At 37.9% G+C, this 72,089-nt stretch overlaps 1 protein-coding gene and 1 pseudogene across 1 annotated transcript; both read left to right on the plus strand.

The window, feature by feature from the left end:
- Positions 1 to 3,651: 3,651 nt before the first annotated feature.
- On the plus strand, positions 3,652 to 4,881 carry LOC149199918 (protein SRC2-like). Its single transcript, XM_089399482.1, has one exon. It carries the CDS (start codon positions 3,830 to 3,832, stop codon positions 4,718 to 4,720), a length of 891 nt encoding a protein of 296 aa, XP_089255608.1. The 5' UTR covers positions 3,652 to 3,829; the 3' UTR covers positions 4,721 to 4,881.
- A 6,718-nt stretch (positions 4,882 to 11,599) lies between these two features.
- Positions 11,600 to 47,855, plus strand: LOC149199919 (calreticulin pseudogene; annotated as a pseudogene).
- Positions 47,856 to 72,089: the final 24,234 nt, after the last annotated feature.

Consider the following 72,089-nt stretch of genomic DNA (forward strand, 5'->3'; position numbering starts at 1 on the left):
AATTCAGGGGGATTCCAAGTGTATAATTGATTGGCTAGCAAGTAAAGAAATACTAGAGGTTTTAAACCTTGTAGCATGGAAGAGAAAAATTAAAGAGAAAAAGAAGGAATTTCAGGAAATCAACTTTTAGCATATTTATTGAGAGCTCAATTCAATTGCAGATAACTTATCCAAAAAAGCTCTTCAAATGGAACCCGAAATCATTTTCTTAGAAGAACTTAATGGATCAACCATCCAAAATGTTCACACAATTCCATTAAGTTGATGGCATAATTTTCAAATTTCAACAACTATGCAGGTAGTAATTTTTTTTTCCCTTTGGAAAAACTTGTAATTTTATTCATAAGACAAAATTACATGTTGTAGATGCTAAAAAAGCATATGCATATGGTCTGTTCCTAATATTCACAGGAAACAAAAAAATATAAATACTATTATTTTCTCCCTTTCTTTTTTTCCACCTTTTGCCAACCTCCAGCGTTGGGGGTGAGTGTTACAATGGAACGCTGATTTTCATTTGTATGTATGGGAGAGTCTTTGTCAGAATCAGATCCTTCTAATCCATAAGTTCACTTGATGCCGGTTATTTCCATTCCTGTTAGTTTAGATTCTTGTTGCTGCAAAGGGTTGTTGGGGTCTTTCTCCTCATTTAGTGTGTTGTTCTGGACTTTTGATCATCTGTTTCTACTTTGTATTCTGCTTCTTCCTCCAAGGGGGTTGTATATTGCCATCATTTTGGATTTTTCTATTGCTTCTTGTTCCATTTGGGAGTTTTTTTTGCTTGAGGACAAGCACTATGGAGGTGTCCTGTTTGTGGACATCCACAACATCAGAAGACTGTATTTTCGTAGTCTAAAGGTTGTGTCCACTGTGTATTATTGAAATTCAATGTTATGCTTTCAGGTAGTCCGTGGTTGAGATCTACTTCAATGCATATCCTGGCAAAAGAAAATATCCCCCTTGTAAGTCTATCCTCGTCAATCTTTAGGAACTTTCCCAGTGCATTCCCTATGGTGATTAAAACATTGTGATGCTAGAAGTGTAATGGGAGGTTATGCAACCTAACCCAAACTGGCATCCTTGATACCACCATTGTGTTGGCGTTGAATTATGGAAACCAAGGGGTCATGAAGAGTCCTGCATTGCCCCAAAACCATGGTCCTTTATTGAGGATATGTTCCCTTTCCTATACTGTTCTGAATCTGACTATAAAAAACCCTTTGGGGCATAAGTATATTTAACAATCTGGTGACCAAGCATCATATATCCACTGGTTCAAAACATCAGATTTAGGCCAAAACCCATTGAATCTGCATATAACAGATTTGGAATAGAGATCTGTGTACAGATCGTTTACCTCAGGCATTGTGATGGTGAAAGCAGGATTCTCAGATTTTTGTTCTACAATGTAGGGCCCTGGTAGCTTGGGCAGTGTTGCTGGTTTGGTTTGTGCTTTTTCCTTACCTTTGATTGCATCCTTAAAGGAGCCTGTTCTCTTTGAGTTGGTTCCAACGCATCCTCCCCACAGACGCAGGTTGATCATGATGGTCGAGTCTATGGTGATGCCATAATCCTAAAGTGTGAGGTTGTCCTGTAAACTGAGGCCTGAGTAGATCAAATTTTTCCTGCATGCTGGTATACCGAGGTGGTTCTGGATTTTATACCTTAGCTCCTAAATCCTCCTCCCCTTCCAAATCCTCCAGCAAAAATTCTTGTCTTACAGTGTTTTAATGAAAATTTGTATCAGATCCGCCTCAGTAGAGTGTGGATCTGTCTGAGAAGGAGCTCGATTTGTTGCCCATGTGCTTAGAGCTTACGGATCTAAGCATATCGATGCTCTATCTGGTTCTTTCTTTGCCAAATCCTATTCTTAGTGTAGTGGTAGGTCTGTGGAAGGAGCGCCTAGACAGGTGACCCATACCTTCTCATGCACTGTCGTGATCGTCGTAGAGGGTTTCCCATTCCCTTTTGTCGCAGGGTCTGCTAGCTGGTGGTAAACAGAGGTGAATGGTCTGTAGATGGCTAGATCTGACCAGTGTATGATCCGAACTGCCATCTGGCTACCCACATCGACTTTCCCATGGCCTGATCTATAAGGAGTGCCACGATTCAGGTAGGGGGAAGTCCTCTGTGGCCGTTATGGAGGTCATTATGCCTCTGGGGTTCCATACCTGGTTTCTATTACCGGCAAGCGATTGTCTGCTTTCTTGCATCGTCTTGCACAAACGTTGTTATTCCACGTATGCCATTGATGCCTAGATCCATGGACTAGAAAACGACTTCAACTTACTCTATTTTGAAAAACCCAGTGCAAGAGCTAGCACTTAACAAATTGTGTGATCTTTGTAAGGCTTCCCCTGGTGTAGGCCGGTCCCGATACGGAAAGACGATTAACTCATCAGGTCCCCCGTCATTCTTAGTCTCTATTGGGGGTTCAAAGATGCCTTTCAGTCGTTTCCAGAGGGAGGACTAGAGGAGCGAGCCAATCCCATCCACTAAGATCAGGTGGACCGGGCCTTTGCCATAGCCAAGGTTGCTCAGTGTTGCAGCAACGAGGTCATCCAGTATGTCGGCGGCCTATTTGGTTTCTGAAAACTGGCAAACCCTAGCTGCGCGCGCCATTTCTCCGGTCTCCAAAATAATTCACAAGTAGTATTTTTTATTATTATCATTTCCGGTTTTAAACAAACAAAGGAAGGAAAATTAAATTTGTTCAAATTGTCCACTGATTTTTCTAGAATTTTGTAAACACTGTAAAGGCCATGTATACGCTCATTATATGCTCATTATATTACTTTTTAATAATAAAAAAATTTAAATATTTTATAATTCAAATATTCTAATAATATTATTATTTATTAAATAAGAATAAATAAGTATTGAGATATATTATTATATTTAGATATATTTAAATATAATATTCTTATTTAATAAATAAATATATTATTAGAATATATGTTCTAAGGTATTTTAAAGAGAAATTAATATAATATTTAAATATTATTTTATTTTAAAGAAAGTAGTGTAAGTATTAGAATATAATATTTACTCACATCTACTCTAATTTCTTTAATAATTGCTACATTTCCAATTTTTTTGACATATTAAGTTGGTCTAATTATAGTGATTTTGTCGTGTTTCTTTCTCTTCTTTTTATCATAGAAATAAGATCTTAAAAAATCAAACTTGTTAGTTTTAGCCAAAAATTTCTCTTATATCATTTTTACCAAAAACTATTTAATTCATTATGAATTACAAAAACCTGAATATAAAAATTTAAAATATTTTTAAATATATAAATAAATTTAATATTAAAAAATAATTATCTCACATTTACTTTTCCCCACCAAAATCTAAAAGACAAAAACCTAAAACTGTTACAGTATGGTTAAAAACACAATAACACAGTTAAAAGTACACTGATAGTGAAAAACACAATAACACAACAGAGTAATCTTCTTTAAGTGCGACTTTACACGTAGATTAAGAGTCTCCGTTTTATATTTGGTCTCTTCAATTCCAACCAGCTTCAACAGAATCGAGATTTCACGTGTTGAATCGAGATTTCACGTGTTAAAGCGTGGCTCCGCAATATCTTTCAACACGAGGAATTTTCTATAACGCGCAATGTACCTATAACTACCTTTCAAATCTTCATCCCACTCAATCAATAATCCAACCTACTATCCATTCGGCTTTTCCCAATTTCAATCTGTAAATTCAGTCGGATTCTGCCCCAATTTCAATCTGTAAATTCAGTTGGATTCTTCCCCAATTTCACTCTGTAAATTCATTTGTTTTCTTCCTCTGTACTGAATTCATCGGTGCGATGAAGGCACGGAGCGTGGAACTAACCCTAATCTCGGCCCGCGATCTGAAGAAGGCCACCATGCTCTCCAAAACAAAGGCCTACGCAGTCGCGTGGATCTCCAACGATCACGAAAGCAGGCAACGGACGGCTGTGGACAAGAACAACGGCAACGATCCCAACTGGAACCACGCTATGAAGTTTATTCTCGACGAGGCCGCCCTACAGCAGGGCCGCCTGCTTCTCGAGATCGCAGTCTATGCCGACGCTACCTTCGGCGACAAAGAGATCGGCCTCATTAGCATTCCCTTGAACGAATTTCTCAACCCCGGCGCCACTTCGGTGCAGTTCGTCAGCTACCAGATCTTAAACTCCTCGGGAAAACCCAAGGGACTTCTCAACCTCTCTGTGAAATTGGCCGAAAAGCCCGAGTTCAAGCAGCAACTGCAGCCGCAGGCAGTCGCAGGGTCATATGGTGCGGCCAAGGCAGAGCCCGTGATCGCCTATCCAGCAGGTTCATTTGGGGCGGCAAAGGCGGACCCTGTGACCGCTTACCCATTCTACCCACCGGCCGGCTCGTCATCGTATCCGCCACCGAATAAGCAGTACCATCCAGCCCCGGCGGACTATCCCCCGCCACCACCTTACTACCAGGGTTACTCTCCGCCTCCCTACCAGCGTTACCCTGCTAACCAGGGATACTCACACTACCCGAGTTACCCGCCCGTTGTTCCTGCAGCGCAGCAGCCGACTAGGAAGAATGATAAACTCGGGATGGGTTTGGGGGCAGGCTTAATTGGCGGAGCTCTCGGCGGCCTATTGCTTGGAGATATTATTAGCGATGCTAGTTACGATGCAGGGTTTGATGATGGTTATTATGGTGATGGCGGTGACTTTGGCGGCGATTTCTAATCGGCTGCTAGGATTTGGCAGGCCGCTGAATTGACACTGTAAATACTAGATTTAACTTTTGATTTATATAAAATATGTTCAAAAGTCTTATTACTCAACTCATCTCTATGCAGAGTTTCCTAAATGAAGAGGCATTTACAATAAAAAATCCCAAATGTTTGAGGGTTCACGAGAGATTACTGACAAAAGTTTACATATAAAATATGGTCAACAATAATATTTGTCTTCAGATCAGAACGATGTCCAGTTTCTCAAATGAACGGGCAATTTATAATTAAAAAATCCCAAATGTTTCGGTGTTTCCAAAATCAAGATGCTGCAAACATGATTAGATTATTGCTTTACACTTCGGAAAAAAATTATGAGTGGGAATAGGAGAGACACAAGATTGACCTAGAGGTATGTGAAAAGTATCAATCTATAGCCCTCAGAGTTGACCACGAAGCTAGGAGTACACCCTAAATTCACAAGGGATTGTGGTTGGTCACTAGAAGGAAAACGAGCAATGTGGTATCTGACTTGTAGAGAGGTGTACATGTGAACTTGAGTAACCTGCGGAATAAAGCAAAACCACATGTGGATTCTAAGACCACAGATTTGAATATAGTGAGAGAAAAATCCCTCTAAGACACAATAGCCTATGTGGAGTTGTGGTTTATTTGATTGGTTAATGAAGTTAGTGTTGAAGGTTTTATTTTGAGCTAAACGGCCAAAAGGAAATGATGAGAAAGTTGGTTAGATCTATGCACAATAAGCATTCAGGGAAAGTACCGAAATATTGTTTGATTAGAGAAGGAACTCTTTTGTGTTATGTAGGCAAGTGTGGCAACTTTGTTAAAGATATCATGCCCTAAACCCTTTTGTGCTATATAGGCTAGTGTGGCAACTCTGTGAAAGGTAATAGGCCCTGGCTCATTGGCTAAAGAGAAACGCACTAAATTCCCATGTATGAAGGAGAGTGTCCTTCATGTTCTCTACCATATTTGAATACCTGATATTACCCAAGTGAATCTTCCTTTCAAGGCATTAGATTTGGCAAAAGGATGGCCAACTGCAAGAAACCTATAGTGTAGTTGGATCTATGGTTGGTTCGAGAGAGGCTCTCCCTTATTTAGTTTCCAATAGAGCTTTAGTAACTCAGATAATTATAACTATTCCCCTTTTGATGAAATGACAATATTATTCAAATTTTTCTTGAAAATTACTATGATGCTCACTCAAAAATCTTGTAGTTTTGAGTTGAACACATTGTAAATGTGCTTAGCTACTAGCTATTATTTTCTTTATGCACGAACCTTGTAGACATAGATATTCTTTGAAATATGGTTCTTATGATGAATGTGAGACACGTAATTCTGAGAAGTAGAATAGTTGAATTGAGCTTTTGAAGGTTCTTCAAAGTACTTTATTATGTGAATTACCCCAACCATGCCATTTGTGGCATTTATGAGCTTTCTTATATCCCTGGATTACAGTAAGTAGACTGGGAGGTTTGCCCAATTGGAGATCTTGGAAAGGGGTGGTTAAGGCCCTATTTGTGATAGTCCTAAGTGATAGTTTGTAGACATGTTATCAAGGAGTCTTAAGTGACTATGTTTCTCAAGCGGTAAGCCAAAATGTTGCCTTCCCTATTTGAAAGTTTTGGAGTATGATATTTGTAGTTTACATTCCCGAAGAGTGTGAAAATATCATCTTAGTTGGAGTCAAGATGAGGATTTGGCCATCCGCAATCTTATTTCTTTATTTTGTGAGAATATTTTTGTAGTTACAAAAGTATTTTGGGTGGGTCTCTGCCCTAATAAAAGTTGGTTTCAACCCTTTGAAATAGGCTTAGGAACTTAGAAAATGTTTTGAAATTCAAGGATTGATTCCCTTATTTTTAGATTGATCTAGAAATTTAGGGATTGTAGGATTTTAGCTGCAATTCTAGGTCACATGGATGATAGGGGTTGTGACCAAGGGAATAGTCATGAGGGGAGCCTAACTACAATGTGTGTTCACTTAATTGGCTTTAAGTACCTTTGGAGACTATCTTAGTTCTCATAATGACTTGGTGACTTGGTGTCCTGATTTTTGGGGATCGAAGAGTTGTCTTATTCACAACAAGGGTAAGGTTGGATGAAGGTCTTAGTGGCCTTATGCCTGCTTAACAATCCATTACTATATGGGGTCTTTGTTGCTTCTGTTAGTCATGATATGTTAAACTAAGCTAGACTCAAGGCATCAGAGTGAGTATGCAAGTTCTTCCAATGACTAATGGTATGGTTAGAAAAATCATAAGTTAGCGGGCCCCTTGTGCCATTTTCTTCAATTGATATATGTTAATCATACTAGCCCAAGGTTTTTAGTATTGTTCCCTATTATGCCCAATGGTGACTAGCCTAATCAATAGAACCCTGAATTAACTGAGATGATAAGTCTAAGATCTGTCAAGTGATAAGATGAGGGATCTACAATCTATTGAGATTTGGATTCTATGATGAGATATGATGATGTCAGCAGGATCTATCAAGAGACGGGATTGAGGATCCAAATTCTGTTGAGATCCATAGGTCTAGGCATTCAAATGAATTTGTAAATGACATTTAACAAATTAAAACTTGAATGTAGGATGGGATTAATGGAAAAACTGCAAGTGGTGGAACTTTGTGTAGATGAACCTTGATGTTAGGAATGTTAAGGAATTAGATATCTATAAAGTTACAAAGCTAGACTTTTAGAAAAACTCGAATGTCGGATGCCATCGTACTAGGCCACAAGGAGGATACATGAAGTCCATGTGAGTACTCTAATCCCTATGTGTAGGCAAGTATTGACATGTCATGTTGATTTGTCACACTCACATGGAACATAAATCATCTTTGAATGACATGGCATGCTGATGTCACAATGATGTGGCATGCCAGCATGGCCTCATGACATGGAAAACTTGGTACAAAAGAGTCAATGTAGCAACTAACATGGTGTGTACAATAACAAGCAATGTGGGATCCAAAAATCTAGAGTTTTTTGAAATGAACCCTTTTAGATTGTCCTAGTTCTATATGGATCTGGATGAATTGAGAAAATTTAAAACCCAAAAATATGAATGAGTGGTAGTTTAACGTGTTCAGACTTAGCGTGATGTAGTGGATGCTAACAAGGACTAAATATGTAGTTTCATTTATGTGGAGGCTAAGTGGCAGACTCATGGAGGTGATATGGAGTGTAGAAGTTTTAGATAGAAGAGATTTGAAAATCTAGAATAATGAAGACCTGAGAAGTAGGGTCTATTGTGAGTAAAAGAAAATGAAAATTTACAACCCCACCTCCTTAACATGACTTAGGGGGTTGGGTATGTTACAAAGTGGTATCCGATTTAAGGTTCAACACTTGGGACGAATGGGTTTAGGAGAGAGATTAAGTTTGGTCTTGTTAATGTCAAAGGTTCTTTTTATAAATAAAGGTTCATTGAAATAAAATTATTGAATTAAAATTTACTAGATTTATCTAACCAAAATCTAAGTGTGATGTGTAACTGTAGTAGAACTTCAACTTCAAGTTGGCCTAAGATAATGCATGTTTAGCCAAGGAAACTAGATATACTTAAATTCTATTCTTTTCTTAAGCATACAATTGTCTGTTGTTTCAACACATAGTGTTGGCTTGTTGGGGCCTGACCCAGGTTCAGAGATGATTTAGCCAAACAAATCCCGGTACTATTGGCCCTTTCGGCAACAGTCCGTGGAGCGCGGACTGAGGTCACACCCGAAGTAGTATGGGAGGGTGGTAAACCTAGGTTTTTGCACCCTGGAGATCTCTAATGAGTTCCAATGGTCCGCGGTTCAACCCTACGCGCTCGTTGCTACGTGCACTTACCCATACCTCGCAGCCTGTGATGTTGCCTTTGCGTAGCCCTACTCAGAGGCCGAAAAATGTTATTACCCTAGTCCTTACTAGTAATCCTATCTGAGTTGATTAACTTAGCTTATTTGTATGCTTTCAGTTATACTTAACAATATTCACAATTCATACAAGTGTGCGCAGTAAATAAACAGTATAATTGCAATTCATATTCAGTAGATAATAACCCAAGACAAATACACGTAATTCAAATAAAACTTCTCTTTATTATTCTCTCCCTTCAGCTACAGACTTGACTCTGCCCTGTGCACTCAATTGTAGGGGTTCGCGCACTCAACTGCGGACAACTAGGCCTCTGTGCACTCAGCCGCAGAGCCTTCTCCTACTCTACAACGCAAGATACACTTAGACACTTTCTCTCTGCTTCTATATCATATTTTTCTCTTACTTTCTATGATATCTTTACAACTCAAAGCCTTGTTCTATTTATACAATCCCATGGTCTGCAGACCATGGGTAGGTTGACATTACATTCAAACTTACGATAGATAGCCCTATGACTCTAACATATATTTCGCACCTGCAATTCATGGAGCTTTACAGCAATATTAACTCAAAACTTGGGCTTTGAGCCCCAAAACATGTTGTGGGGGGATTCCATGCCCAACAGGCCCACAACACAAACATCGTCACTCGCCCTCGAGTCACTCTGTCAGTGTGGTGATCTTGGCAGGGAGTCCCTCCAACTGTTCTCGAACGGTAATGATATTCGCAATGCACTGAGCTGTTGTTTGTTGAACCTACTATATCCATTCTTCTGAGACCTCTGTGTCTGGCGTGTTGCCCTGCATCTGTGCATGCATCCCCTGAATGTGCACGAGCTTCCCTTCAATATTCGCCGTGATTGTGAAGGCCTCATCAATCCATGGCTGAACGTGCACTTTGGGAACTTCTTCCTTATGGCGCTCTGCGTCCACCTGCTCCTTTAATTCCTTGGCTTGTTTCATCCTTGCAAGCCACTGAGTGAGGACTACCATCTGCGCAGTTCCTCTGATGTTGTCGTATTGTTGCTAGAGTTCGCGCAACTTTATCTCCAGGAACTGGATGTTGGGGTCCTCCTACAAAGTCTTGAGGACCTCAAGTGCCTGTTCCAACATGTTGGTACAATCACACACTGCACCTTTAATTTCTTCCAACCTTGTTGTGACAGTGCTAGCATGCTATTCTTGGACTTCCGGGGGAGTGGAAGGCTACTCCTTCAACCGCAGCTCGGTGATCTAAAGATTTAGCTCCAGCTAAACCTCTGTCGTCTCTTCTCTGGCCTCGCGGACTCTAGTTTCCAAACTATGGATCTGCACTTCTACTAGTAGATCTGCTGTGATGGCCAGCTCCAGGACGTGTTGGAAAGCGTCATCTACCGTCTGCACCAATTGTTGATTCTACGACACTAATTCATCGCGCTGCAAGTTGAGCTATTCTATGTTTATTTTCTGCTAGCTAAGAACTTGGATCGTGTGGCGCTCCCTAGCCCGCAGTGCTGTCGTTATCCCATCCTATAACTGATACAACTTTTCCCAAGGAAGGGTAGCCAGATTAAGGCCAAGGCCTTTCATCATGCTAATCGACAACCCTAGAGCTCCCTTTCGAAACACTATTGTATTTGCCATCCTTACGTGCAACATCTGCTCTGCTGTTGAAGTTCTTGTTGCAACATGTGTTGATAGGGTACCTTCTTGAGGGGTCAGCACTTGTAACTCCTGCAGCTGTGCCCTGAGGGCCCCCAACACAATCTGATTCTCCTGCATGAACTCCTAAAGCGCTTCACTTGTGACATCACAGACCATCTCGCTGATGTCATGGAGATCACCTTTGGTTAAGGTGATCGAGTCAATGGCCAACTTCAAGGCCTTGACCTTCTTCCTTGGGCCCATTCTCTCTACGATGCGTGGACGCATTAACTGTGTGGACGCGGCCCCTCGGTCTGCACTCCCTTCTGTTGTTTATGTTTCCTCTGCCTCTTGCCCTAAGGACATTGCTTGCCCTCGTTTACTTGTGTTATTGTTACCTCTACTGCCTGCGCTACTACTGTTGCTTCTGCGGCTTTATTCTGCTTTGCGGCTTTCTGTGCCGCTTCACGTGCTGCCCTTACCTCAGCTGTTGCTTTTTCATTCCGCCTTTTCTCTGCCAATTGAGTGACATGCAACTTAGCATCATCCATTTTCTTCTCGGCTTCCACCTTCTCCAGTTCTGCCAGGTCTGGGGCATGCCATTCAAGAGGCCATTTCTCCAAGATAGTAAAAATCGCATCATCAATGGCTACAAAAGTAGCTTCGTCCACTGCTTTGCCAGATCCTTTCGCACCCTGATATAAATGTTGTGTATATTAGCTTTGAAGTCTGCAAAACTCTGCAAACTATTGTGCACTGTAGGTGACAGGCGCAGCCTCCAATTGATCCACATCCAGATGCTCGCCTCCATGAGCACCCAGAAAATTTTAGTGTCACGAATCTATTTCGCGTCCTTTGTGGCCCGGAGCAAAGTGTACTTCACGGCCTTCAGTAACTCTCTATCGATGTTGGGGAATTGACCGTCCTTTGGCAGTTCTCCCGCTACTAGCAATATGGATAATAACAACCACGCATAGTGGAAGGTTTTACCCTACTCGTGGGCTTCGCGACAGTTTGTCAAAAATTCCACGCAGAGGAATTCGGACCAGTTGAATTGGACCCCCTCCGCACACTGCTCAGCTAGCGCGACCACCGGCGCCAGAAACTCATCGGCACAACACTTCCTCATCACTTTGTCGGCCAAGAGTTGCGTTGCTACGCGCACCCCTTTATCCTTGATGTTAGAGATGGCGTAGTCCCCTTTCTTGTTCTCCAGCTTATATTTCGCCTTCATGGCTTCTGCAAGAGCCAAATCACTACCTTTTCCGGCTATAGTCGCAGGATCCTTTCCTTTATAGGGAAGCTGAGAAATACGGTGGATGAGGTCTGTCGTGATGGGAATAGGCTCCTCTAGCCATAGATACCCATCATGCATGAGGCAGAGCAACTGCTTGATGATGAAAATGGTGATGGGCACATGGTGGAAATGCGGTATCCATAATAAGTGTAGCAACCCAGCCTTTTCCACACCGCGTAGCCATTTCCGTAGTCTAACATTATCACCACCCCCTCAGTATTCTGCTTCATCATATTCATAGTCTCTAGGTGTGGGAACTTCTCACAATCTGCGAGGTCCCAGTCTTCAAATTTCTTGGTTGGCACGTGGCCTAGGTGCGTGCCCTCAAATATAATTCCATCTGGGAGGAGTGGGGTTTGGAGTGAACTCTTCGTTTCATCCAGATCCTTCACTACTTTGGTTTTCCCTTTCTGCAGAGGGACATACGCGAGTAGTTTTGTTGCAAAGCGCAACGGTTGGATATCTTCCTCCATGTCTTCTTCTTCTTATGCTGCTTCGGTGATCAGGGCCTACAGGTCTTCTTCTTCCTCATTTGTTTCTATTGTGACCGCTTTCGCCTTCTCTACCATTGATAGTTTGTTGTGCCACAGATTCCTCGAGGACATGCGTATTGGACCCATTGCCTATTTGTCCTTCTTGGGCCTCAGTGTTTGCAGTGATTTGGGGATTTCTGTCACCACCCCGGTGCCCTTTGAAACATCCTCCACCATTTGGGTCTACGCGGCCTCACCTTCGGTTACTTCTTCAATTCTCAACCCATCCTTAGTGGTTGTCATCATAGCTAGGTTGTATTTTGTCACTTGCAAACTTAGGGGCTCAAATATCGTTCGACTCTCAATGCTCTGTGCTCTTCTCAAGCGCTCAATTTTCAAATGACCAAGTGTTGTTCGCTAGCCAGCCCTTTGAGTTTTATAGTGCCTTTCGAATTCGAATTCGACCGCTCCCCCCAATTTCAGGCCATTACTGCTTTCATGGCGGCAGATTTTCCCAAATCTTGCCCATGACTCACGTCTTAAATGCCCACTGCCTGCTTCATTTGGCCTCAAATCGAATATCCCATCATGAATAGTGACACCAATAGTCACTTCCCAGCCAACCCGCGCGGCAGCGCAGCCCTCCATGTGCAGTCGTGAACCTTGTGACGTTCTGATTCTATGCACATTTCTAATATCGCGCAGGTCCCAGGTAGAATATTCTATAGTCTCGCACTCCATTTCAGCTACCTGGAGCATTAAGACTATTCTCCCTATGGCTAGTCAAGTGGTCGCACCACCCGTGTGGGACTCCATCCTATCCTCCACCATGGTTCGCGGAGAATCCTCATCTTTCATTGTGGTGATCGGCACAACGCACCTTACTACTTGCAACATGCTAACCTGATCACTTCGTTTGGCGACATGCAGTCCAAGCCACGACAGCAGACTAACCAGTTCATGGCGATAGTCCTCCAACTTGTTAGTATGATCGTGCGCATCTTACCTTACCATTCCTGGTTTTTCAACAAGAAATTATTTCTTTATTTCATCTTCTAGCTTCTTGACCTCCGCGTCCATCAAAATGCTTTTCTCCCTTAGCCGCACCCTGTTTTTTTTGAGTTCGCGAAGTCTAAAGTTTCCCCGTCGGATTTCTTCCTCAAGTCTTATATGTTCTATTTCTCGTAGTTGTGTGATTTCTTCGTTTCAGTGTGCACGAAACTTCGTATCTACGGGTGTTGTTACACGCGGATTCAACTTTTCATGCACCATAAGGATTACAACCCCTACTTCAAACTTTTGCTTCAGAGGTGCTTGCGCGGCCAGAGTTTTTCACATGGTCCTATAAGCATAGGCTCTAGTGCCTCCTTCCTTCTCCTCTTGTGTCATATTTGTAAATCCTTCATTCCTATCCCAAGTTGTTCTTAAGGGGGCATGTTAGGATATTCCGACACATAGGAAATAGTTAAGTATAACTTGGTCTATAGGGTTAGGTAAAGTGTGTTTCTTTACTATGTACATTTTGTAACTTACAATCCAATGATCACGATATGTAGTGATCTGACGGTTCATTCTCTCCTCTGTATTATCGACATTTGATCCGTGGCTTAGCACCCGATTAGTCCATGATCTCTATTTAAAGAGCATGGAGGGTCATTTGTAGGTTAACTCGTCCATGAGAGAAGCTTATGTAAATTTTCGTTCTTTTATTAATAAATTGCCTGAAGTGGCCGCGTTGGCTCAGGTCATGGACTGTTTCCCTCTTTGAGGGTTTTAACCACGTCAAAAGCACTGGTGTATTGATCTGTGATCTATTTGTGAGCGGTGTCCTTTGGTGTTCTGTCTGAGGAAATTACCCTGTAAATTCCTACATGGTATCAGAGCTATTTGAGGGTCGCGCCCGTTGGTGATCCAAATCTGAAGCCGGTAGAACTGCATCTGACTACTGTTTCCTAGATCTACTGTTTTTGACTACTTTTGGGCCAAGAGGACTGCTCTATTGTGTTGGGAGCATCTGTTCCAGTGAGGAACCCCTTTCGTTTCACGCGAAAAGGTTTCCGGTAGCCCTAGCTGTGTCATTTTTATGATCTGGAGGTATACAGTGTTTATTTGCAGTTTACAGTTATTTTCTCTCTGTTTCTTTCGGTTTCGGTTTATTTAGATCTTTTTTATTACCAGATCTATACCTTTCATTCCTGCGTATGCTCTTTGCCCCATGACTCTGTGCGATCTGGGCAAATCAGAAACAGAAAGGAAGGATTTTTCTCATGCGTATGCTCTTTTCCGCTGCGCCTTAGTGTGATCTCGGAAAATCAGAAACATTGAGGAAAATATTTAGTTTCCGGCTAAAGCTAACTTTGAGCCGCAAGGTTCATTTTTTTGTATGTCCGTGTTGGGTTCTATGTTTTCTGTTTTGTAGAGAAAAAGAGCTTTCTCAAAGCAAGCACGCAACCCAAAGCTTCAACCCCCCCTCTCTCTCTCTCAAACTTTTTGTATACCTCACTTGGTCCAAAGCTAATTTATGAGAGTAGAGGTCTTGAGTTCAAGTCTCCTTTTTGTGGGGCCGGATTTTTCATTTCCGCACATTCCCACACTTTGTCAACATCTTCATCAAATTTTTCTTCAAAAAGCCATAACTTAGTATATTATTATATATATTAGTATCTAGATAATTATATTATTTTAAGATTATTTTAAAATGTTTAGTTTTAAGATTTTGTTTTAAAGTTATTAAATAAATAAGATTAATTTATTAAAATTAAAATCAATAAATAAAATTAAAATTAAAATTAGGTTTCATTATTTATTTCCAGCCGACCTGTGCTTTGCCTCTATTATTCTACCCTCATGAGTATTTATTTCCTCCATCTGGCTCTTCTTTTATTATCTTTCTCTTCATCTTTCTCTTTTCCCTGATGATGGATCCCATTTGGGATTCGAAACGTTGGTGTAAAAACTCCATTACTGTGGGTTCTCCGATCAGAAATTCAAATAACACAAACCACAGATCTCTGAAATCCAAAGCCATAACTTCTTCATCCGGAAGCCGTTTTCAGAACCGTTTTTTTTTAAACAGCCTACTTTTTCGAGATCTTTCCATTGGAACACTTAGTTTCGGCATCTATAGCTTTAGTTTGTGTTAAATGGAAATTCGATGCCAAGTTATTCTTGACAGCACCAACTACTTCCAATGGTGGTCCTACATTGTGGATTTACTTAGAAGTAAAGGTCTCTACAGAATAGCCTCAGGCCAATAAACCAAACCGAAAGATGAAGATAAGGTAGCTAAATGAGAAAATAGGCAAGATCAAGCACGTGGGTTGATAGGGATGTCTATTTCTCCAGATCTTAGATTACATATTGCAGAACTTAATACTCCTGATGAAGCATTGAAACAGATTACTAAAGTTTTTGGAATAAAAAATGAACTTAGAGCCCATCAACTTGAAAATGAGTTGCTTACATTGGACCCCAATAATTTTTCTTGCATTAAAGATTTTTTGTCCAAGTTCAAGACCCTTAGACTTCTCTTGGAAGGTGTGAAGGTTAAGAAAGAAGATAGTAACCTTCTCTATTCCATTCTTACTAAGTTGGGACCAGCCTACTCTGTGTTTGTTTCCACCTTCCATTCTACAAGAGAAGCCTTCATTTCTCAAGGACAAGACTACAAGTCCCCTTCCTGTGATTCTTTTTGTGATTCTTTAATAAGAGAACAAGAAAAACTCTTACACCTTGGTCTTCTTAATCTTGGAAACTCTTCTAAGAAAGCGTTAGCCACCCAGCAGCAACCAAATCCAAAGAATCCTAAGAAGTTGTATCCTAGAAAGAATGGTCCTAAACCAAACAAGGGTCCTAAGCAATTTCAGCCTCAAAATGAAAAATCATTTCAACAAAATGATAAGACAAATAAAAACAAAGGGAAGAATACTGATAGACATTGCAACTTTTGTAATCGAGATGGCCACTTAGAATCCAAATGCTTTAAGAAGATGGAAGCCTTGGAAGCAGTAATGAAGAAGCATAACATCCATTTGGAGCACTCTTCAACTTCAACTTCATCATCAGGAATGGCACTTTTTGCATGTGGTTGTCAAGCATCTCGGTCTGGCTATGCACTAAATGTATCTTATTCTTCTCATTCTCATGAGTGGCTCATTGATTCTGGCGCTTCTTATCACATGGCCAAAAACAAAGCCATGTTTTCTTCTTTAAATGATTGTAACACCAAAAATATATATGTTGGTGATGATAGATCTCTTAGTGTTGTAGGGACTGGAACTGTTCATATAGACAATGGTCAGTTTAATGATGTATTATGTGTTCCAACCTTATCCTGCAACCTTCTATCTTTATATCAGATAACTCATTCAGGTGAAGGTAAAATCGTTGAATTTTCACCTCATGATGTTGTAATTAAGGACCTAAGAGATCCTAGACAGATTTTAGCTACTGGCATTGTTGATGATTCTACAAGGTTGTATAAGTTTCACAACTTTGGGTCATCAAATCTTCCCTCGGTATTTATTGCTCATAATGATGAAGTGAGCAAACTTTGGCATGAGCGATTTGGTCACTTAAACTATCGCTCCCTTCAGAATCTATGTAAAGAAAATATGGTGACAGGTCTTCCAATGGTATCTTGCAGAGATGGTGTTTGTTCCAGATGTGTACTCGGAAAACATCATCAGGATAGTTTTGAAAAACGTGCCTCTTGGCACACCTCAACCCCTTTACAGCTCGTGCATAGTGATTTATGTGGTCCACTTCCAGTTAATTCATTCTCTGGCTACAAGTATTTCTTAACTTTCATTTGATTTCTCCAGACGCACTTGGGTATACTTCTTAAAACTCAAGAGTGAAGTATTTAACATGTTCTTGGCCTTTAAGGCCTTTGTTGAAAAACAATCTGGACATCAAATTCTTAAGCTAAGATCTGATAATGGCGGAGAATATGTTAACAACAAATTCATCAACTTTTGCATTGAGAATGGAATTCAAATGCAACATACTGTTCCATATACTCCACAACAAAATGGTGTAGCTGAAAGGAAGAATCGCACCTTAAAGGAAATGGCTAATTGTATGCTTCAATCTAAAGGACTTAGTCTTAATTATTGGGCAGAAGCAATTAACTATGAAAATTACATAATAAATCGCACTCCTACTAAGGTTTTAAAGGATATCACTCCAGAAGAAGCATGGAGCTCAAACTAGATGTAAGTCACTTTCCTGTTTTTGGAAGTGAAGCATGGGCCCATATTCCAGATGAGAAACATAAAGCTTTAGAACCTAAGAGTGAAAAATGTATTTTTGTTGGATATTCTGAATATGTCAAAGGATATAGAATTATTCCACTTAAGTCCAAGAATGTTATCATTAGAAGAGATGTAAAGTTTGCTGAAAATATATCGGCCTACGAGCCTAATTTGGCAGATGTGCCACCTCTTCCTATCTCTTCTACTTTTGAAAATATTTCTTCTTCAGATGATGAAAGCGAGGATGACAATCCTACCCCACCTTCTCAGGATCCTCCTTCATCTCATCAGCTTCCAAAATGGGTTCGTGCTACTCGGGATGTAGCAGGTGATCTTGACGGTGATCCTACAGATCAACAGCATACACTTTCTCAGTTTGATAGAGCCTCTTCTTTATTGGCTCAAGCTTCAGTGAATTATGATCCTGACACCTTTGCAGAAGCTTCAGGCCATCTAGATTGGGAAGCAGCTATGAATGAAGAATATCATTCATTATTGGCAAATGATACATGGGATCTTGTTCCTCTACCAAAGGGACGAAAACTTGTCAGATGCAAATGGGTTTACAGAACCAAGTATGGACCAGATGGGAAAGTTGATAAACATAAAGCTCATCTTGTTGCTAAGGGTTTTTCACAAGTTGAAGGCATTGACTACACTGAAACCTTCTCCCCTGTTTCCAAAATGAAATCTATCCACCTTGTTCTTTCCCTTGCTGCCTCTTTCAAATGGGAAGTCCATCAGATGGATGTTAAATCTGCCTTCTTACATGGGGACTTGCATGAAGAAATCTATATGGAACAACCTATTGGCTTTATATAAACAGACTCTAGCCTTGTATGTCAGCTTAAGAAATCCCTTTATGGTCTCAAGCAAGCTCCTTGAGCTTGGTATGCCAAAATGGATAACTTTCTTTTAGAATCTGGCTTTTCTAGGTGTCATTCTGACAATACTATCTACACCAAGAAAGTGGGCAAGTCTCTTATCATTCTTGTTCTTTATGTTGATGATCTTATCCTCACTGGTAGTGATCCCAACCTTATCAACCATGTGAAGTCCACCCTTAAAAAGAAGTTTGAAATGACAGACTTAGGACACTTACATTATTTTCTTGGTCTTCAAGTCTTGCAATCCAAGGAAGGTATTTCCCTTTCCCAGTCCAAGTATGCCTGTGATATTCTATTCCATTTTCACATGGAAGACTGTAAGCCAGCCCCTTCTCCCTTTCAGTCTAGAGTCAAACTTTTAGTCACTTGTACTTCTCCAGAAATTGATGCTACCTTATACCGTCAACTTATAGGAAAACTTTTGTATCTAGCCCATACTCGTCCCGACCTTTCCATTGTTGTTGGCCTTGTTGCTCAGTTTATGCAAAACCCACGTGAAAGTCATTGGAAAGCAGCTAAAAGAATACTTCGTTATGTTCGAGGTACAGTTCAGTTTGGGATTCATTACAGTGCCGAAGCATCTCCTCTATTGGTTCGTTTCACTGATTCCGATTGGGTTGGTGACCCTGATGATCGGAAGTCTACTGCAGATTATGTGTTCACTCTTGGTTCAGGACCTGTTAAATGGGCTTGCAAGAAACAAGGTGCCATTAATCTTTCTTCAGCAGAAGCAGAGTATCGTGGTGCCGTAGAAGCTAGTAAGGAAGCCTTGTGGCTTCGTCAGATCCTGTCAGAGTTTGGCTTTCAGCAGCAACATCCGACTACACTTTGGTGTGATAATCAAAGTGCCATTCAACTATGCAAAGATCCAGTCCAACATCAGCGCAGCAAACACATTGAACTGCACATGCACTTCATCAGAAAGCTCATTCACGACCATGTTCTTGAAGTGCAATATTGTTCAGCAGATGATCAAGTTGCAGACATCTTTACAAAGGCTCTCACAGAGGCGAAGTTCACTAAAATTCGATTTATGGTTGGAGTTCAGGAAGTTGTCACTAAGGGGGGATAGGCTCTAGTGCCTCCTTCCTTCTCCTATTGTGTCATATTTGTAAATCCTTCAATCCTATCCCAAGTTGTTCTTAAGGGGGGATGTTAGGAGATTCCGACACATAGGAAATAGTTAAGTATAACTTGGTCTAGTATAGGGTTAGGTAAAGTGTGTTTCTTTACTATGTACATTTTGTAACTTACAATCCGACGGTCACGATATGTAGTGATCCGATGGTTCATTCTCTCCTCGGTATTACTGACACTTGATTCATGGCTTAACACCCGATTGGTCCATGATCTCTATTTAAAGAGCATGGAGGGTCATTTGTAGGTTAACCCGTCCATGAGAGAAGCTTATGTAAATTTTCATTCTTTTATTAATAAATTGCCTGAAGTGGCCACGTTGGCTCAGGCCGTGGACTGTTTCCCTCTTTGAGGGTTTTAACCACATCAAAAGCACTGGTGTATTGATCTGTGATCTATTTGTGAGCAGTGTCCTTTGGTGTTCTGTCTGAGGAACTTACCCTATAAATTCCTACAGCCCACACAATCGCTGGTACACGCAGGTCCCAGTCGATGTGTCTCACATGGTGGACCCTGTTCAACACTTCACACACCTTGTTAAAGGCTTCCCTATGTATGATTTTCAGCATGCTAAGTCTTATCATACTTCGTCATTCGCGCACTTGCCTTACCTAATTATGTGTTGGGTCCCTATAATACTAGTGATTACCCCATTACTATTGTAGTTATACCCCTTATTTATATTGTTGTGCCCCTATTACCCCCATATTGTTATTTCTGTGCCCCATAGAATCCCTCTATTGTTATTTTTGTGGCTTTATATTATTATTGTTAGGTCGGCTGGATTACATGGTGACTCCTTAGACTCCTATATATAGAAAGGAGGTTTTGTCATTTGTATCATCCAAGAATTGTTCATTTATGTAATGTAAAGGAGGTTGCCCCCTCGAAGAGGCTGAATTCTAAGTCGTGCATCTCTCTTTTCTATCTTTTTGTGAGCTGGTTTCATAACATTTGGTATCAGAGCTTTGGATTCTAGGGTTTTGCTGCTCCAAATAGGTCATCGTGGTATTTTCCTATAACTTTTTTTTTGGTTTCAGAAGTTTCGCTGAACTTTGGGGCTTTATTTTCGGAGATATGATCTGCAGACTTGAATTACATTCAAACATCGCCCCTCGAAGAGGCTGAATTCTAAGTCGTGATCTCTCTTTTCTATCTTTTTGTGAGCTGGTTTCATAACATTTGGTATCAGAGCTTTGGATTCTAGGGTTTTGCTGCTCCAAATAGGTCATCGTGGTATTTTCGCTATAACTTTTTTTTTGTAACGTTTCAGAAGTCGCAACAAAAACCCATTTGAGAAGAATTGGCGCTGAACCTTGGGTCCAAATTTCAGAGCTTTTAGCGCGATATTTTCGGAGATATGATCTGAGGAAGTTGGCCTTTTTGCAGACTCCTGAATTACATTCAAAACAGGTGACCTGGGGAAAATCGTCATAACTCTCTCTCTGAGGATCGGATTGAAATTTCGTAAAAAGGTACAGAAAGAGGACGGACTGTAGTTTCTTGTGGGTGAGTTTCAGATTCAAAGGTTGAAACAGTGACTCGTGGCACGTCGTACAAGTTCGCTCTACTGAACCAGTCTAAAAGCAAGTCACTGTGGGAGATTTCACATAACTCTTCCTTGGAGAATCCAATTTGGCTCAGACTTGTGGCATTGGAAAGAGGACGCAGAAGGCTACTACAGGTAGCAATTTCAGAACTGGATGATCCGAAATTACAGAGATACATCAGATTCAATATCAGGCTTCTATAAAGTGAAAAAAGGTGTGTAGTTTTTTTTTTTTTAATTTTTGTGTAAGCTTGGTTTAACGGAATTCAAAGGGCATAGTAAAGCATTATTATCGGTAACTGATGCCCCGAGGAAAGAAAATGCAAACACCTAGTAAGGAACCTGAAAGCTCTAGCATGACTCATGAAGAAGAGGAAGAAATGCTACATGATATATCAAAATTACAAGAACAAGTGCAACAAATGTCACGCTCACAAAAGCTAACAGAAGCTAAGATAAGTGGCGTGGAATCTAAGATAAATGGCGTGGAATCTAAGGTAAATGGCGTGGAATCTAAGATAAAGGGCATGGAAGCTAAGATGGATGGCATGGAAGCTAAGATGGATGGCATGGAAGCTAAGGTGAATGGCATGGATGCTAAAATTGATGGCATGGATGATAAGATGGATGAATTGAAGAAGTTGCTACAAGAAAGGGTCACTAATGGTGAAAAGGTAGTAAAGGAAACTCATGATGAGAACAAAAGAAATGTTAATCATGATTCCATAGACTCTAATGTTGGATCGAAGACTCACCATGTTCCAAAAATCGATATGAGGAAGTTTGATGGCAAGGATCCCGCCACATGGATATTACAGATGGAGCAATTCTTCGATCTCAATAATGTGCAAAACACACAAAAGGTACGTATGGCAACTTTATATTTGGAACCAAATCAGTTTGTATGGTATCAATGGCTTTGTTCTCGTAAACAATTTATCACTTGGGCAATTTTTACGGAAGAATTGATAGCACATTATGAGGATACAAAAAGCAACACTTTTTTTAGCCAATTGATAAGTCTCAAACAAAAGGGTTCAATAATGGAGCACATTGAGGAGTTCCAAAAATTGAACATAAGGGTAAAAGATATTCCAGAGGAGCATAGGATTGATGTGTTCATAGGGTCTTTAAAGGATAATATCCAACATGATGTGCGCCTTTGGGAACCTGATTCATTAGAGAAGGCATTCAGGTTAGCAAGAAAAATGGAAAGCAAAATTATGGCAACTAGGAAGCATACCATTCACAACTATAAAGACGGAAGTGTTGTTGCCCATAGTCTTCCACAACCTACAAGGTTGACACCACAACAATTGGAAGAAAAAAGAGCAAAAGGGCTTTGTTACAATTGTGATAGCAAATACACAAAAGGTCATAAGTGTGCTGAGAAGAAATTATTCTACATAGATTGTGAAGAGGAAGAAGAAAAGGAGCAAGAAAGGTCAAAAGAAGAGGATATATTCCAGGAACAAAGCCTAGATGAAGAACAAATAAATCCGACCATATCTTGTAATGCATTGGCGGGAATTACCACTCCTCAAACCATCAAGATAGAAGGACAAATCAAGAAGAAAAAGGTAATAGTGTTGATTGATTCAGGAAGCACCCACAATTTTATTCATTGTAGGGTAGCAAAAGAATTGAATTGCTTCCTATATCCAGCACCAGAGTGTCAAGTGATGATTGCAAATGGAGGAACAATAAATTGCTCTGGAAAGTGCCATAATATCAAGCTATCCATGGGAGAATATGTATTGACTAGCCCAATGCTTTCCATTCCAATGGGAGGTGCTGATGTTGTACTAGGAGTCCAATGGCTACAATCCTTGGGTACAATAGCTTTTAATTTTCAAGAACTTTTCATCAAATTTTCTTGGAAGGAAAGGAAGTTGAATTAAGGGGTATTGCAGGGAAACCAGGAAAGATAATCAGCTCTAATGGTATGACAAAGCTTCTAAAAAAGGAGCAAAGAGGTGTAATTGCACAATTATGTTCGCTAGATGTTTCCACATTGGAATCATCTATTTCTCCAGATCTCCAAAAAGTCTTGGACAATCATTCCAAGGTATTTGAGACTCCCAAGGTCTCCCACCTATGCGTGATCATGATCATGCTATTCATCTGATTCCAGGAAGTGTTCCTCCAAACATCAGGCCGTACAGATATCCCTATGTCCAAAAAAGTGAAATTGAACGTATGGTTGCAGAAATGCTAGAGGCTGGTATAATTCAACCGAGTCAAAGTTCTTTCTCAGCTCCAGTAGTATTGGTGCACAAGAAGGATGGATCATGGCGCATGTGTCCAGATTATAGGGAGCTCAACAAGCTCACTATTAAAGATAAGTTCCCCATTCCTGTTATTGATGAATTACTGGATGAATTGCATGGATCAATTTACTTCACCAAGTTGGATCTTCGTTCGGGATATCATCAAATCAGAATGAAGATTGAAGACATTCCAAAAACGGCATTTAGAACTCATGAGGGTCATTATGAATTTTTGGTCATGCCTTTTGGCCTTACCAATGCACCTTCAACATTTCAAGGTTTGATGAATTCAATTTTCAAACCATTCCTTAGAAAATTTGTGTTAGTATTTTTTGATGATATACTAATCTACAGCAAGTCTTGGAAGGATCATGTTGAACATGTTGACAGGGTGCTACAACTATTGGAGGAGAAACAATTATATGCAAAAAGATCCAAATGTTTCTTTGGAGTCCAGGAGGTGGAATATTTGGGTCATATTGTATCTCATGAAGGAGTTAAGGTAGACCCTAGCAAAATTAAAGCCATTAAGGAATGGAAAATCCCCACATCCATAAAGCATCTGCGAGGATTTCTTGGGTTGACAGGGTATTATCGCAAGTTTGTTAAGAATTATGGGAGAATAGCAGCACCTCTAACAACATTATTGAAGAAAGATTCATTTTCATGGACTCCGGAAGCAACAAAGGCCTTTGAACATCTTAAAGAGGCAATGTGCCAAGCACCGGTCTTAGCTACACCGGACTTCACAAAAACCTTTATTGTGGAATGTGATGCTTCAGGAAATGGAATTGGTGCTGTTCTAATGCAAGATGAAAGACCCATTGCTTTTGAAAGTCGTCCAATCAAGGGAAAGTTTTTAAGCAAAGCTATTTATGAGAAGGAAATGTTGGCAATACTCCATGCACTTAAGAAATGGCGACCCTACCTAATGGGAAGACACTTCAAGGTAAAAACGGATCATGATAGCCTTAAATACTTTTTAGAACAAAGATTATCCTCTGAAGAGCAACAAAAGTGGGTCACAAAGATGTTGGGTTATGACTTTGAAATCATCTACAAAAAAGGGAAGCAAAATGTGGTGGCAGATGCACTCTCAAGAAAGGATGAGGATGTGGAAGCATTGTTGTGTGCCATTTCTATTATCCAACCAGATTGGATAAACGAAGCAAGGGAGGAATGGAAGAATGACGAAGAAGTGTGGGCACTTATTCGAAAGCTACAACAAGATTCCAGTACTTCTGATACATTTAGCTGGAAAAATGATTCGTTATGGTACAAAGATCGCTTATACCTCTGTAAGAATTCCCAGCTAAAACAAAAGATTCTTATGGAATTGCACACTTCTCCCTTAGGAGGGCACTCAGGATTTTTAAAAACTTACCACAGGGTTAAGAAGGAATTTTTTTGGGATGGCCTTAAATCAGATATTCAAAAGTTTGTGGCAGAATGTTTGGTTTGCCAGCAAAATAAAGTTGAAACAATTAAGACACCGGGTCTATTACAACCTTTATCCATTCCAAGCCAACGTTGGGAGGAGGTTTCAATGGATTTTATCACAGGTTTACCCAAGTCTGAGGGAAAGAGTGTCATCATGGTGGTAGTTGACAGACTTACCAAGTATGCACACTTTTGTGCATTATCACATCCATTTAAAGCCAGTACAGTTTCTACTGCATTTATGGAAACAGTTCAAAAGCTACATGGAAACCCAAAGATTATTGTAAGTGACAGAGATCCCATTTTCACTGGAAATTTTTGGACAGAATTATTTTCTTGTCTTGGTACTCAGTTAGCTCATAGCTCATCTTATCATCCTCAATCTGATGGGCAAACTGAGATAGTAAACAAATGTTTGGAAGGATATCTTCGTTGCTTTGTATCTGATAAACAGACACAATGGGTCAAATGGTTGCCTCTGGCTGAATGGTGGTATAACACTTCCTTCCATACAGCAACAAAAATGACCCCATTTATGGCACTTTATGGGTATCAACCACCATCCATCACATCATATTTAAGAGAAAATTCTAAGGTTCAGGCAGTGGAACATCACATCGAACATCAACAACAAGTCCTCCAACTCTTAAAGGATAACCTCGTGTTGGCACAAAATAGAATGAAACAACAGGCAGATCAACATCGCAGTGAAAGAAGTTTTGATGTAGGTGATTGGGTATTCCTACGGCTACAACCATATAAGCAAATGTCCCTAAAGCAAGCTAAGAAGGATAATAAATTATCACCAAAGTATTATGGTCCGTACAAGGTGTTGCAAAAGATTGGTACTATGGCATACAAATTGGAGCTTCCTGCAGCTTCTCGATTGCACCCAGTTTTCCATGTTTCATGTTTAAAGAAGGTTATAGGTGACAAGCTCCCAATTCAAACAATATTGCCAGAACTTGATGAGGAAGGAAAAATTATATTGGAACCAGAAGCAGTCACAGAAACAAGAACTCGACAGCTACGAAATCGATCAATTTCAGAGTATCTTATCAAGTGGAAGAACTTATCCGCTGAAGATTCCACATGGGAGGATGAGAATTTTATGCAGAAGTATCCAGAACTACTCAAGCGTTGAGGACAACACTTTTTTGAAGGAGAGGGGCATGTTGGGTCCCTATAATACTAGTGATTACCCCATTACTATTGTAGTTATACCCCTTATTTATATTGTTGTGCCCCTATTACCCCCATATTGTTATTTCTGTGCCCCATAGAATCCCTCTATTGTTATTTTTGTGGCTTTATATTATTATTGTTAGGTCGGCTGGATTACATGGTGACTCCTTAGACTCCTATATATAGAAAGGAGGTTTTGTCATTTGTATCATCCAAGAATTGTTCATTTATGTAATGTAAAGGAGGTTGCCCCCTCGAAGAGGCTGAATTCTAAGTCGTGGATCTCTCTTTTCTATCTTTTTGTGAGCTGGTTTCATAACATTATGCTTGTTGTTCCTATTTCCTATCATGATAGCGGTGTGCGTTCGTATGGGCTGCGTACCATATGTCTCTATCCATCTGGAAAGGTGGGTGTGCAGGCTGTTTTGTCCATCACGCCCGGCTTCCATCTGCATCTGAGGCTTCCCAAATCATAAGCGCATCATATTTTTGCATTCGTGCCAGTCCTCAAAGCTTCTCTGATGTGTACCCCACCACCTTGCAGGCGTAGTGCGCAGTGCCCATTTTAGAGCATCGAACCACTGCTGTTCTGGCACTGTGCTTTCAAATTTGTTCAGAAATTCATCCACAGTGGTCAACCCGTCATACATAGGCAGATCCCTTACCTCTATTGTCATGCAGCGTAGTGATCTTACCATCATGTTGCAGTTGAGCATGGTTACCTCATGTAACCAGTTCTGCCATCGTTCTGTTTCCTCGTCCAAATATGATGTGCAAGAGCTTTTGCTCTCCCACGAAATCTGGTCATCTGCTGTAGGATTCACCCAATCCTATTCTCGAGCGGTTATCTTGTAGATACAGTCTAACTCATCATCACTTTCATCGTCGCGCATTGGCTCTGTGTAGCACAATCCTTTCGCAGGGTCTAAAGGTAGCACTACACGTAGTGACTTTTTCTCAAAAATCATTTTGCGCTTCTTTAGATTTATCAATCTGTGCATATTAGTGGCCCAATCTATTCCTAGTAGCATGGGATAGGGATTGTTGTCATCAACAATCTCTATCACTTCGAAATCTACAAGCGCGCTCGCACCTTCGATGTCTACTGTTATTCCCTGCAATCTTCCCATCAGTAGGATCTTCTGCTGGTTCACCATTCGCAATTGAATAAGGGACCATTGCAATGTGGGCCTACCCATATGCTCCAATGTCTGCTTTGGCAGCACATTCCCATCTGATCCTAGATCCAAAATTACTTGACCCATTTCATACTCCCCGATTTGCGCAGTCAATCTCATTTCCCTTCCTGTTCGCAATGTGTGCTTTCTGAGCTTCTGGACTATGTGTGGTTCCCTCGACCCAACGCACCTAAAAATAATCTCTTGCAATCCCTTCATAGCCTTCCTATCATGCAGCAGCTTCATACATGTCTCCAGAAAGGTAGTAATCATTGAAGGATCCATCTGTGGCTCTAGTTGATCCTTACTACCTAAAGTGGAGGCCTCCATGAAGCTCTTCTTAGCTTCCATGAATGTCTCCTTCGCGCGCTCCAAATCAAATTCACGTTCCTTTGTGGCAGCCTTGCAAACCCACACACTTTCTTCAGGCTGCTTACCCTTGTCATCTCCTATCATGATACTGCTTCAGAGCATGATGTTTACATTCAGGTCCTCTTCACGTGGCTCAGACCTCATCATTTGCAAATTCTAAGTCGGGGGAGGCTGGAGTATCCCTTTATCGCGCAACCTTGCTATCAGTGTAGGGAAGTCCTCTATCTCATGATCAAACTGAGTATAACATAAACATTATGCTCTCTTCGGATTTGTACAATTGCGGGCATAACCCCCTGGCCCTCTGCAATTGTAACAAAGCAGCTATCCACGACCCCTTCCTGGTCCCCTTCCACCTCGACCTCTTCTGTGCCCCTAGAATCCAACGCACGCCATTCCTTCGCTTGGATCAAGGGCTCGTATTTCGGTCTGCACTCTGTATGAAAAAGTTCGATCCATCATTATCTCGTAGCTTCTGCAGGTGCGTTCATCATGGCCTACTAACCTACAGAAATTACAGAACAATTATTGGGACGTCTGCATATACTTCTGTAATAGGTGACAGTTATCTGTAGCATGCTTTCCTCCTATCTGAAAAATCACGCACCATAATGTAGGCGTCGCGCTCAGCCCTGCTTGTGCCTCTGGTCTCAATGGCATTGGTGCTCCTACCGCTAGGTAGTTCGCAAAGACTAGACAATGGTCCTTGTCATGCCACTGGCCTTTGCATTTTATGCACCATACCTCCCTACGTGCTTCTGGGCGAGTTGTCCTGTCCTGTTTTAAACTCTGCACTTCCATACAAAAATTTTGCAATTACACATGGATTTGTTGGACTCCCACGCCAGGATCTTGTATTGGGGTCTCGTGTAGTCTCATTGCAATCTCCAAACCTTTGGCCTGGGTGGATAACTCCTGCTGTGACAGTGTCGTCCTTAAATGCGGCATTAGTGATGCTACAAAGCATGTGCGATGCTTGCCATATGTCAAGGTCATGTTGGCTTCACGAATTGTACTCTTCAGTCTCCGATCCAGATCCCATGGGGTTTTTCTTGGAAGCATCATAATTTCCTTAAACTTGATAATTGATTGTGTCTCCAACTTTGGCTTGCTAAATTCCCTGTTCAGTGCAGCCTAGATATCTATGATCCACGCATTTGGATGGTCATTAGAATGCTTAATGTACCATGTCGGTGTGTGATCCTGCAACGCGCTTACCAGCATTTCTTCTTTATATTTTCAGCCACGACTCCTTGTGCTTCCCATCCAACTTTTACCACAAACCAAAATTGGTCCGAATCTTCGTTCCCTACTCCTTTGAATACTGAAAATTTTATCACGCTCTTCATATTGAACTATGGTGGTTGCGGAGGTGGTGTGGGTGGAGATGGAGGTGAAGATGGTGACACTAGTGGTGGTGTAGGTGGAGGTGTTATGCATGGAATTCACTGCCTTATCAGACTGATCGCACTTCTTGGTGAAACTTTCACGAGCTCTTCCTCGCTTTCTCGCCGAGGCAAAATCAAGGGGCTATTCTCTATCTCTGCATTTCCTTCATTTCTATAGATCCTCCCACTTCACGTAGCCCCAAACATCAATTTATTTCCATAACCCGATTTTCACACAATAGCATTTAAATCTAAGTGTTCAAAGATTTAATGTACTTACCTCACGGTCCTTTTAGGAATCGTCGTTCCGCCTCGCTGTAGCTGACTGTCATGTCTATCATGAACTCAGTGATAAAACCTCCTATAATTTGATCGAGCCAATGGTCCATAGCATGTGCGATCTTATCTTCCAATGCTCCTAGTTTGCACACCAATTCTAGATTCCACACAATCGTATGTCGAGCCTACACCTTCCCTGACTATCTACTAGCTTCGCGATCCACTCATACAACTCAGAGGGGAAGGATGCAAAGAAAAATTCATGGATTTTCGTATATAAGTAGAACTCTAACCACTTTTCCTTTTATACTCACGGATTCCTGTTATCCTGCGCTGCAAACTCGTGAATCTTTCTGTCCAACCACCCTTCAATTTATTTCTTCATCATATTCCAGTGATAGACATCAGACATCCCTTATGCAGATCACGGTCTCAGCAACAAAACCATTTGTTGGCTTGTTGGGGCCTGACCCGGGTTCAAAGGTGATTTAGCCAAACAAATATGGTACTACTGGCCCTTTCGGCAATAGTCCGCGGAGCACGGACTGAGGTCTCACTCGAAGTAGTATGGGAGGGTGCCAGAACTAGGTTTCCGCACCCTGGAGATGTCTGATGAGTTCCAATGGTCCGCGGTTCGACCCTGCGCGCCCGTCGCTACACGTACTTACCCGTACCTCGCAGCCTATGATGTTGCCTTCACGTAGCCCTATTCAGAGGCCGAACAATGTTATTACCCCAGTCCTTACTAGTAATCCTATATGAGTAGATTAGCATAGCTTATTTGTATGCTTTTAGTTATACTTAACAATATTCACAATTCATACAAGTGTGCACAGTAAATAAACAATATAATTGTAATTCATATTTAGCAGATAATAACCCAAGACAGATACACGTATTTCAGATAAAATTTCTCTTTATTATTCTGTTCCTTTGGTTACAGACTCAACTTCACTCTGTACACTCAGCTGCAGGGGTCCACACACTCAGTTGCGGACAACTAGGCCTCTACGCATTTAGCTGCAGAGCCTTCTCCTACTCTATGACCCAATCTACACTTAAACACTTGTCCTCTGCTTCTATCTCATACTTCACTCTTACTTTCTATGATATATTTACAACTCAGAGCCTTGCTATATTTATACAATCCCATGGTTCACGGACCATGGGTAGGCCGACATTACATTCAAACTTAGGGCAGACAACGCTATGACTCTAACATACATTTCACACCCACAATTCGCGGAGCTTTACAACAATATTAACTCAAAACTTGGGCTTTAAGCCCCAAAACATGCTATGGGGGGATTCCATGCCCAACACATAGGAAATCTTACCAATAGAAGAGAAGAATGGAATGATTAGTAGAACGACACAATATAACATGGAGAAGAGATCATATAGTAGAGATGATGAGTTAGATGAGAGAAAGGTTGGTGAAGCCTTTCTAGACTTGGTTGAGATAGTTCTTGTGTTCCTGGAGACAACTCCTAGCTGTAGGTAATTAGTGCCCAAGCATCTTATCTCCATGAAAAATTTAAGAAAAATTGGTTGGAGTTGAACTGTATAAATGCGATGACTAGTCTAACTCAAAGACTTTTCAATTGCAATCAAAATGGCCAAATTATACTTTAAGGGTTGTAGAACCTAAAATTAGTATCATGACAAGAAGCAAAACTAGGAGAGACAAGATTTTAAAACTTAAGCCAAACATAATTTAAGATGAAACGTTGAGAGTGAAATGATGAAGGAAATAAGAAAACACAGAATATATGAGTGTATTATTTGAAAAGATGGAACACTTATGAATGTAATTTTCTCAAATCACAAGGAATATTTGAAACTATCAACAACATAAGTAATTTTCTAATCTTGAATCAAGCTATTTTTTTATGAAAAAATGAATCTAGTTGTTACATGCATCAATCTTGATAGAAGAAAACAAAGTATGAGACAATAAATACACAAAGAAAACTAAATGCGCATACTGCAACTTTACTAAAAAAATGGAATCTTCATTAATTGTTTCTAAATGATCAATACATTGCACAACTACTAGATATCAAAATCTTTGAACTCCCATTTGGTTCCTTTTTTGACTTTTATTTCCCCCCAAAATTTAATTGTCTAAGTTAGTTATGAAACTAATTTTTTACTATTGTAAAAAAAAAAAAATAAGGGTTTATAGAAGAACAGGAAAGGCTGCGAAGGCAGCAAGTCCTTGCCACGAAAGACTTGTTATTTCCAGGAGTGATTATTGATAGAACCCAGATGGAGCATACCTGCTTGGAGCCACCCCAAACGAGGTTTTCGATTATGTTTTTTTACTTGTGGCGAGGGTGGATCACGCAATGTGCCAGCGGTGACCTCATCTACATGTCTTACACTTGTCTAATCCATTGTTGTAGAATGAAACTACTGTTGGATCCGTAGCAAAGTGAAATTGTTGTAGAAAAAGGGTCCATAGAAGAATGGAGGAACGCCTTCAAGGCTTACGAGGACGCTACAAAACAGTGCATTCATGGCTAATAAAAACACAGTTTTGGAGACAGTATGTCTCACTCTCTCCTTTCTTCTGTTGTATGCTTGTATCATATACTATATTGTGATTTGTTATCCTTTTTCTGTCTTGTCTTTGAAGTTATTTTTGCATCTGTAATCAATGGTTCTCAAGCAGGTCTTAAGCTTAAGAACTTGGTTACTGGTTTTCCTGATTCTTTAATTTCATTAGTTGTTGAAGAGAACATTGTCCAAAATTCTTGGATGAGGTTACTTGATCAAAGTTCAAACAGACCCTATTTGCGTCTTCACATATGTTGTTGTTGCAGGTTTGCTGTCTTAGCAATGCCTAGAATTTAGGTTGAACAGAATCGAAATTTGGCCCTCCTCTAGCCCTGTGGCTATCGGTGGCTTTTGACTGGCCCTCCATTTTCCAAGTCTGAGTGGAACTCTCACTTAGCTCCAAATTTGTTTATGTGATCTGAATCTCAAATTTGATTGAAAATGTAGAAGCTACGAATTCAAATATTGCCATTAGAACAAATCAAATGTTATAATTGGTTCATGTTTCTTGGAGTCAGATTAGTACCATATTGATGATAAATATTAATGTTAACATCTTGAATGGTAATTCTAGTAGATAGTTTTAAATTGTTGTAGCATGTAGGTTGGGATTCATGCTAATGAAATTGTATGAATCCTGCTCTGTGCAGGGAACAGAAAAGGTACGATGTCTAACATACCTTCAGCAAGAAGTTACATTGCAAACCAACAATTTGAAAACAATGTGTAATTTGAAACTGTGTTGGTTGGATGGAGCTCTCATTGAGGGAGACTTTACACAAATTCCTCAAGCAATAAAATGGCTAAGATGGGAAAACTGCCCACTGAAATGCTTACCATGTGAATGGAATATGCAACAACTAGCTGTAGTAGATTTGAGTTTCAGTAAAGACATCAAGGCAGTCTGGACAACTTTTTCTAATGAAAAGTTAATTAGGAAAGCAAAATATAAACAAAAAATAAAGCTTGTATTACTTGCATTTAATTTCCACTTCCACTATGAATAAAAGCCTAACCTCATATATACTAGTACAGTCAAGTTAGCCAGATCTCCAAAGCCGCCAGCATAGGCGAGGACAAGGGAATTGAAGCAAGCAAAGACATAGGGGGTGGTTGATCCTGTTACCAGAGTTTATGTTGCTCTAGATGGGGTGTCTAAAAAAAATTCTTCATCATCCACCTAGTTGCTATTGCATAGTTTACATATTCAGTCCTAGGGTGATTTTTGGCATGCCATATGGGCAGCATGTTGCTTTTAAATTGTTGTAGCATGTAGGTTGGGATTCATGCTAATGAAATTGTATGAATTCTGCTCTATTCAGGTGTCTAACATACCTTCAGCAAGAAGTTACATTGCAAACGTACAATTTGAAAACAATGTGTAATTTGCGACTGCGTTGGTTGGATGGAGCTCTCATTAGGGGAGACTTTGCACAAATGCCTCAAGCAATAAAATGGCTGAGATTGGATGGAGCTCTCATTGAGGGAGACTTTGCACAAATGCCTCAAGAAATAAAATGGCTAAGATGGGAAAAATGCCCACTGAAATGCTTACCATGTGAATGGAATATGTAGCAACTAGTTGCACTAGATTTTAGTTTCAGCAAAGACATCGAGGCAATTTGGACAACTTTGTCTGATGAAAAGGTAATTAGGAAAGCAAAATATAAACAAAAAATAAAGCTTGTATTGCTTGCATGTAATTTCCAATTCCACTATGAATAAAAGCTCTCATATTACCAAAAATAAATACTGGGAAATACTTACTAAATTGGTTAATGGACAATGCTTTTGCAGGGCACCCACAATCTAAAAGTACTGAAGTTGAATTACTGTACAAATCTTCAGGTTCTTCCGGATTTAAGCAATCATACATCCCTCATAAGGCTGGAGCTTTGTGGTTGTACTCAGCTAAAGGAATTACGAGAATTTGTTGGAATTTTAATACAACTTAAGCACTTAGATTTGTCAAATTTCTAACCTGAAGAAACACAAAACCTGGCTTCTCCTGGTTCCAAATCTCCCTTGTTCCCTCTTGTTCCCTCAATTGGTTTTCCTCTGGAAGAAACACGAGAAACAAAGCTAAGAAACACAACTAGAAACACATGTATTATCCTCCCGTTCTCGCCAACTATAGAATCCTCTAGTTCTTACCAGCTTCCATCTCCCATAGACGCCACTGTAGACACGGAAGCAACATGCATTCACAGGTGGCGAGTTCAACCACTCTAAATGACTTAGACACCCACCCAACCAACTAAACACTCTGCTTGGCTTTGCAAAACATTCACATAACATTTAATGTTTTAAATTAATGCCAACATTAATTCAACAGTTTCAAATAGAATTTAAATCGATCAACCTAGTCTATGGTTTTGGCCTCCCCGCCTCGGGAAGAGGCCAAATAAGATGGTGAAATCCATTGAATTGTAAAAAGCACACAGCAAAAAACATGTAGGGACTAAAAACTTAAAAACTTTAGGTTAATTATGAGCCAACTAATGCTTATAAGAGGATTCTGATTACTATAGTCCCATGCCATTGCTAGATGGTAGGGACTAATAATAATAATGAGTTGTTAAAAGTACATTGATTCATTATTGAGACAACAAGTTTATAATTTTTAATATTGTTTATTATGATATATAACATAAAAGTGCCATTTTTTTATCAAATGATTTTTTTTATAATAATACATATTTTAGGATTTCTTGATGCAATAAAATTTAAAATTTGGATGGAAGGACATGTGGCCTTGGCAACAAAACCACTTGGGAGTTTGAGGAATCCCCTCTCCTCAGTTTTGAAAACCAGATAGGAGGGTCTCTCAAAAAATCTTGGACTTTGATCAAGCAAAGTGGTATTGGCACAAATCCCTTTGAGCTCCCCCATCCTGTTAAAATTCAACGAGGAAGGGGGTGTCTCATGCCATCGATTTTTGGTTGGTCTTGAGGATGTATCTGTAGGTTTTAACCCTGTACAGAAATTACCTGCATACGAATTCTTAAACAAAGAAAATAAACAATGCGAGAGCATAACCCATAAAACACATATGCACAGAGATTTTTCCCTGGATCCCAAAACCGGGACTACCAGCTTGATTTTTCATTATGTTCCTTTCAATGTTACAATACATATTTATACATGCCGAAGCATCCAATACCATGGACCGAAAAACCATCGCGTCCATTACCATGTGCGAAAATCATGCACAAAACCATAGGTAGGTTCGCCCAATCTAATATAGGGTCCAAAAAAAAATTTCCCGGGGCACTGCCCCAGACCCCGTAGAGGGCGGCTACCCACCCCCCTCTAACCCCCCGTTTAACTACGTAGGTTAGTCGTGGAAAGAATATAACACAACCCAACAGTATCATTGTGAGTTGTCAATCACTACACCATAACAATATTCTTCGAGGGAACTATACTCTCCATAATAACACAGAGAGGTCAAACAAGAGATTAGCAAGATGAAGCTTATTAAGCATCCCAATATTGCATGCTTGTTTGAGGTTTTGGTTAGTAAGAAGAGGATTTATCTCATTATGGAATATGTGAGAGGGGATGACTTTTCTAAAAAAAATGATTATCTTTAGAAAATAATTGAATATGAAGCTAGGAATTATTTTCGTCAGCTTATAAACACTATAAATTATTGTCATAGTCAATTCTGCTTAAGGCAGAAAATGGACCAGGTAAAAAAATATTGATGATGATCTGTTTGACTAAAAAGTGATTGATGATGGTCCAATATTTCATCTATTTGAAGTAGGATGACGATTGGAGTTGGTCTGAGTTTTATTCAATCCATCTTTTCCTCTACTATGATGATTCTCACTAGTTCATTGAACCATTTTTAAAGACGAAACCTCCCCCCATATAGTTGGTCGTTGGTTTGCTTCAGGTGGTATGCAAGCAGCTGCTATCGCACATACATATACAAAGTATTTCTTTGTATACTTTCCACCAAACTTAGGATCTCCAAGCTCTTCCAACCAATCTTTATCTCTAAGGATTGGACAAGGCCCTATTACGAGGTTTTCCCAAAAGTGCACATTACTCAAGTAGATAAATAATTTCAACAACCCTCTAGAGCCTCCTTAGCAAGACTAAAATCGACTACTTTAGCATGAAAATTATTCTTCAGTAAAATATTGGATGTCTTAAAATATCGATGAATGACATATGTCTGTTAATCCTTAGGGAGATAAGCAAGATGACAAGCAGCATCCAAAGCAATCTTCACGGGCAACCTCTACCTAAACGTTATCTACAAAGTATTCAGTTTCACTAAGTTTCAGTTTCACGAAGTAAATAAAACAACGTTATTTTTAATATTTATATTTTTTTAAGGAATATATTCAAGTTATTTTTAGAACAACTATTTTTTATAATATATCTATTTATACTTAACAATTCAAATTTACAATTAACAAAATATCTCAATTTACCAATCAATAAAACCTAAATAAACTAAATTCTAAACCTTAACACTAACTTAAATTTAATATTTTTTAATCATTTTAAATAAAAATTTAACCTTATTCCTTACTTTCACTCACATTTCATTATATAATCATAACATAATTTCATTTTATAATGATAACATAATTGTTACTTTTGATATAACTCTATATTTCTACATGGTGGCATGAGCTCTAAATATGTTTGATTAAAAACCTACAAAAAGATGAACCCACAAGATATAATGATTTATGGACATAAAAAATAATTTATAAAATTATTTATCATATCGTCATAACACATTATCATTTGAAACAATAAGTCAATAGTAATTTCATATATTATAATTTATCTTTCTTTAAATAAATAAATATTATTATTTTTTCATAAAATAACTATGTAAAAATAAAATAAATAAGTGTTACGCGGCAGCTTAGCCCTTGCTTAATAATTTTCTTTTAAATATTTTATAGTTTCGAATATTTTGATAATATTATTATTTATTAAATAAAAATAAATGAATATTGAGATATATTATTATATTAAAATATAATATTCTTATTTTATTTAATAAATATATTATTACACTATTAGAAGTTATAAAGTATTTTAAAGAAAAATTAATATAATATTATATTTAAATATTATTTTATTTTAAAGAAAGTAGTTTAAGTGTTGGAATATAATTTGCTCTCTAAAACAAAGGTCTACGCAGTCCGTCCTACAACAGGACCGCCTGCTTCTCGAGATTGTTGTCTACACTGACACTATAAACTAGCATTTGCATCAGATGTTGCAAAGGAAACGTCGTAAGGCATAAATTCAAGAAGAATGATGACATATAAAAAGTCATTAGATCCCATTGTCAAATTCAAGGAGAATCATGACATATAAAAAATCATTAGATCCCATTGTCATTCTTTCTGTGTTCATAGAAAATACCATTGTAGGAAAAGAAGGTAGAGGATACCCACATTTTAATAAAGTTGAGGTGTTCATAGAAAATACCATTGTAGGAAAAGAAAGTAAAGGATACACACATTTTAATAAGGTTGAAGGTTTTAGGATCAATTGGATATTAATTTGGGTATTTTCTAGTATTTTCTAAAATTGGATATTAATTTGGGTATTTTCTAGTATTTTCTAAAACGTCTTTGGGTATTTTCTAGTATTTTCTAAAACTTCGAGAACAAGGATTTCACTGCACTATTTTTCGACCAACAAAACATCAAAACATCAATACATGCTATTTTTTTAATCAATCTTAATCACAATTATTCAACCCACAAAACATCGAGAATTAAGTCATGTTTTTAAACTAAGAAATAACTAAATTAATTATCAACATTGTATGAAAGAAGACAAGCAACACATGCATGACTTTCAACTTGCTTATTATGTACCCTAAGAAATAGAATAAATATCCTTCTATCTGCATAACATTGTCATTATTTAATCATACATCATGAGAAAATATATATATGAGCGTGCCTCGAGCTATTTCATAAGTAGCACCTACTCAAATGATCTACTCAACCTAGGATTCACCTATAAACGCTGAACACTTCTGCTTCTCCTTATTCAAATGCAAACCCACTTCTGCATCCACAATTAGATAATTGGAAAAGTTGTGATTCTAAATTTCATTAGTATATGAAGAATGAAAAATAGGCCAATACATTTTATATTATAACTCCACACATGCATTAGAAAGAAAATTCAACAAGCTAGGAATATCGTTGACAATATACAGCTGGAACGTACTTACTTTATAATGATAACATGAAAATTGTGTTACATATAGTAGAAACAACCGAGGGAAAGCGCAATGGCAGAGAAAAATTTAGTTTGGAAATTTGCTGAGCTACTTATCATATGGCGATGCGTTCTGGAGGTGGGAAATGGGCATCATGGAGGGCCGATTTCCAACAAATATATTTGCGCCGGCTCCTCTCGCTGCTACACCATAGAAAAATCCATCAACGCTCGACGAGGCTCTCCGCTCGAATTCGAGCAATGAAATTGGCCACAGATCTATCGCTGGCAATGATGGTGAGGAGTCCAACTACGTGGTGTTGGGCCATCTCCAGAGCAGTTGCAACGGATTAACTATCCCCAACAAAACGCAAGGAAAAATAAACACGTTTGATTCACAAGCCAGAGTAGTTTGTGCGGTTGGGAAAGCTAGCAACCGTCATCCAATTCAAATCAACGGATCATCTTAACCTAATCGTCTAACAAAATATCTAATGGCACAGATTATGACATGAAAGCAGTTAGAATAGTTGATTTTAGAGAGAAACGCCTTACGGCGTAATTATATAATAAATTTATAATTAAAATTTAAAAAAATTATAAAATATTGATTATAATTTTGTTAAATTTGACAAAAAATTGATACAAATGGAATTGGTCTCACATTATTATTATTGCTTTGCGCTTCATTAGGGAAAAAGCTCGCCAAAAGGGTCATTTCAACATATTTATGAGGAAGAGAAAAGCTCGGAAAGAATGCATTGCATGGATGCCTTGTAATGGACCCAAAAAAAAATATTTTAAATAACAAAAAAATTTAAATTTAAATTTAATTTTTTTCACTAAACTCTAATATTATAGTTAACTTTTGGACTTTTCAAGGCAAATGCATCACATTAAAAACTTTGTTTCGGCCTTCTCTTTATACCCTCCAAAGTTCATATTGCATAGTGGTTATCGTAGTTGTTATGGCTGTGAGGAGTGCATTACTCACAACTTATGCACAAGATTACTCATCATGGTGTTGATGTTTAATGTACAATGATATGGAAATACAAATGCTTAGCTTTATTATTTGGCCTCAAACTAGGGGTCTAGGTTAAATGCAATTAGTGCTTCAATGGACGACCTACATGTGGCTTGGTGGTTGGGTAAGACATAATAACATAATGTTATCACTAATGACTTTGGAAGAAAAAGAATATATATATATATATATATATATTTGTGTGTGTGTGTGAGACAAAGCACAACACTCAATGATTGTGTAATTATTTAACATCACAATTTGTTTGTAGCCCAATTTGAAAGGGAAAATAAACCAAGATATTACTACTCGTCAAGAGATACCAATTAGATAAACACAACCAATAGTAGGATGGGAGAAAAAAACATAAGTTGATCCATAGGCAATTTGCGTATTGGGCTTATATAAAAATTCTATTTTTATGGATCTAAATTATCAAACTATTCGAGATTAAAAATAAGGGTTGGAGGGGAAATGAACTAACTGAACAAAAAACAAGTCGATTTAAAAAGGATCTCCCTATGAATTCAAGAGGTTAAAAATAATCATGTAGTGTTTGTTCACCAAGATGCATAATTCCCCTACAACAATCTCTAATGCTTTGTTCGTGATCACACTGCAAGTGATCAGTTAAGTGTGTATACTGTGTATGGTCTAGTTACCTTAAGAAATAATACCCTTTCAATTCTTCAGGTCTCTCTTTCTCATTATCCAAACACTTTTTTCCCCTCAAAGATAATATGTTAGTTATGTTTAGCTTTCAATATATCTATGTTATGCCTAGCTTCCGATATCTGTAACCATGCAATTAAATGTTTATTTAATTCAAATAGTTTGCCTAAAATCAAATCAGGGGAACAGGTTATGAGCATCCCTCTTGATCTGAAAATGGGGCACTTAGGCTTCTTGTTTAACTTACAAGAACCTCTCCCACTTCCAAAGCTTATATATTCCCATGTCACAAATGATTAACCAATGCGGAAGTAAAATATGCTTGAAAAATAGGTGTATGCTTATGGTTATTTTAACTGTTATGTGCTTTAAAATCTGTTGTTTGTGCTGATATGTAAATACATGTAACAGTGAAAATAGTGTAACAAATAACAAACACATAAGACATCAACTTAATATGGAGTTCACCCAAAACTCTTGGGCTACATCTTCTTGAGCTCTAGTCAACTCAACTAGGCTCTCTGGGATTATGGCAAAGTCCTTTTACAAGCTCTTGGCTCAACTCCTTTGTTTTACGCAGAAACAACGGGTTTAGATACCATTTTATCCTTGGCTCTTGAAGCTCTCGGCTGTTGGTTCTTGGCTCTCGACTCTCTCTTTGGCTCTTGGCTCTGGCTCTTTGGCTCTGGCTTCTTTGGCTTTCTGCAACCTTCAGCTCTCTGGCTTTTCACTTGACCTCCAAGTGACTCCCTCAATTTCTCTGCGCATTCACCTTTTCTCCCTCAGCCTCTTTTTGTTTCTGTGTTTTTGCTTTATGCGCTCCTGCTCTCAATTGAGCTCTTTCTGCTCTAGTTCGCCTTAGCTTCCTACTTTGGCTTCACTTTCTGTGCTCCTGTCTCAGCATTGCTTCCCCTTTTTTCTTTTTTTTCATTCTATGGCTTTAAGCCAATCGACACTATTTGTTCGTTTCCTTTTCTGGGCTCTCTGGCTCCCAGCCTTTGTCCACTCAAATCCCCCTCTGAGCATTAACAAAAATTAATAAATGCCTTCAGGGATGGTGGCCACCTGTTCTGTAATGGAAGGGACCATCATTGCGTTGAAATCCCCAAAAATAGTGTTCTCTGTTTACATAGAGAAACACTGTAAAACACGGGGAAAATCTGCCAAATCATTGTTTATCAAACTTCAAATATTATGAATTCCACGCTATATTTCATTGGATCCACCTTTAAATCACTATCTCAAATTGCATAGGTGCGGGTTCCTTTGGATTTTGGTTTATTGTTAAAAATCCCAAACACAAAGAAAATCCTGAAAAATGTCTCATATCAGACTTGAAACATTATGGAATTGGCCCTTGGAATCTCATTGGGTATGGCCTTTCTATCGGCATCGCTCATCGCATCGGCCCTGTGTATCGGGGATGGCCGATCTCCCGATCTATCGATTTCGGTGATCGCAATGTCACTTGACCCGGGGTCCTGCCTTAAGCCCCATGCCGTCGCTGATGCCAATCTATTGATTTTGGCGATCGCAATGTCGCTCAGCCCAGGATTCCGCCTTAAGCCCCATGCCATCGCTGATGTCAATCTGCCAATATCGGCGATTAGCATATTGCATCGGCCTGAGGGTCCTCACCTTATGTTATTCGAGCATGTTCCTTCCTTCAACCCGATTTGTCGGGGATCGGCAATTGGGGGTTTCTTCCCCTTTTCGCCTAAGTCCGCCTTTGACCTCCTCCGATGCGATTTTTTTCCATAAAGCCTTTTAGGCCATTTTTTTTGAAGATTTTCCTCTTTTGAGTCAGTTACCGGAGAATCCACAATATGAACATTTTTATGCCAACGTTTCAAATCCCAACTGGGATCCATCATCAGGGCTTATGAATGATGATAAAAGAAGAGCCGCTTAGGAGAAAATAAATAGTAATGAGGTATTTCCTCATTATATGTGTTTGGGATTTTCCTCTTTTTCCAAAGAATAAAGGGCATCTTCTTTCTGCAATAACTTCTGCATACTAAGTCCATTTTTGCCCATTCAAGTTGTAGCAGATTCAGACCGAGACGATCTCTGAAATGGGGCTATTTCCAGGAACTTCCTTGGACTTTCATTTTTCCTTTGTGAGGAACACTTAGACATAGGAGTCTATCCAAAATCCATTTTGGATCACGCCTTCCCACTAAAAGAACTTTTGGTCTCCAAAAGACTGATATACTAATCTGAATAGTAAATGAGAGTGACTCACCCTCTTCTTTCAGCCTCCGTACACTTGCCTTGCATAGTGCCTCTGAACCAAAGCCTCTGATGACTTCCCTTCCTGGATGGGCTGGTCTTCCTAGGAAGAGCTGCCTTCTTCTTTTCCTTCCTGTAGAACTCCTGCTTAGATGGTCACAGAAGGTAGTTTGGACTTCTCTGCCTTGATCATTGATCCAAGGTGGCTCACACAAATGTGAAGTACACCTGCTCCACAAAACTTTCATTTGTACCTTTTTAACAAGCTGTCAACAACAACTGTTAACAACAACAGGAATATAGACAACAACTGGATGGACTAAACTCCTGCTTCAACAAAAGAAACAGATTTCACATCTTGTGAACACCCCCATGTCTTATATCTTCATACAAATGATGGACTATACAACAAGCCCACAAAAAATGCCTTTAAAACAAATGACCCTTCAAGTCAAGCATGTAGAAAAAGACCATTGGGACTCTTTTCAAAAGAGGAAACATTTCATCACTATCTCCATCTTGGAGACCAAATCAACTTTCCTCAAGTCAACATTACATGCATGTTTACATTAAAGCAATCAACTCTTCAAGTTAATTACACATACATGTTCAAATATAAGGAAAACATCAACATCCCTGTGTTCATGCACATCATGCTTATGCATGCATTTCATCCTTCAACTTTCACTTAAGCACACTGTACTTTTGAAGCTGAAATGACATATAATGTTGCAGCAACAAAGTGAGTCTCCTACTCAACCTTTTTCCATTCACCATATTGGTAGAAACCTGCAATTTGTATCTCATCATCAAAGAAATGAAAATAGATGCATCAATAGACATTCAACCTTAATTGGAAAAGAACCCTAACCATTTCTTACAAATCCAGTTCAAAGGTTTTTCTTTTGTCTACATATCAGCATCAACATGTGAATCATTCTGAAGCACATCATCCATGGAAACTTCATCCATTTCTGCCATCTTCTCTTTCCACTTTCTTCAGCTTTTGTGGAAGCATTGTTGGATTCAATGTCCAACAACTTTCAGCAAGATGCCCTTGCTTATGGTAGTAAGTGCAACACATGTGCATCCTTTTGACATCATGATTTGCCTTGTCCAATGGACCTTTGGCTCTTTGCTTCTTTTCCTTCAAAAGTTTCCTGTATGTGGCCATTCCCTTCCAACATCTAGAAACATGATGGTTATCCAAACCACAAAAGGAACATGCAATTCTTATCCATGCTTATGTGGAAATTTACCATGCTTTGCAAAATCGAAAGGAACATGTTTAGAACCAAATTTATACCTGCCTATTTCACCTTTATTGCCTTCATGAGGAGGTGAAGCAAATGAAGAAGTGGCTCACTTTGGAACACCATCAATCTCTTCAAGGCTGTTAGAGTTTCCACAACTCTCTGGTTCAAGTGTGTGCTTCTGAACACCTACATCCTGCAAGTGATGTTTCAAGCTATAGAATTCTCCTGAACACAATCTTCGCACTCTTGAAGACCTGCAATGCAACTCCTTCTTGGAGCTGTTTTAATGGTCTTCATGGTAGCTTTGGAACTTTCTCCATAAGATTTTCCATAGCCAAGACCCAAATACTTAGGCCTTTCCTCAATTATTATTGGTTCAACAGTACCTTGTGCATGCTTACCCAAGCCTTTTCCTTCATAGCCCATCTTGTACATTAGCTTGGAACCTATGCCTCTAATATGCTTTTCAAAAGAACCAATATAAGCATTCTTAGAGGAATTTGAAGAAAAACTTGAATGTTTTATGTCTTCTTCAAGCTGATACCTAACCAAGGCTTCTTTGGCAACAAAGATCCGTGACTCCAACTCATGCATCCTTTTCATGTTCATATTTGTAATATGAAGTTGCCACTCCATTTCCTGCAGTCTGTCAGAAAGCAACTGCTTCTCTTCCTTCATGGAATTCAACTGATCTCTAAGTATGCCGCTCTTTCTTCCATCCTCATACATTTCTCTCACCTTGTCCATCATGATGAGAAAGTTTTGCTTCAAGTCTCCATCATAGAGTCTTATGATGAAGGAGGAATTTTAGGATCACTTGTAGAAGTTGTCATTATACCAATGAACAAAAGAACTTCAAACAAGATTAATAAAGTGCTTTATTCAGCAACCTTTTGTAGCAAACCTCTTGTGCTTCAAGGATTCCCTTGAGGTCCTTTGGGATAGAAGAATGTCTTCATACCTTCTTCCTTCTCTTCTTTCTTGGACTGAGCTATCAATAACTTTCCCTTCACCTCTAAAAACTCAAACAATAGTCAGTCTGCAAACAAGCATACGATCAACCTATAACTGTTTAAACACCTTTTAGACAAGTAATCTCTGCTCTGTCAATCAAGCATTCTGATATAACCTTCTTTGAAGGTGTGGTTAATCAAAACTCAGGCTTTGATACCACCTGATCTGAAAATTGGGCACTTAGGCTTCTTGTTTAACTTACAAGAACCTCTTCCACTTCCAAAGCTTATATATTCCCAAGTCACAAATGATTAACTAATGCGGAAGTAAAATATGCTTGAAAAATAGGCGTATGCTTATGGTTATTTTAATTGTTATGTGCTTTAAAATCTGTTGTTTATGCTGATATGTAAATACATGTAACAGTGCAAACAGTGCAGCAAATAACAAACACATAAGACAACAACTTAATATGGATTTCACCCAAAACTCTTGGGCTACATCTCCTTGAGCTCTAGTCAACTCATCTAGGCTCTCTGGGATTATGGCAAAGTCCTTTTACAAGCTCTTGGCTCAAATTACTCCACTGTTTTACAAAAAAATAATGGGTTTAGATATCATTTTATCACTGGCTCTTGAAGCTCTCGGCTCTGGCTCTGGCTCTTGGCTCTGGCTCTTGGGCTCTGGCTTCTTTGGCTTTCTGCAACCTTCAACTCTCAGGCTTTTCACTTGACCTCCAAGTGACTCCATCGGCTTCTCTGCACATTTGATTTTTCTCCCTCGACCTCTTTTCGCTTCTGCCTTTTTGCTTTCGGTGCTCCTACTGTCAATTGAGCTCTTTCTGCTCTGGTTCGCCTTAGCTTCCTAAATTGGCTTCGCTTTCTACGCTCCTATCTCAGCACTGCTTCCCCCTTTTTCCTTTTCTGTCATTCTGTGGCTTTAAGCCAATCAACGTTGTCTGTTCGTTTCCTTTACTGGGCTCTCTGGTTCTCGGCCTCTGTCTGCTCAAATCCCCGTCTGAGCATTAGCAATCATTGTTAAATGCCTTCAGGGATGGTGGCCACCTATTCTATAATGGGAGGGACCATCGTTGCATTGAAATCCCCAAAAATAGTGTTCTCTATTTACATAGAGAAACACCGTAAAACATGGGAAAAATCTGCCAAATCACTATTTATCGAACTTCAAATATTATGAATTTTTCCTTATATTTCATCGGATCCACCCTTAAATTGTTCTCGCAAGTTGCATAGGTGTGGGTTCCTTTGGATTTTGGTTTATTGTTAAAAATCCCAAATACAAAGAAAATCCCAAAAAATGGCTCATATCGGACTTGAAACATTATGGAATTTGCCCTTGGAATCTCATCGGGTCCGGCCTTTTTATCAACATCACTCATCGCATCGGCCCTGTGTATCGGGGATGGCTGATATCCTGATCTGCCGATTTCGGTGATCACAACGTCGCTCAGCTCGGGGTCCCACCTTGCGCCCCATGCCATCGCCGATGCCGATCTGCCAATTTTAACGATCGCAAAGTCGCTCCAACTGAGGTCCCGCATTAAGCCCCATGCCATCACCAATGTCGATCTTCCGATATCGGCGATTGGTATATTGCATTGGCCCGGGGGTCCTCACCTTATGTTATATGTGCATGTGCCTTCCTCCGAACCGATTTGTCGGGGATCAGGAGTCGGGGATTTCTTCCCCTTTTCGCCTAAGTCCGTCTTTCACCTTCTCCGATGCAATTTTTCTCCGTAAAGCCTTTTAGGCCATTTTTTTGAAGATTTGCCTCTTTTTCAAAAGAACAAAGGGCATCTTCTTTCTGCGATAAATTCTACATACTAAGTCCATTTTTTTCCCATTCAAGTTGCAACAGATTCAGAACGAGACGATCTCTACAATGGGGCTATTTCCAGGAACTTCCTTGGACTTTGATTTTTCCTCTGTGAGGAACACTTAGACTTAGGAGTCATTTTGGATCACCTCTAAGGCACTCATTGGGAGAAAATAAGAATCCCCGAAAAGGGCACTAACCGTTGAAGTTGTCACATACAAATGGGTGGGTGTATTTAATCATATAAAAGTTTGAGTGTATTCAAAATTTTAATAAAACAGATAAAAATATTTAATAATTAGATCACTACTTTTCCTTGTGTATATTATATTTTATTTGGTTAATTTTAATTCACATGAAGTCACTCTCACTTCTAATCATAGTGTACAGGGCACATAGATTGACTAGATTATGAGGTGGCATCATCCAAGCATGATGTATAATATGCACATAGATTGACTAGATTATGAGCTGGTATCATCCAAGCATGATGCATAATCTTCAAAATTAGTTTTTGGCTCAAAATTGATAATTGTTTTTTATAACACATTTTTAAAATTATGTGATTATGACCAAAATTGTAAATTGAGAATCATAATACTAGTGTTGAAAATTAATAAAAACTGAAATACTTTTATTTACTTCTATGTTATTATGATTCATTCACAAGGCTACCCCGTCACACAATGAACACTCATCACCTTCTTCTATTCCACTTTGTGTTCTTCATGCAACAATATCCAACGAGAGAGCGACATTGTCTGTCTGCTTTTTTCTTCGAATTTTAACTGTTTCTGCATACAACTTCAAAAAGTTTGACATGGGTATGCTTGCATTTTAGTTTTATAGATATGTTTTCTAAAGGTTTACCAACATTTCAATTGTAGAGATTCATGTCTGACCCTTGAAAATGGCATTTAGAGGATTAGTCAATCTAGCCCTCTCCTGCTCATGTGCTCTGCTTTGATATCCTCCTCTCTTGCTCATTTGTTGTGCTTCAATATCCTTCGCTCATGTTTATCTCTAAGAGTGATTCAATGATGGATGGGAAAATCATTTGGTGATATTCGATTGGAAGAAGGATGCAGTTCCAACAAGGGAGTGGATTCACACTACTGGAAAATGAAACGACGACCCTGATGAAAAAGGGATTCAAACTCATCCATATGCATATTTCTTTGCCCTTTTGGTTGAGTTTCTAGAGTTTAACAACAAGGTTAACACATTTGTTCTTCAATTTTCTATGAAGCATGAGCAAAAACTTGACCACGATGGTGGATATGTGAAGTTATTGAGTGGTGATGTTGACCAAAAGAAGTTTGGTGGAGATACACCTTACAACATCATGTTTGGTCCAGACATATGTGGTTACAGTGAAAAGAAGGTTCATGCAATTCTCTCTTATGGTGGAAAGAACCATCCTATTAAGAAGAAGGTTGTATCTTGTGAAACGAATCCGTTTACTCATGTTTATATTTTTATTATTCACCCTACTGTTACTTATAGCATTCTCATTGATAACAAGGAGAAATATTCTGGAAGTTTATACACTGATTGGGATATTTTTCCACCAAAACAAATTAAGGATCCTGATGCCAAAAAGGCAGAAGACTGGGAAGACAAAGAATACATTCTTGATACAGAAGACAAAAGGGCTGAGGGATATGATGACATTATGCAGGAAATTCCATATCCAGGTGCCACAAAGGCAAAGACTGGGATGATGAGGAGGATGGTGAGTGGAAAGCTCCAACCATTCTGAATCCAGAGTACAAAGGACCCTAGAAGCCAAAGAAAAACAAGAATCCAAAGTACAAGGGAAAATGGTTTGCAACAAAGACTGAAAATATAGATTTTAAAGATGATCCATAACTTTTTTTTTTCCCTAGTCTAAAATAATTAGGAATCCAGCTATGGCAAGTAAAATCAGGAACATTATTTAATAACATTTTAGTATGTGATGATCCTGAATATGTGAAGAAGTTTGCATAGGAGACATGGGAAAAACACAAGCATGTTGAAAAGGAAGATTTTGAAGCAGAAGAGAAAACAAATGATGAGGAGGAGGGCTCTAAGGATTCTAATGATGAGGAGACAACTTACGAGGCGAAAGAGCCAGAAGAAGATGAGGAGGACATTGAGCATAATGAGTTGTAGGTGATATGAATTAGGTGGAAGTTAGTTTGGGTAAATATTCTGTTAATTTCAGATATCAACCGTATGTTATATGCTTAAGAGAAATTTAATTCAATTTTCCTTATTAGCCCAATATCAATTTCTAGATTAGCAATCACATTAGCATGATAGTAAATGCAAATAGAACATAAATAAAAACAGTAGAAGACAAGCCAAGACAAGAAGACACAAGATGTGGCGCATGCGAGGGATAAACCCCAACGTGGGGAACCCTTTGATCAATCTTCTTATTATTCTTCAAAAGTTCAGTAGAGAGAGAAAGTACAATATAAAAAATTCACTTTCCCAATCACAGTCAAATCTATCCAGTCAAACTGCAATCAACAAGATGCCCTAACTAGAAAGTCAACTCTAGTCAAATCAATAGAATTACACCACGAAATCAGCTCAGTCAAACCTAGTCAAATTGGCCTCCAACAGTAGTCCAAATCAGCCCAAAACAGTCCTAAGAAAATATCAATCAAACTCGGTCAACACAGAGTTAAACCTACATTCCCTGAGGTCAACGCTAGTCAAACAACTCAGATTGCCTCAATTTATGTGCCCAAAAATGCAGCCTTCCCAAACAAAATTTCTCTAAGGAAAAATGCAGTCAAATAATGTAAACTGTTTCCTGGTCAATGCTGGTCAACCATTCTACAATTCAGTCAAACCAGAAAATAGAAAATCGCAGTCAAACTTCACACATGTGGAGGAGAAGAAGGCTGCCCTAAATTAGTATGACCAAATCAGATGAGGAGAGAGATATATGTGTGAGAATTAATGATGTCCAAATGAGGTAGATGCATCTACTATTTATATGCAATGTTGAGGGTGAAGAGATGTGTCTTTTGGGCTTCTTAGGTACATTAGATTGTTGGCCGACCTTGACAATTTGTCCATAAACAAAATAAATTCATAATTCCATTTGTACATGTCAAAATGAGATGATCTTTAGATCAATCCTACACCTCTTGGAAAGAGGAATCCAATAAAAATGTCAGTTGCATCATATGAGTTGTCAAAGGTGGAGTTTGGCCCTAGCTTCCAAATTTAATAGATTCTAGCAACAATTCAAATGTTGTTAGCTTAATGAGAGATTATAAAATTCTGCTCAATCGTATTTGATGTTCTAAAATGTTTTGGAACAAATTTGTGTTAATTTGTATCAGGTATTTTTTGAGAGGGACACATCAAATTCTTAATGACTAAGTTCAAATGAATCTGTTAACCTGCATAGAAAACTTGTATCTTTTGAGAAATTTTCAATAGAAATAAAATCAGAAAGCTACTTAATATTTGTTAAAAATAAATTTGGAAAGCAATAAGCTCTATGTCTAATGTATATTGCATATTGATTTTGTGCATTCTAGCATAGGTAAATGACAATGAGTGGCCTCTCATAGAGGCCGAAAGCTACAGAGTTTTGGCAGATGTTGTGTTCAAGTCACGGGAAGAACAGGTTAAGGTAGAGGTATTGCGTTATGTCTCTATGTATATACAAATAGTTTCTTTATGTGCGTGTAAGTAACTGGGATTTTTGTTTCAATAGAAAGAGAAAAGAAGGAAAGAGGTGGGGTAAACATACAACTGAAGAATTTTATGATGGTTATAGTGAGTGTGAATGTGAATGTGAAATTGTGCCTGCCTTGACTATAACTTGCAGTGATTTGGTTAATAAATCCAAAATCGAGGATGGTTCAATGGTCCCAGTGAAGAAAAAGGGGCTCAAGAATTTAAGGCAGAGATTAGTATGTTGGGCAAGGTCTGCCATCCAATGAAAGCTTTCTCGAATTTATGAATTGATAGCTCAGGGCATGCTAAGGCAACACCTTTTCTATTTATAGCAGAATGGGATCGAGCCTCTCAATTTGAACAATCGATTGCCTATTACTTGATTTGGAAGGTACTTACACAATCTGGCTTACAAAACGACCATTCACAAGGACTTGAAGTTTTCAAATCTTCTAGATCATAGGCTTCCAACAAAATTCTTTGATTTTGGTCTTGCAAAGCTTGCTCCTGGGAATAAAACATTCATGGAAACAAGATTGGCCAACACATTTGGATATTTTGCTCCAGGTTATGTAGGCAAGTTTTGATTGTATTACCTTTGACTGTCTATTTTTTAGGCAAACTATGGATGTATTTTTTACTCTGTTTTATCTATTGCAGTCAGCCGATGTGTAACTAAAAAATCAGATGTTTACAGTTTTGAGTTGTGGTCTGGAGATGAACTGGTAACAGGACAAAATGCAGTTCTGGATTTGTGCTTATGAAGTTGATAATAGGAAAGATGGATTTAGATGCGAATCTGTCTGAAGTTAAGGTACTTTTGCTTATGGAGCTCAACTGATAACAAGCTAGAATGCAGTTTTGGAGTTGCTCTTATGGAGTTGTGCTTATGGAGTTGAGAACATAATTCCCCCCTTTTATATGCATGCTTATATCATGGACACCTTGTATTTCACCATGGACTTTTCCTCTATGGGTTGGAAGTGGACTTTGGAAGACCCAACCCCTATTCACATCTACCATGATATTCTTTGGGATTCCAAATATCTACCACATTTCTACAAAATCTATCATGGAGTCATGCTACCCATCTACCAAATTATTTTTGATAAAAGGACTCCATGGGTATCTCCAGAAGTTGAAACTAACTTGCTCCAAGTAGGAAATTGGTTCAGTGAAGAATTGTTCACCTATGTTAGAGTCTATGGGAGTCTATCCCACCCTCATGTGTTACCTATATTCATTCCTGAAAAACTTCTTTCTAGAGAGATATCCTATCTGATCGTTGGGAAATATCATTTCTAAAGTTTTGAAGGAATCCAATAAAAAGGTGTGGCCTGTTTTTCCTGTCTAGTGTGGTATATATACCTTGGATAACTACAATCATGCAGTCATTAAAATTAATGCTATTCAAGAGCTCAGTTTCCCCACTATTCCCAACAGACAATATGACCCTCATCAAACTGTCAAAAAGGTTACAACTGCATCAAGCATTATGAAATTTTCCCATGAGCCAGATAAGTTTGATGATTTGTTTGAGAGGGATTATACTTATTCAATGGTTGTGAAACAAGAAGAGAAATAGTTAACTCCAGAAGAAATGGTTCATTTCACTCAATACAGGGCTCAATGCCAGTAAATCTACCTATGGATTGATTACAGATTCCTCTAGAGAGGACAATTCTTGATGATGTTGTAAATGTTGGTTCTACACAATCTTCCATTAGAGGAAATTTCAGCCTAAAAACGCCCATGAAATTTTCACATACATAATATATAAACTGTTGGGCTGTGTTATAAAATAAATTTGAACCCTATATTAGGTGGGCGAACCTACCTATGGTTTTGTGCATGCATTGCACACATGGTTTTGGCCACGATGGTTTTTGGTCCATGGTATTGAATGCTTCGGCATGTATATATATGTATTGTAACATTGAAAGTAATATAATGAAAAATCAATTTGGGATTCCCAGTTCTGGGATCCAGGGGGGAATCTCTATGTATATTTGTTTTATGTGTTATGCTCTCACCTTTGTTTATTTTCTATTATTATAATTTTTATGCAGGTAATTTCTGTACGAGGTTAAAACCTACATAAACTAATCAAAATCCTTTAAATTTGAAAAGAGATACATGTAAATATTTTGGAGGGAAAATTAAAAAAATGCTTTTTAAAATTGTATCTTTGGCTTATCTTCTTATAGGTTTAATCAAATTTCAAGTGTAGACACTCGTTGGATATTAAATTTTTCATCCAACGAGTACCCATTATGCATACTTTTGAGAATACCCACATTGATAAAAATTGAAGACACATTAAAAAAAATTGTTGAACATGCTTTTTAAATGTATCTTCATTTCTTATCAATGTTGGTCTTCTCAAAAGTATGCATAAGGGGTACTCGTTAGATGTGGAATTTAATTATGCATCCAACGAGTTTCTACACTTGAAGTTTGAGTAAACCTATAAGGAGATAATAAAAAAAAACAAAAAAAAAAGTAGTTTTTCTTCTTTTTCCTCCAAAATTCATAACTCTTATTTTATTATTTTCCTATTATTTTATTATTTTTCCTTATGAGGCCACTTTTAGGTTGAAATTTCCTCTATTTTGGTGTTTCTCAGTCAAGAGAAACAATCACCTCCTCTTCTTCTCAAGCAGAAGGTTTTATGCTTAATGCTAGGCTAGAAGAAATATGGGAACAATACAATTAGGTTCTAAATTTTAAGGTTGATGAACCTCAAGTTGTTAAAAATCATTCACAAGAAAAGGTTCAAGACACTTCCAAAAGATTTGAACAAACTCTAATAACAACAAAGGTTCCTGAGAAGCCTTTGGAGGACAAAGAAGTTGAAATTATACCCACTTTCCCTTCTTTCGAGGTTGTGTTAAGAGTTGAAGAAATTCCTCCATTAGATGTCTTTTACAGTCCTCAACACAAGACTGTGGTCAAGAGGGAGAGGAAGAAATGAAAACTTGACCGGTATCAGGCTCTAGTTCCTCGTAATGCATCTTTTTAGGTTTTTTGGAAAGTATCTTTGGCAACTCCTATAGAGGAACTTTCTAGGATTACCCAACTCACGGATGCCTATGCTTCAACTACAATGGATAAAGCTATAGAGGTGCAACAGTTGCTAAAGGAGAAAGAAGAAAGGATATTTCTATTAGAACAGGGCCTTGAAACTGAGAAACAAAATATCACAGAACATGTGCAAGGACATGTCACAAAGTTCCATAACAGGTTTAACTGCCTCAATGTTCAGTATGATGTTGATTTACAAGCCCAAGACTCTCAAATTCAAGAGCTGCAGGGAAGGATTGAAAATCTGAGTGTCAATCCTGAATTAACTGAGTTTAAGGAGGAAAAAGAGTTGAACGCTCTTCTTTCTCAACAACAAATTGTATTTTGCCAGAAATTGGCAAATATTCATGATCAATGCAAGACAACTAGTTCCCTGGTAGACCAACTATCAGATGTCAAGACTTACTTTGAGGACATAGAGGAGAAAATTTCCGGTTTCTTGACATGGAAAGAAAGCACAGATGGAAGATTGGCCAATCTTCCCAAAATTGAAGAATCACACAAAGATATTGTTTTTAGAGAATGGGAAGTTCACCTCAAGCAAGTAGAAGCAACAATATTTCATGCAAGGGATATTTCAAATAATCTCATTGAAGAAATTAGTGATAAATTGTTTCAAGCTAGTCTCATATCGAGTTGTCCCGAGGGACAATTACCTGATATCAAACCACTTACTAAAATGTGGCAAGAATCCTCCAAGAAGCAAGCCGAGGTTATCAATCAACTTATCAAAACCAACTTGGACAATCATTGACAATTTTTGGTCAAACCACATAGTCAGTGGTTGATGTGTCGATGTTTAACAAATACCACAACACAAATGCTACCAGCGTTGAGGGATGAAATCTTCATTTGCCAAATGTGAATACAACCAAAGTCTCAACTCGAGTTAAAGAACATGATAGATATCTATGAGTTGCAACAATGAACTAGAGGACAATCTTCCTCCCAAGCTTAGACAATTTGTTGCAAAAGACTCTAAATTTATCCCTTTTTGTTTATTTTGGCTACGTTGGTTGAAATCGCATGAAGTTGTTATTATATTTTCTACATTTATATTTTATCATGAAGCTGTAAATCCCCTCCATTAGTCATGAGATGAGGTTCTAAATTTTTGAAAGAAGGCTTAAGTTGCACTATTGTAACTCAAGTTTTTCTTAATATATAGCTGAACCATCGCCATTTTTCTCATGAGCAGAGCAATGATATATTGAGTACTATTATCCTTTTGTTATTCTTTTGTTTAGAGTTGAATGGAAATTTGATTTTTTTCATTATATATGTGTTGTAGAAATCATTCATTATCACTATTGATATGTTGGATTGGAATCATAAATTATAACTATGAACATCAAGATCCCAATATATGTGACGAATTTATAAGCTAAATTAATTAATCTTTTAATTAAATTAGTTATCATTTTTCTGCATTAACTTCATAGTTACATGATAATATACATTTCCATGTCAATTATGAAATCTCTATAAGGCACATATACGAGCAACATTCTCGGGATAGATAATAAGTTTGTTAATATTTATTTTCAGTTTTAGTTATATCAAATAATTATGCTTTTATTCAATCCATTTCGCATGATTTCATATAATAGGAAACTCGTCCCGTAATTCCAGTTGGGGCCATCCTCCCAAATAGAAAAGGATTTTCTCTGAGGTCTCGACTGGGTGGTTTCCCCCAATGTTGATGTTGACATTTCAGGCCATCAACATTTTTTGCGCTAGAAGGAGGGCCATCAGACTATGAATGGAAACAAAGTCTCATCCCAAATCCAAAAGTCATTCTAAGAGTCAGTCTCCCTCAAAGTCTCCACCAACTTCAAGATCCCATTCTAAATCTCCTAATCCTAGATCTGAAGTTGTTGAAATAGTCACTAAATCTCCTAGCTCACTCCCAAAGTCAGTCAGTCAAACTTCTACAGAATCACCTGTAGAGTCCCCTGAAGTGAAAACTTTAATTCATAGATTGGAAGGAATTTCAATTTATGGAGAAAAACCTGCTCAGACCGATTTATCTGAAGGAAGTGTTACTTCATCTCTACAATCTTCTGGAGTTTTAACTAGATCTCAAAGTGAAAAACTTGGAATCAAGCCTTTTGAGTTTCCATTACCCACTCATTGGAAAAATAAAAATACTCCAGATACTCAATCTTCAGCTAGTGGGATTACATCATCTTCCCCACCTCATACTCCTTCTGTCGATCCCACTTCTTCTCATTCTCCTTTACCTTCCTCTTATCATCCTTTAATTCCTTCCATTCACATTCCTCAATCACAATCAACTAGTGCTATTGTAATCAGTAGTGCTATAGGGGAAACCTCTTCAACTGTCCAATCTTCTACAACCTCTACATCAACTGCAACTTCTCTTTTTCCTAGTACTCCCAGAATGGAAAACAAACCATGGAATAACCCAGGGGCAGTTGAAATGACACCACCATTACATCCTCTTCCTAAACACCCAGAGAGATGGTTACCTAAGTATAATCCAAATGATGGTTTACCTGCAGAGGAACACCTTCACAATTTTATGTTGGCAATCAATCTCAATGGAGTTACAGAAGAAGATGTAGTTTGCAGACTTTTCCCTTACACATTTGAAGGATCTGCAAGGTCTTGGTATTTCTCCCTACCATCTGGATCAATCACAAATTGGGATATGTTTGAAGAGTAATTTTTATTGAAATTTGGGGATGATCAAATGAAATCTACTTTTATCAATGATTTGTCAAATCTCAAAACCAACCCAAATGGGAAAATTAAGGATTTTAATTCAAGATTTAACAAAATGTTAAATAAAATACTAGATACTTCCAAACTTGGTTTTGATGTGCATATTGAATGGTACATTAGCACTCTTCCTTCAAATATCGCCATGTTTGTAGATAGAGCTCATAAAACAACACTTCTCGATAACATGATGTTGGAAAAAGTAACTATGTTCGATCTTCAATAATTTACTTGAGTCATTATGTAATGTACTTATCAAAAGAATAAAAAAAATTATTATTATTATTATTATTATTATTGTGACTTATTAAATCATGGGTTTTATGGTTGGGTCACCACGTTTTAGGTCAAAGCCCCCATTGAGGACTTCTAGGATTTATTTTGAGTCTTTAGAATTATTGTACATTTAAAGAGACCCTTCTTGGGCTTTTGAATCATGTATAAAGGTTTAGTATTGAGTAAAATATGAATTATGGAACCTCTACCTTATGTTGGTCTAAGGGAAGATCAAGTCGGCCTAGGACCCTATTCGACCCCACAAGAAGCCTATAAAAGGAAGGAAATCAAATACATTTGGAGAATCATTTCTCATCTTCTTATCTACTGGGCAGAAGTACAAAAATCTTGTTGCTGGGCAGAAATGCGAAGTGGATAGGTGGGAATTTTATTGTTCGGAAGCCGAAGTGAATGTAAGTTTGGGGGAATATAAGGAGAAGAGAAAAATCAAAATTTTGGTGGTGGTCTCACTCTTTTTGGTGCTCTTGATTGGGAGAATGAAGTCTTGCAAGTTGGATTGCTGCCGAATGCTGTTGGCTGCTGCAAGTTGCTGCATAGTCAAAGTTGTTGGGAAGAGGTCAAACTTCTGTAGGTTGACTTGGTGTGGAGGGAAGGTTTGGTCCAGGTCTAGGGCGAAGAGTCTCAAAGAATACTATTGAAAGGAAGAATTACTTTTACTAGGTTTTCCCCTCGTGGGAGGTTTTGCCTTGGCATGTGCCCACATGTTGTGTTCATTGTTTTATGGTCTACTGTTTTTGGTAATTTCTTGATGAACTAAGGAAAGAACATATAAATAATTGTAATAATAAGAAACATGACAAGTAATTATCAAGATTGAGAAAATCCTTACTGCCTTTCTGATTTTCCAACATGATATCAGAGCTTTGGTGAAGAAAGAAGAAAAAGGCAGATCCATTCATAGGCACTCTCTCAAGGAAGGAATTTATCATATTCAAGGAAGATGTATAACTCTATCAAGGGTGAGAACAAGCTTAAAGGAGCATCTAACTTTAGATCCTGGAAGAAGAGGATTGACCTAATCCTCAAGAAGAATAAGGTGCTAGATTTGGTAAAAGGATATGTAAAGAAGCATACTAAAGAAGCTAGTGATGCTGACAAAGAGAAATTCAAGGATTTAGAATTGGTGGCTATGACTCTAATGGTATAAGCGATAAAAGACAATATTGTCCCAGTCATAGCTAACATTGATCATGCGCAGGATATGTATGAATCCTTGTTGAAGTTGTTCACTATTAAGAACAATGGTCAAGTAGCAAGTTTAAAGAATGAGTTGAGGAATACAAAGATGACTAAAGAAGATATTATTGAAACCTTGTTTGTAAAGCTAGCTAGACTCAGAGATGATATCTTAGCCATCGATGAGATTATTCCAAACAAAGAATTGGTGATCACTGCTATATTAATATTTCCACCCTCTTGGAGTGATTTTTCTTCAGGTCTCAATAGTTGGAAGGTATCTCCCACCTTTGAAGAATTATGGACCGTATGTAGTCAAGAAGAATTAAGGATCTCAATGGTTGCCAATCCTAAAGAATTATCAAATGCTTATGTTTCTCATCATAAAGAAAACAGATCGAAGGGACGAAGGAAGAAAGTTGACATGTCTGAGATAGAGTGCTATCATTGTCATAAGAAAGGTCACTACAAGAGTCACTGCCCCGAGAATCCAAGGAATAAGAAGAGAGCAAGAGATCAAGTCAAATTTTCTAAAGAAAGAGACTCAAAGAAAGTCAAGCCTAAAGAATCTGACATTAGGGACTTACACTACTAAGTCATTTTCTTTAAATGACTTGTTTTAAATGTTTTAGAATTTATAGGCTTTTAACATATCTTTGGAAAAGAAATTTTTGTATTGCTTTAAGTTTGTAGGTTTCGCTCAAGCTTTGAAGGGAGCTCCCAAAAACTCTCAAAGATAAGTATCTCATGTATTTTCAGTTTTGGGTTCATCTACCCATTTAGTTTTGATTATACTAAATACTAATCACTTTTCTCCCTTTGTTGTCTTGGTTAGGTAAAACATGTGAAAGAAGGAGGATCTCTCAAGACAAGGTTACTGAAGAAAGAAAGGTATGCTTTGAATACATTGACTGAAAGGATTATTAATTTGATGATCTATTACTAACTCTATCATGACTAGCTGTATTGAATCTTAGTGATTCTTGTTTGGGTGATTCATCTCTTGATAAATCTACCCACCCTACTCATATTCTTGATTGATTATGTAGAACCCTAGACAAATTCTGGAAACCCTAACTAAAGGGTATGCTAATGTGAATTTCTAAAATCCTAAAGCTACTTAGGGTGATTGTGAAATGCTAGTTGAAGTTTTATTGATGATGTCTTGTTTGGAATTTTGGTGCGATATCGAAATACTAAATTGTTAGGGTTGAATGATGAGGTCTAAAATCCCAAGATTTTGAAGTTTTGGTAATGTAGGGTTTGTTGTGTGTTCTACATTGGAAACATAGCTCATTGGGGTTTAGTGGAATGTGTGTTCTACATTGGAACCCTAGCTCATTTGTGTTTGGTGGAATGTGTGTGAAAGGCCCTTATATTGTCTTATAATTGATGTACTTTGTATGTGTGTGTTGTCTGATCAAACCCTAGTATAATCAATATGCTTATGTGTCTAACTCTTATTGATATTTGTGAAGTTGGGTTTTACTATCTCATGATACGAAATATATTGGAATGGTGATGAAATATAGGCATATAGAGATATGTCCTTTTGGTTGAATCCCTAGCCTAGTTGAGGTTAGATGTATTAATATTATTGGACATATGATATGCTTATGTGTGGTTATGAATTCCTAGATATGTGTGTTGACCTAGTCATTGATGGTCATGAGTCTTAGGATTTTATGGAAGTCCTTGTCTGCTATTCTAGGATGATGGTATCTAAAAATCTAGGGTTTAGATCCTAGTAGTGACATTGTCTAGTGTGAAATATAACAATATGAGATTTATGTAATGATTGGTGAATTTGTAAAATTTAGGTTTTCGGAGTTAAACCTTAGTTGAAGTAGAAATCTCCAATGAATATATGATAATTTTAGATTTGTGAATAGATTGTTGAAATTGGAATTTTTGGTTGAGTTTGATGATTTCTCGGAAATATAGGGTTTGTGAACTAACCCTAATGGTAGGTGGTCATGATAGTGATTGATCAATGGTTGATTGAAAATATAGGGGTTTAGAACTAATCTAGAGAAAGTTGATCATGTTAGATTGTGATTGACTTTGATGGATTTGTTTGTATAAAATCTAGGATTTGTATGAATCTCTAGTGAGAAGTCTAACATATATGCTTTTAAAGGTTGTCAGTATTGAAACTAGCAACAAGAAAGGCTAAAAATAGCATTTCTATAGATAGCATTTCAGGATATATTCCAATTTTAATTTTTCCTTGAATTAAAATTGAGAATTGAAATTCCAATTTAGTCTCACCAGCTGTTTGAAAAATAATTAATTAATTCATCTTGAGTTAATTAGTTGGTGAAATTCAAACATGAAATCTTTGTGAAGACATGCAACTTTTATCCTTTTTATTGAGGAAGTTATCCCTTAATTAAGGAGATAAGGATGAGTTGTATTTGAGTTGTAATTAGTTAGCTCAGTTAACTGAGTTAAGTCCAATTAAATTAGTTCCAAATAGTTTTTGGAACTAATTGTGAGTTCAGTCAATTAATGCATGCATGCATGCAACTAGTGTTCTCCAGATAACTGAATATTCTCTCATAAATAACTCATGCATGTCAGTTCAGACAAATACCCAGTTGAGATTAAAGGCAGGGACAGTGTACTATCAGTTTCTAGAATATTCCTATGAGAATATCTCTTGCATGCAGAAGGAATTCATTCCTTGAGGATTGTGCAGTTACTACATAGATCAGAGCAATGTGTGAGGTGAGAATCACACAAGTTACATCTGGAGGACCCAGGAGAAACTGTGCAAGGAAATAGGAGGCTTGGGGGACAAAGGAGAAGGCATATGTTTTGTTTATTTGGTCTATGAGCAGTAGTGAGGGATTGTACTAAGAGCTAAATAGCTTGAGAGCTAAAGCTTTGTGTAATCCTGAGATATTTCCACTTGTATGATAATACAGATAGCGAGGTTTTTAGCTGAGGCTTTCCCCAGAGTATTCTTTTGTATTTCATGTGTGATTGAATCTTCTTATCTGTTATATGTGTTTTGTTTGATCTTGCTCAAAATAGATTAAGCTTCTGCAAGTTTGATTGTAGAAGTAGATTAAGTATTTTGCTTTAGTACATTGCATAATCAGTTTAATCTACAGTGAGAATTTCTGCAGTTAGATACTTTGAAGATCTATATTTGTAGAATAGTTTCTAGGGTTTTCTATATGTTGTAATAAGGTATGTCATGCCTTTGAAATACATATTGAAACCCTAGATGGAATAAATGTTGTTATGAAATAGTCTAGGGCGCATAACAAAGTCCCTAGCAATATTTTGAAGAGTATATGTCTCTTGTTTAAAAGTTTGGGTATCTAATATGAATAAAGTTGAAATTCTTACGTGATTTTGATATGGCTAACATCATGCTTCTATAGATGCAGTTGTACTTGCTATTTAAGTTGTGAAGGTACACAATCTTCAATTTGGTGAATATGCTCGATGTGACAAGCAAGTTGTGCAAGTACACAATATTCAACTTGGTGAAGATGTGATGAGCATCATAGGGATGATGATAACTCTGATAAAATGGTTGGAAGCCAAGAAATATTCTCCGATGTCAAAAAGAATAAGTTGATCTCCCAAAGGAAGAATGAATAGAAGAGATCTCCCTAAGATTAAGAGGGAGTCTGAATAAAGAGGTGCTTCCTGGTTGAAAGGGAAGGCATAGATTGGTATCAATTGAAGAATGAATTTAAGAGGATATGTTGCTACATGTAAAGTAGGAAATATGATTGAGGAATATTCTATCAAATATTCGGTTACTATGGAAAGTTGAGAAGCAACATTTGTTTCCTGGAAGACCCCAAAGGTTTGTATTTTATTATGTACATGTGAAAGTATGTTATTGATTGGGGTTTTTTTTGTACAGGTGAATATCTCAAAGGATTTTATAGCATGTTGGTCACCAATCAGTTTGATTGGGAGAGATTGGGCATTCTTGATCTGTGGGATCAAGGAGTTTTGAGGCTTTGCAAGTGAAGCATTGCCTAGGGAGATATTTGGTTGCCACTTTGTGCTGATGTCTGACTCCCCGAAGTTGGAAATGTGGTGTTGATTATTGAGCTCTGTTTTGGATACATACCTGGATCTTTGGGTTGGTGGTTAGCAAGTAAGCCTGATGGTACCTAGAGGGGCTGAAAGCTTGAGTCCACGTTAGTCCCACCTAGATAGATTGTCCTGGTTAGGAATCTAGTCCATGGCATTGTGGTGCCTAAATTGTTGAGTGACTGGATGGATAGATTGCCTTGGTCGGGAATCTAGTACATGGCATTGCGGTGCCTAAACTATTGAGTGACTGGTTTGATAGATTTCCTTGGTCAAAAATCTATTCCATTACATTATGGTGACTAAAAATTCTTCATGGTTCATATAGTTTGAGATCATACATTGTATATTTACATTATGAGTACCTCCCTAGTTGAAAGGGAGCGTAGGAAAAAGTAACTATGTTTGATCTTAAATAATGTACTTGAGTCATTATGTAATGTACTTGTCAAAAAAATAAAGTAAAGAATTATTGTTATTATTATTGTGACTTTTTAAAACATGGGTTTCATGCTTAGGTCACCATGTTTTAGGTCAAAGTCCCCATTGAGGACTTCTAGGATTTATTATGAGTCTATAGAATTATTTTACATTTAAAGAGACCCTTCTTGGGCTTTTGAATCATGTACAAAGGTTTGGTATTGAGTAAAATATGAATTATGGAACCTCCACACCATGTCGGCCTAAGGGAAGATCAAGTTAGCCCAGGACCCTATTCAACGCCACAAGAAGCCTATAAAAGGAAGGAAACCAAACTCATTTGGAGCATCACTTCTCATCTTCTCATCTGTTGGGAGAAGTGCAAAAATCTTGTTTTTTGGCAGAAGTACAAAGTGGATAGCTGGGAACGTCTATTTCCAGGAAGCCAAAGTGAATGCGAGTTTGGGGGATTTTAACGAGAAGCGAGAAAAAAAAAATTGGTGGTGGTCTCACTCTGTTTCATGCTCTAGATTGGGAGAATGAAGTCTTCCAAGTTGGACTACTGTCGAAAGCTGCTGGCTGCTACAAGTTGTTGCATCGAAGTTTCTAGGAAGAGGTCAATCTTCTGGAGGCTGACTTGGTGTGGAGGGAAGGTCTATTCAAGGTCTAGGGTGAAGAGTCTCAAAGAATAATATTGAAAGGAAGAATTACCTTGACTAGGTTTTACCCTCAAGGGGGTTTTTTCCATGGCATGTGCCTACATCTTGTGTTCATTGTTTTATGTGTCGCTGATTTTGGTAATTTCTTGATGAACTAAAGAAAGAAGATTTAAAGAATTGTAATAATAAGAAACATCACAAGTAATTATCAAGATCGAGAAAATCTTTACTGTCTTTCTGATTTTCCAACACATGAAGGAAGCTTTATTTGTGGAAAAGAGAGTTTAGGATATTGAGAAGAAGTCTACCATTGAGAAAAGAAAGTAGCCAAAGAAAGTCACTTTTAAAGATGAATCCAAGAAAAAGGATCCTAAAGATCCTTTTGATTTGGAAGGTTTACAGAAAGTTTTGAAAACAATGTCAAATGAGATGGTTGAAATCAAGAAACAAGTTGTTGAATCTTCAAGGAAGTCCTTTCGACCTTTCAAAAGGAATCAACCATCACAATCACAACCTCCTACTGATATATCAAATGTAGAATCTGATGAAGATGACGAAGAAGAAGAAACATCTCTATCTGTTGATGAAGCACAAGAAGAGGAAATAGTTGAAGCTCATGGCTTATGGGACTTCATCTTGACCACTTCAGAGAATGAAGAAGAAGAATAAGCTTTGCTAGTAAGTACTAGAAGCAAGGGGCTTGTTGATACTACTACATCAAGTAAAAATCAAAATTCTCCCACTCCTACTAAAGACAAAGGTACGATAAAAAATACTTCTACTCAATCTTCTGATTATGCTCCAACTACTTCCAAGTCTCCCTCATCATCTAAAACTTTGATAGTTTCAGATAGCATTGAATATAATATTGTAGAGGACATGAAAAAGATAAAAGCTAACATTTCCTTATATGAGGCTAATAAATTAAAACAACATAAATTTCTAATCAATGAATTAAATGTTGTCCCTACATATCCATTACATTCTATTGTTTTTACTTCAAAAGCCTCAAAAGGAAAACATAAACCTCCAAATGTTCCTATAGATAAGATTGATCCTTGTAATGCTATTTTGATTGGAGATAGATCAAATTCTCACACTCCTCCTTTTCTCTTGACTTTTGAAATATTTAACAAGAATGTTCATAACTATTTATTGGATTCAGGCACATCATCTAATATCATACCTTATTCAGTCTGTCTCAAATTGAATGTTACACCTTAGAAATTTGTAGTTCAAATTATCCAATTACACCGAACAAAAGTCAAAGTCTTAGGAGAGATGAATTTTGTCCTAATCAGGCTATCTTCAAATCCAAAAGTTTGTCAAATAATCGATATATTAGTCATAGACATCCCTGAATTTTATGGCCTTATTTTAAGTAGGGAATGGTCTGAGAAACTACATGGTTATTTGGAAACTTATTGGTCACATCTTTGGCTCCCCTACAAAGGATCACCTAATCAAATTCGTGATGATAGGGAAAAACGTATGAAGTAATCTGTGACAGATTTAGATGAGGAAAATGAACTAGTGGTGTTCAAAAACAATATTTTGGGAAATTACTATCTAGAATCTTTCTTTGGCAATTTCCCAGTTTAGAACTCTTCATTTCTTGTTGATTTTTTTTTATCATAGATATATTTTTTTCACAAATAAATTCATCGAGATGTATAAATATTACAGATAATGTTGTAAATAAGTGTGATGAAATGTTTTGGGCACTTTACTTTGATGGATCAAAATCTAATGATGATGCAGGAGTTGGATGCATCTTAGTAAACCCAGATGGAGAAAATACCATGCTTACATGCAGATTGGAATTTGATTGTACCAACAACATTTCTAAATATGAAGCATTGGTTCAAGGCTTGCAAAAAGCCATCAGTCATCTTAGTAAACCCAGATGGAGAAAATACCATGCTTACATGCAGATTGGAATTTGATTGTACCAACAACATTTCTAAATATGAAGCATTGGTTCAAGGCTTGCAAAAAGCTATCAGTCTTGATTTCAATTATCTAAATTTTATGGCGATTCAGAGATTGTCATTAAGAAAGTAAGAAACAATATTCATTTTGTTTCTAATCACCTTAAACATTATCAATCCTTGATCCAAGATTTAACTACTCATTTCACTGCATTCAATATAACTCTGATTCCAATATTACATAATTCTAGTGTTGATCTCCTAGCCAATGTTGCTTCAAAGTTCATTCCTCCTGAATATTTTAGTCCTGATAGATTTTCAATTGAGTTGATTTTTCGCCCCTCCATTCCAGATAACATAACTAATTGATGTGTATTCAATGATGACAATGACATCCTAAGTTTTTTAACTTCCAAAGGGTCTTATTCAGATAAAATCATTGATGAACATGAACATGATAAGCAATTAATTAAGTCTTCTAAAGAAAATTCCTTGCCGAAGCCTGTAGTGAAATTTGAAGACTTGAAAATTCCTTGAAGAAGGTTACCAATTGCAAACTCCAGAGTAGTACCTTGAGATTCGAATTGGTTAATATAGGGTCTGATCATAAACCCCAAAACATCAATTTAGGCCTTGGACTTACACCAAATGAAATATATGCTTTCATTCATTTGTTAAAGAGATACAAGGATGTATTTTCCTGGAGTTATGATGATTTAAAAACCTATGACACATCTATCATTCAACATATTATACCTATGTTGCTTGATGTAAAACCAATTCAACAAAAAATTAGGAAGATTCACCCTAATCTTGAAGCTCAAATCAAGATCGAGTTAAATAAGCTACTCAAAGCCAAAATCATTTTCCCAATCAAACATTCAAAGTGGGTTTCAAATCTTGTTCCAGGTAGAAAAAGAATGGAAATATTCGAATTTGCATAGATTTTAGTAATTTAAATAAAGCATGTGAAAAGTATAGTTTTCCTTTGTCTCCGATGGAACAAATTTTGCAATCTGTTGCAGGTTTTGAATTGATGTCATTTTTAGATGGTTTTTTAGGCTATAACTAGATTCTTGTGCATCCTGAAGATAGACTAAAAACCACATTCAGAACCAAATGGGGAACATACGCTTATTAAAAGATTCCTTTTGGATTGATAAACACTAGAGCTACATTCCAAAGAGTTATGGATATCACTTTCAAAGGTTTGATCAATAATAAATTTTTGTGTATTTAGATGATATTAAAATCTATTAAAAAAAGAGGAATAATCATCTTAATGATCTTAAACAAATCTTTGAAAGAAGCAAAAAATTTGGAATTTCTTTGAATCCTAAGAAGTCATTCTTTGCTCTTAGTGAAGGTAAGCTTCTAGGCTTTATTGTTTCCAAAGAAGGAATTTTCATAGACCTGGAAATAATTAAGGCTATTTCAGAAATCCCCTTGCCTCACAACAAAAAATCTATGCAATCCTTTCTTGGCCAAATCAATTTTGTCAAACGATTTGTCCCTGATTTTTCACAAATTGTCTTGCCTTTACAAACCATGATTAAAAAGAAGGCAGTCTACAAATGGGGACAAACTGAAAGAAAGTATTTTGAATCAATAAAGCAAGCCATAATAGATGTTCCTTCATTATCAACACTCGATTTCTCTAAAGAATTTGTTCTATATACTTTTTCTTATGAAAAATCATATGTAACAGTTTTAACCCAACCAAATGAAGAACAAGTTGAAGCTCTCATTGCCTTCTTTAGTTCTAATCTACAAGGAGCTGATTTAAACTATTCAGAAGTGGAAAAACAAGATTTTGCGGTTTTTAAGTCAATAAAACACTTTAGACCTTTTCTCCTAAAATCACATACGAAAGTGATTGTTCCTTTCCCAATAGTTAGACAATTTCTTATTCAGAGAGAATTAGGAGAAAAGAGAGCTAATTGGGTTATTGCCTTGCAAGAATATGACCTAGAGATAAAGCCAGCTAAAATAGTTAGAGGTCAAGGTTTTTGCAGGTTAATAACTGGAGATTTTGATAGTTCAACTGAAGAAGATTCAGGTAACAATGTTCAAGTTTCAGAGGTATGTCCTATTGATATTGAATATGAGTACGTTGATTTAATTTTTTATTTGAAAAATGGTTATGCTCCAGTAGAACTCAATTACAAGAGAAAAAGAGCTTTGAGGCTTAAAGCCAATCAGTACCAACTTGTCAATAATGTCTTGTTTAGAAGAAATTATGATTCTGTCTTACTAAGATGTTTAGAGAAACCTGAAGCAGAAAAAGTGTTGCAAGAACTACACAATGGACCAATTGGTGGACACTATAGTAGGGATACTACTGCTCATAAGATCCTTCATGCTAGTTACTATTGGCCGACTCTATTCAAAGACACCCATGCTTATGTAAGAAAATGCAAAGTCTGCCAAACAACTTCAGGGAAAGAAAAGAAATCAGCCTTGCCTTTGCAACCAGTTAATATCGAGCAACCTTTTGAGAAATGGGGACTAGATATCATAGGTGAGATCATTCCACACTCTTCTAAACAACATAAGTATATTTTAACTGCTACAGATTATTTCACCAAGTGGGTGGAAGCAATACCCTTGAAGGTGGTCAATTATGAAACTATTATCGTTTTTATCAAAAAACATATAATTACCACGTTTGGACTTCCTTGTGCCCTCATGTTCGACAATGCATCTTATTTTTCTAGAAATGCTATTACTGAATTTGCACTCAAGTGAGGTTTTAAAGTCAAATATTCTGCAAATTACTATCCTCAGGGAAATGGATTGGCATAATCCACCAATAAAAACCTCATAAGAATCATTAAGCAAACTGTTGATGAAAATCAAAAGAACTGGCATAAAGCTCTAGTTTTTTCTCTATGGGTTAACAAAATTACTCATAAAGCCTCTTTAGGCACTTCTCCCTATCACTTAGTGTATGGAAAAGAAGCTATATTGCCTCTTAATTTAGCTTTTCCTTCACTAGACCTAGTGCAATCAATAGAGGATCAACCTTGCTTTGCTTTACAGTTAATAATGTCTCAAATTCTAAAGTTAGAGGAAGGAAGAGATAAATCCAAACAAACTCATGCTCAACATCAGCAAATGGTCAAGTCTTGGTTTGATGCAAGTTCAGTAAGTAATAAATTTTTTGAAATCGGTGACTTAGTTATGAAATGGGATGAGGTCCAGGAAGAAAAACGTAAACACAAAAAATTCCAAAAATGGTGGCTCAACCCCTTTTAGATCATTGAAAAACTAGGCCCATCAACTTTTATCCTTCAAGATTTACAGGGTAAGAGAGATGCTCTTCCCGTAAATGGGATAGTTTTGAAAAAAGAAATTTCTTGAAAATGCATATTCTGTTGTAAATATGTAAATAATCATATGTACATATCAGTGTCTTTCGTTTGGCTAGTTGAGTAATACTCTTTTGACTTCGTATTGGGTTCTCTCATCATTAACATGGAGTTTTTAGAAAGAAATTATAACATTGAAGTTTAGTATTGCATCCATTACAATATATGAAATGTTTATCTCCATTAGTTTGTGAGTATTTCATGAATTGAAACATTAAAATATCTTGTTATCCTTTGATCTGTCATGTACAATTTCTTTTAAAAAATAAAGACTATCTTGAAGTTTTAGCATCTTATGACTTTGATTGTCATCCACAACTCTTAAGGAGTAATTTTACCTCCCCATCCACTGATTTTACATTTTTAGAGTGTAATTCAAAAATATTTAAAACTTGAAAGATAAGGGGTCTCATTATGAGTCAACTTACCATGATCATGGGGAACTAATGATGTTGACATTATCACAACTGGTCACCAAGCCAGGATAATGGCTTATGGTTGCATAATTATAGGACAAGAGGTCTCATCACGAGATGACTTGTTCAATATCATTATAACTTGTGAATGGAATTATCATTATCTGGATACCAAACCAAGACAATGACTTTCAAGCAGCTAAAAGAAAAGTTCAAAAAGAAGATCAATACCTCTAAAATATTACTATAAGTGGATGGGATACTAGTATTATTCGATTAAATGGTAACCTTGTCGAGGCTATGGATGCCTGCTGGCAGTAGTGGCTCTACCAGTGACAAATAAGTCTATCTTAACGCTAAACTTCTATAGTTCTCTATTTTATCTTTACAACTGATAAAATGACTGACAAAGATAATGAAGGTTCTTATTAATAACAAGTTTTGAAGTTTTACAAAATAATGAGTTCTGTTTTATTCAAAGTAAACTTAATCAATCTAAATTTCAAGCATTTAGATATTTCTAAGTATTTTTCTTTAGTTATTAAAATTTCATTTACTTTTAAAGAGATAACTGTTTCGCCTAGTGTGTTCCCAATTTTTGTAGTATTCAACAACCCCCCATTTATTTTTACTTAGTTATTAATAAAAAATGGGGACCCTTCTTCTATTTTAATAAAATTCTTCAAATTTCAATAAAGTTAGGACATTTTTGGATTTGTTATAAAATTTGATAGGCTTGAAGGTTTCCCTTTATCGGAACCCATATATCGGAGCTCCACCTTTAAAAATTTATGATAAACATAAAATCCCGATAATTCCGCTCTCATAAAAGTCAAAGATCCATTGGAACCTTACTATATTGTAACTTCCCTTTTGTGAATGTTACGAAAAAACCCATCTTTGATATCACTTCCTCCCAATGACTGCATTATTAAGAAAATCACATTAAAGGGATTTTACTAAGGTCTATCATAAGTCATATGTGACTCCTTATAAATAAATATTATAATTATCCTTGGACCCACGATTGTCATTTATTATATCGGTGCTTCTAATATCATAAATTTTTTCATGTGAAACTTCTGATATCTTACTCTTCCGATATATTATTCCTCCAATGTCTCACATCTCTGATGCCCTTTGCTTAGGATATCTCTCATCGTTGACACCTTTGATATTCCCATTAAATCTCTCTATGAGAACTTTTACATCGGAATCTTTTTCCTTAAATCCCCGATATGAAACCTCTGATATGAGTTTCCTGATATTTCTTCGCACCTCTTTTCAATAATCATTACTTCATTAGAATCCCCATACATCAAAATTTCTCATTATCGTAACTTTCCAATGCATCCCTCTAATTCATTTCTTCGATATTTATCCTTTGATATGCTGATTTGGAAATCCCACGTGATTTCATTTCGCACCTAATGTTTGAGAGTGGTGAAGTTATTATTTTTGAAATCATAAACACTTTCATTCATTTTAGTTCGATTTTATCAAGATTTGCTTTAAAGAAGAGATTGTTGTTGTAAAGTCTCATTATTTGTGCTAAGTCCTCTATGAGTAAAATATTTTCGCTCATCCCTGTGTTTTTTGCTACATGCTAGCCCCAACTACCATAACATTGAAGAAATGTCTAAAGCAGGGAAAGGAAAGAAGAAAACCGCAGCGCAATAGCAATCTGTCACTCCTCCAATCGAAAGAACTGAAGGAAAAATTGCTATGCCAAGCTTATTTTATGATACAGTCTATTCTAAGGACTCTGAACAATCCTAATGGGAGTCCATGTATAAACTCTTTGAAGACAAAGGACCCAGGGTCACACAAAGGACAGTGACTACCAATGATTCAACTCAAGTCTCAAAAACTACCTACAATGATGTGGCTAATTCCTTCTTTCATAGTGATCCAAGGGATTAGTAAAGTGCTCAAAATTAAAAGTGTTCAAAACATGTGCCAAAGCATAGATCTCGATGACCTGAATCTAATGCAACTTAAATCACTCAAAACCGATATCGTATGCTCATGATATCACGTTCTGATCATTTTCCCAAATAGGTAAAAAACTTGCAGATTGGATGCAGGACTACTCATTGGGCAATATGTACGTTGAATGGGCAGGATGACTAAGCAAGCTAACTATACCTTGTTGACCAATGGCAAGTTGCCAAGTGGCCTCACGTGATTGGTTAATTTTTGCGTGCATTTGATCAGTGGTTGGAGTGTTTTTTTGGGCCAATGATGGGTTGCCACGTGGCCCAGTCATGGGCTACCATGTGGCACCTCGGGGGTCAACAAAATTTGGAAACGGTCAGAAAAAGGCCCGATCGAATGTGAAAGCAAGACTTGAAGGCTCATAGCACATAACCTTACCACCAGACTGCTGGTGTTACTTATTAATACATAGCAGAAAAGGTCTATTTGAAGTTTCGTCAATCAATGTATTTGGGATAGGGTTAGGGCTAAGCCCTTGGGCCCCCGTCACCTTACTGCCCATGGGACCACAAGAAGGTGTGAGCCGAGGGCTTGGGCTTAGCCCCAACCGAAGTTTTCGACACCCATAGGTATTACCCACTAGACCACAACAATGTAATGGAGCTCCAACAATCGTGGAGGCTAGAGTTTAAGCCCCAACCCATGGTCTCGACACTACCATGAAACCGCAGCGAGTCACACCCTAGCATTTAGCGGTTAGGCGCAGAGGAATTTGGACCAGCCCCAAGTTATATGGCACCACAAAAACACATGCTGGATTTTTGGTGGTTATGCCAAGGGGGGGAAGCGGTTAGCCCCAACCCTTGGCCGCATGGCCCTATGTGGCCCAAACTTTCCGTAGAAGGCCTTATTGCATATTTAAACGAATCTATAACACCCTCCTCCTACATCTACCCAAGAAACCAAATAGCTAGGGTAAATGTGCGACGAGAGGCCACTATGATAAGACTCAACCTCCTAGGTAACCTTAAGGAAATGGAGTCGACAAAACAAGACCTTAAAAACCTCCTTCTGGTGCTTCAAGACCCCCAGGAGCTAACCCACCACTCTAGGTGCACAACCCTTGAGTTAACCTAACATTTAAATGAACTAAACCCAAAATTGCTCCCATGACAAGGCATGCATGCAACTGGAACCTTATAGTCACTCCCACAATGCCTACAAGGGAGACACTACAATCTTTTTCAGCCAGTTCTATGTCAGACACTGCAATATTTAAGCCACCTTTTCAAGGCTAGTATCCAAACTAATGCCTAGAATTTGATGAAACTTTCCAAGATAATAAACGACACCAAGGTAAATCCTCTAACAGAAAACTTGATCAAGGGCTTGACCTAACCAAGCCTAACTATGAAAGCCATTTTGTCAAACACTTAGTAAATATGCAACCTACAAGTGTAAATAATAGATCCCAACATAAGGGTCTCATACTTATCTGAGATTCGCCATGAACAATTGTTTCCTTATTACTTTAACTTCCATTCCATCCATTAGGTCATAGATACATTGTTCATTCATTTATAAGTAAAAACATGATGAGATCCATACATAGCTGCTGTCATAAAACATATACATAACCAGCATAATAGGGACAGAAATATCAATGAAATCACAACCATATACACCACATATAATCCATCATAATACTCATAGAAATACCAGGAGAAATAAACTTTCATTAATGATGCAAAATCCAAACCTAGGATGGGACTTCCACGTTCCACTCAACCATAGAATGGTTGAGCCAAATCTCTCTTTAGTCATTCACCCTCGTGCCATATTCGAAGCATGAATGTGGGATCTCATAGAACACATCAATAAAAAACCATCGAGGGCTTCCAGAGGCCATCCACCTCATCCCATAAAACAATGATTCCACCTCATGGTCGTACATCACCAAAAACATCATTCGATCGATCTCTATCCCATCCTTCTAGGGCTCCAGAGCATTTGTTCCAACCCGGCTCCCTGGACTAGTAACTCAACCCACAGATGTTTTCAAGCTCCATAGTATTTGTCCAACCAAGGCTTCTAGGACTAGTAAATCAACCCACCAAGGGCTTCCAGAGTGTTCGTCCAACCAAGGCTTCCAAGACTAATAACTCAACCCAAGTTGTTACAGGGCTTCCAGAGCATTTTTCCAACCAAGGCTTTTAGGACTAGTAACTCAACCCAAGCCATTACAGGGCTTCCAAAGCATTTTTCCAACCAAGGTTTTGAGGAACTAATAACTCAACCCAAGCTAAAAAAACATGAGAACCAATCAAAGCAAAATAAAGAAATAAACCCACAATCTCCATGGCTATCTAGGAAATGGAAAGGCTAGGAAATCCACTATCAATCTAGGCAACCCTTCATGCCAGTGATAGATCACAACCAATAATCCACATGCATATGCCATGAATGCCAAAACTAGTGAAGGAAACATACATGCAACTCGGTACTTGCAAGAAAATCTGATGTAGTTGTTGATCTCGATGCCCTCTTGTGCTTTCTTGCTCTTCCTTTGCCTTCTTTCTCCAAAAATCCATGTATGCCA

This window comes from Pinus tabuliformis, chromosome 2_1 (assembly GCF_031772625.1).
Source record: "Pinus tabuliformis cultivar Carrire ecotype Pingquan chromosome 2_1, CPIR1, whole genome shotgun sequence".
NCBI classification, from domain to species: Eukaryota; Viridiplantae; Streptophyta; class Pinopsida; order Pinales; family Pinaceae; genus Pinus; species Pinus tabuliformis.

Excerpts from the sequence above, each read along its gene's own strand:
- LOC149199918 (XM_089399482.1), top strand. The coding sequence starts at position 3,830 with ATGAAGGCACGGAGCGTGGAACTAACCCTAATCTCGGCCCGCGATCTG.